Source organism: Leptosomus discolor, chromosome 8 (genome assembly GCF_034619465.1).
Source record: "Leptosomus discolor isolate bLepDis1 chromosome 8, bLepDis1.hap2, whole genome shotgun sequence".
Taxonomy (NCBI): domain Eukaryota; kingdom Metazoa; phylum Chordata; class Aves; order Leptosomiformes; family Leptosomidae; genus Leptosomus; species Leptosomus discolor.
The window spans coordinates 49,900,299-49,956,565 of NC_141398.1; the positions used below are offsets into that span (position 1 = coordinate 49,900,299).

General features: G+C 37.2%; 2 protein-coding genes across 2 annotated transcripts; one reads left to right on the forward strand and one right to left on the reverse strand.

Moving 5' to 3' along the window:
- The first annotated feature begins 5,915 nt into the window (after positions 1 to 5,915).
- On the forward strand, positions 5,916 to 40,810 carry TDRD12 (tudor domain containing 12). Its single transcript, XM_086469291.1, has 30 exons — positions 5,916 to 5,936; positions 7,149 to 7,310; positions 7,619 to 7,755; positions 9,213 to 9,332; positions 10,685 to 10,740; positions 12,211 to 12,296; positions 13,349 to 13,547; positions 14,160 to 14,236; positions 15,676 to 15,734; positions 16,509 to 16,569; positions 17,669 to 17,773; positions 18,159 to 18,344; positions 19,036 to 19,189; positions 21,084 to 21,211; positions 23,106 to 23,297; positions 24,387 to 24,515; positions 26,363 to 26,480; positions 27,314 to 27,438; positions 27,568 to 27,788; positions 28,554 to 28,653; positions 30,630 to 30,817; positions 31,123 to 31,333; positions 31,869 to 31,961; positions 33,326 to 33,495; positions 36,586 to 36,707; positions 38,264 to 38,318; positions 39,850 to 39,963; positions 40,046 to 40,199; positions 40,285 to 40,351; positions 40,725 to 40,810. The coding sequence occupies exons 1-30, from the start codon at positions 5,916 to 5,918 to the stop codon at positions 40,808 to 40,810; spliced, it is 3,696 nt and encodes a 1,231-aa protein (XP_086325417.1).
- A 3,377-nt stretch (positions 40,811 to 44,187) lies between these two features.
- Positions 44,188 to 55,741, reverse strand: SLC7A9 (solute carrier family 7 member 9). The gene is made up of 12 exons (XM_009951396.2): positions 55,637 to 55,741; positions 54,358 to 54,505; positions 53,198 to 53,440; positions 52,453 to 52,578; positions 52,026 to 52,125; positions 50,171 to 50,215; positions 49,705 to 49,828; positions 47,880 to 47,983; positions 46,913 to 47,009; positions 45,965 to 46,114; positions 45,197 to 45,371; positions 44,188 to 44,252 (listed from the first exon to the last, which is right to left on the reverse strand). Exons 1-12 carry the CDS (start codon positions 55,739 to 55,741, stop codon positions 44,188 to 44,190), a joined length of 1,482 nt encoding a protein of 493 aa, XP_009949698.1.
- Positions 55,742 to 56,267: the final 526 nt, after the last annotated feature.

Here is a 56,267-nt window from a genome sequence, read left to right on the forward strand (position 1 = left end):
GTAATGCAGCAAGTTAAGGTTATTCTGTCAGCCCAGGGAAGGAGGACACAGAAACCCTTGCAAAACTATTTCTATTTGATTGCTGTTGTATAGCAACAATGGTAACTACTCTATTCTGTTCCTGCAGACAGAGGCTTAAAAAAAACCCCAACCCTATCTGTGATAACTGGTAATAGAATCTTAGAACAGTCTGGGTTGGAAGGGACCATTTAAAGATCATCTAACCCAACACTCCTGCCACGGGCAGGGACACCTTCCACTAGATCAAAGGTTGCTCAAAGCCTCATCCAACCTGACCTTGAACACTGCTGATAGGACATCCACAACTTCTCTGGGCAACCTGCTCCAGTGTCCCACTACACTCACTGTAAAAAATTTCTTCCCTATATCCAATCTAAATCTACTCTTTTCCAGTTTAAAACTATTACCCCTTGTGCAGTGACTACAGGCCCTGATAAAAAGTCTCTCTTCATCTCTCTTATAAGCCCCCCTTTAAGTATTGAAAGGCAACAATCAGGTCTCCCCAGAGCCTTCTCTTCTTCAGGCCAAACATCCCCAATTCTCCTAGCTTTTCTTTACAGGAGAGGTGCTCCAGCCCTCTGACCATCTTCACAGCCCTCCTCTGGACCCACTCAAGTAGGTCCACGTCTTTCTTGTACTGGGTAGCCCAGAGCTCGATGCACTAGTCCAGGGAGGGTCTCACCAGAGAGGATTAGAAGGGCAGAATCAACTCCCTCAACCTGTTGGCTATGCTGCTTTTTCTGCAGCCCAGGACACAGTTGGCTTTCTGGGCTGCACGCGCACATTGACAGCTCATGTCTGATTTTTCATCCACCTGAACCCCCCAGTCCTCTGCAGGGCTGCTCCCAATCCCTTCATCACACAATCTGTACTGATACTGGTGATTATCCCAACCCTGGTACAGGAGCTTACACTTGGCCTCGTTTAACTTCATGTTTCACATGGGCCCACTTGTCACGTCTGTCAGCACCCCTCCAGGTGGCATCCTTTCCCTCCAGCACATCAGCTGCACCACTCAGCTTGGCGTCATATGCAAACTTGCTGAGGGTACATTCAATCGTACTGTCTATGTTATTAATGAAGATATTAAACAGTATTGGTCCCAGTATGGACCCTTGAGGGACACCACTTGTTCCTGGTTTCCATTTGGACATTGAGCCATTGACTGTAACTCTTTGGATGCAGCCATCCAGCCAATTCCTTACCCATCTAACAGCCTATCCGTTGCGGGAGCTGTGTGAGAACACTGGCACGATCAATGTGATCTAACAAGTGAACCTTTATTTGTGTTTTTCAGTGCAATATATAACCCTCGACCACACCCAATAAATACTGATTGGCTTCATCGCAAATAATCGGCCCATAGTCCAACCCGACTGGCCATATTCCAAGTCATGTTTAAGTCACGTTCACAGATGTTCACACCCTTCACACCCATCTTCTTCAGGAATTAAAACTGCGTCATTAATGGCGGCTGTCTCTTCTTCTGCACCTGCAAGATGTTGATGCCCTCTGCACCGGAAGTTGTTTATGCTTTCCGGAGTTCCGGTACGTCCCAGCCCAGGCTCTCTGAAAAGGCTGGATTGTTCACATGTCCCTTATTTTGTAAATATCCTTCCACAATCCGTCAAATCCATCTCTCTCCAATTTAGAAGAAAGAATGTTGTGTGGGACCATGTCAAAGACCTTTGAGAAGTTCAGGTTCTCTTCTCTTGTCCACTCATTCCACCACAGAAGGCCACTGGATTAGTCAGGAACTGTTTGCCCTCAGTGAAACCACATGGGCTGTCTCAAATCACCTCCCTGTCTTCCATATGCTTCAACGTAGCTTCCAGGAGGATCTGTTCCATGATCTTTCCAGACACAGAGATCAGGCTGACTGGTCTGTAGTTCCCAGGGTCCTCCTTCTAATCTTTTTTAAAAATGGGTGTGATACTCCCTTTTCTCCAGTCACTGGGGACTTTGCCTGACTGCCACAACTTTTCAAATATGATTGAGAGTGACTTAGCAACTGCACCTGCCAGCTCCCTCAGGACCCTGGGATGCATCACATCAGGTGCCATGGACTTGTCCATGTTCAGGTTCCTCAGATGGTCTTGAGCTCGGTCTTCTCCTACAACAGAGAACCTTTATTCCCCCAGTCCCTGCCTTGAGAGATGTGGGAAGCGTGATAGCCAGTGAAAACTGAGGCAAAAAAACCCCTGTTGAGTACCTCAGCCTTCTCCACATGGGTTGTCACTAGATTTCCTATCTTATTTATCAGGGGGGTGGGAGTATATACATTTTCTTAAGTCTTCCTTTTCTGACCAACATACCCATTGCCAAATTCAGCTCCAACTGTGCTTTAGCTCACCTGATCCCATTCCTATACACTCAGGCAGCACCCCTATGTTCTTCCCTATGGACATATATACCTGCTTCGTGTGCCTATGTGTTTTTCTTGCACTTCGGTTTGATCAGAATGTCCTTACTCAGCTCTGCTGGTCTCCTGCCTTCCTTGCCCGATTGCTTACACAGGGGAATTCAGACCTTTTGTACTTTACAAAAGACATTCTTAAAAGAGCTGCCAGCTCTGTTCTACTCCTTTATCACTAAGGGCAGTTTCCCAGGGGCTCCCCTCCGCTAGTTCCTTAAACAACTGAAAGTTCACACTCCTAAAATTCAGGGACTTTACTCTTCATTTGGCCCATATTCCTCAAGATCATGAATTCAAATATACAAAATAATATATATTAAAAAATACAAAAAAAATAAAGAAGACATGTAATCTGCAACTGCTTTGATTTTTGCAATATAGTCTTTCCTAGTTGCTGGAGGGCTTCCTTGATTATTTTTTATTGTTCTGTACCTTATAGTTGTTCTACCAGTTTACTTTTGTAGTAGAAAGTAGCAATTAGGAGAAAATATTTTTAGGAAATAAATTACTCTGCAACCTGGATACAGGTTAGAGTCTTACAGATGTTTTTGCACACCTGTGTGTTGCTGTACATTATCCCTTTAGTTCTAATGTAAGTTTTGCTGTGTGTCAAAACTGGTTACTTCAAGACTAAATCCGTATCATAAGTGAACAGTCTGCCCCTCCATCTTTGGCTGTCGTGTTCAACTTTTTTTTTCCAACAACACAAGCAAAATGGTCCAGTAGGGGGAGCTTGAAGGCCAAAGGACAAAAAAGTAACCAAAAAAACCCCAAAAGTAACAAAAAGATACTATTTTACATAAGAAGTTATGATAATCGTTAAATGCAAGCATAAATGGTTTAGAACACACATATATATACCTTTTAATATTAAGTTATAAACATGATTAAAGCTGTAATTTCAAAATATTGAGCCACTCTTAAGTATGAGCTTCTGCCCAATGAGGTGGGCTTTATTTCCCATCTGCGTGTTTCATCCCCTTCTCTTGGGCTGGCACCTTGTCTATAGTGTCTTGTGCAAAACTAAATCAGTCCTGAAACACTTTTTTTTTTAAAAAAAAAAAAAAGCCTGAAGGGAAAGGGTAGTATATAACAAAGTGAAAAGCTAATTTATCACAGAGCTTGAGATGCAAGACTCAACATTTTCTTTGAGGCCTAAATGCTATGGGACATTTAACAGCTGCTTTCTGTCATGGACATGTTTATATTTAAGAAGCATAGCTGGACTTCCACAGAGAAGTGCTAGGTGCCCTCGTTTCACACACCTTTCAAGAACACTCTCCACTTCAGTCATTGTGGCCCCTGGGAAACGCGCGTGCTGCAGAAGGCCCGGCTGCCACCGCCTCACGATGCGGGCTGCCTCGGGAAGCCACCGCCTCAAAACAGCCCCAGCCCGCTGCCTGCCAGCGCCTCCACCGCCGCCTCCTCCGGCCCTTCCCTCCTCAGCCCGAGGCTCCGCCAGCGCTGCGCGGTGAGCCTCGCTCCTCCGAGCCCAGGGCAGGGGCAGCGCAAAGAGAAGGCTCTCACTGAAGGCCCGTTCGCCACAACAATACCCTTAAAGAGCCGAGAACGCGCCGTTACGGGGCTCTAACCCCGCTCCGACGAGCGGCACCCGCACGCCGCCAGCCACCCAGCCCCGCCTCAGGGCGGCGCGGCACGGCGCGGCACGGCACGGCACATGCGCAGCAAGCATAAACAGGGAGCCCCGAGGGCACGCACGGCCCAATTGTAATCCGCGGCCTGCGTACGCATGCTCACTGAGCGGACCTGCGCTTGCGCACTGGGGGTGATGTTGGAGGCGGAAGGGGTGGGGGGTTCTGGAAGCTTCTGGGGACGGCAGTGGGAGTTTGTGTAAGGCTGTGTTTGGGCGCTTGTGGCGACGGTGGTGTTGGTGACTGCGGTTAGGGCCTTTAATTTTATGAGGAGGAGCGTGAAACTAAGGTGGAACGTGAAGGAAGCCGGGAGGGAGGGAGAGAGAGAATAAAGCAAAACCCGTAGTGGCTTCACAGCCTTTGAGCTGTGCTGGGCTTTTCTTCCCCGGTGCTGTGCCTGTTGGGGCTTTTTTAGATGGAGCAACACTGGCTAGAGGGAGAGAGAGGCTGGGATAGCGAGGTGGCTTTTTTTTCTGGGAGCACTTGTGTCAGGCTTGTGTTGCTGGAGAGGCATCCTTTTACCTTCTCCTGTCACTTCTTTTTTTTTTTTTAAGGTAGCTGTTTGGGTTGAGAGGTTTAGTGACCTGTTGCAAGGTCAATATCCTTAGGTATGGGATTTGAGCAAACTTTTGTGTTCTTATTTAATTCTTAATAAAGTAGATGCGTTGTTATTAGGAATGTGTTGGGAGAGCTAGCCTTTTAGGTGGGGTGCTTTGTCTGTAGTACTTTGATAGGTGATTCATTGGTTTTGCAGTTCTCAAACTGAGACGTTAGGAGAGGTTATTTATGCCTCTCCCATGTTATTCCTGAAATAAAAGTGTATAATTTTTAACTGTTTAAGGCAGCATTATGTATTTCATGTTACAGTATAGTACAGTGTTAGAAACTTAGTGTAACCTGGATGGTGTGCTTGTGTCATATGATACTAGGTAAAGATTCTAAAATAGTTTCAGCTGTTCCGTTGTAGTGTCAAACTGGGAATAGTACTATGTCTTAACAAAACATAGTTGGTAATTATGACTACCGTGTAGCTGTATGGCTTCTTATTTAACGCTGACGTGTTCCACAGTAGCTTTGGAAGTGGAAAGCCAATGTCTTGACTTGCCTCTCCAGAAAGATTTTATTGGGCATCTACTTGCAGTGTGAATTCTTTTAAGTGGCAAGCTAGACGCTGCAGTGATGATACCGTGATGTGCTGGTTTGTGTCAAAATGAAATGCAAATTGCTTCAATCTGTAGGGGAGTTATTCCACTGTAATTCCTAGGTATGATATGTACCGTTGCAGATGAATGTAGTGTGAAACGCAGGAAGAAGTCTCTGTTATGTTAAAATTGTTTGCTGTGGTTGGGACTGTTCTTTTGTGTTAACTTGGGGTTTTTTTTAATTCTGTTAAGCATTTCTCTCTGGTGCTCCTGTTCATTTGGTCATGAAGATAGTTTATAGCAGCCATTGTCTTCAATTGGCTTATTTCTGTTGGTCTTTGAATGTAAAATAAGTAGCTATGTACTGTAAGTAGTTTGAGGATGACAGTTATTCTGTGGTGTACTAAAAATTGATGTGGTTGTATTTAAATAAGTGTGGATGGTGACTCTTAATTAGGCTTTAACACAGTGTCTCATTAAGAATGCTGGTTTGAACCCTTTGATATGTGTAAAGTAGTCTAGTTGCCCAAGCTAATACTCCTGAGACAAGTAGTAAGAATCTATAGGCTTGCTTTAGGTGTATGTTCTTAAGATATCCTTCAAAACAAATGACAGCTTTAAAAATGGCTAATCAAACGTTTGCTGTTCTTTTATAGTCGTGCTGAGGAAGACTAGCTGAGAAACATGGAAGTCTCGGTATTACAGGTATGCTGGTGTCTTTTCAAGTCTGAAGGATTACTGTTTGCTTATTTCAACGCAAATCTCTGGAAGTCAAATTTACAAATAAGATGATGCCTCTGTATGTCTGTTCAGCAGCACTTTCTTACATGTGTGTGTCATATATGGATTATGCATGTTTTGCCATTTCTTTTATGTGTTTATATTTGTTTTATCTCAGAAGATGTCCATAGGGATGCAGCTAAAATCTAAAATGAAAGATGTGCAACGTGATCTTAACTAGAGTGTGGTATAGCACTAGATTCTACTGAATTCCACAAGAGATCATGGAAAAATCTTTTTCTGAGAATACAGCGAGGACAGCTGACCCAAGGAAAATTCCATATGATATGATGCCATGCTCAGCAATAAAAGCTGTGGGGAAGGAGGAGGAAAGGGGGACATCTGTGGTTATCAAATTTGTCTTCCTGAGTCAGCGTTACGTGTGATGAAGCCCTGTTCGCCTGCAAATGGCTAAACATCTACCTGCCAATGGGAAACAGTGAATGCATTCCTTATTTTGCTGTGCGTGCATGCATAGCTTTTGCTTTACCTATTCTGCTGGGTTTATGTCAACCTGTGAATTTTCTCACTTTCCCCTTCCAGTTATCTTAGTCATCCCACTTCAAGGGAGTAAGGGAGCAGCTATATGGTGGTTAGCCACCTACTGGGATTAACCCACAACTGGGGACCCAGAACAGCTGAAAGACTGGGATATAAAGGTTTACAAAGGCTGAGCAGAAAGCCATCACCACATCTTAAAGAAACTGATTGTTTTGTGGACTCTGAGTGTGAAGAAACGTTCATTGGAGGGGTTTGTTGTGCGTGTTGGCTTTTTTATACATGCTTCTTGAGGTCAATACGAAAGTAAAAAGCTTTATGTCTTTGCACTTCACCCATTGTTTGGTTTAACCAACTTTTGAGATAATGCTACTACCTTTTAGACAGCACATGCCCTTAATTGCAGTGCTAAAGAAACATGCAAGCTGAGAAGTCATTTAATGAACTAGTAGTCTGAAGTTAAAGATGTTTTGCTTGTTAACATTCTGTATGCTAAGTATCAGTCACCATCATTTTTAAGGTGCCTCACTAAAGATTTTAAGTTTTATTTTTACATTTGCTGCTCATGTTCTTGAAAACATTATATAATTTTAGCAGGAGCTAATAGTATTTGTTATTGTTATCTACCCTTTGCCCCAGATTGAAGATCCAGGTTGCTTTTGGGTTACTATGAAAGGATGTGGGCCTGACATAGTTGATGAAATAGAATATAAAAACCTGAATGCTGAAATGAATCAGTTCTATGACAAATCTTCTAACAATGTGGATGAAGGAAAACCATTAATGGTAGAAGAAGGCCAGGTAAAATGATTGCTATATCATGCAGGTAGAGAGAAATAATCTGTTATTTGCATTGGTTTGGGGGTGAAGTATCCAAGATATGCGTTAGTCTTTTTTTTTTTCCAAATGCTATGCGGAACAGTAGATAACGGCATCTGTGTGGGTTATATGTTCTTATCTGTAAACTTCATAACTATGTAAGTTGTGATGCTTGCATTTTTAAAAGAAAATTTAAGTCTGTATAATAATTACTAAATTCTTGCCTCTAAAAATGCTTAAGAGTGTCATTTGCTCTGTTTACAAGAACCTGCTGTCTCATTCTTTTTCAGGTTTGTGTGGTTTTCAGTGAGCAACTCAAATGCTGGTGTAGAGCAGTTATTAAGTCAATCATGTACTGTACAGATCATTATCAAGCACAATGTTTTCTTGTGGATTATGCCAAATACATTTTTGTTAAATCAAAGGAGTAAGTATTTGGTTTTTTGACGCTGTCACTGAAATGCAGTTGTTAGTTAATGCACACAGATACTATTAATATTAGATTCATAGTGAAAAGGCTTTGGTTTAATTGAGCTTTGGGTTGGGTCCACAGGAAACTGCTAGCTGTGTGATAGGCCCTTGCGAGTGTGCAATCCAGTCTTTGTTTTGTGAACTTTTAAAGATGCTTTCTGTTGTAGGTTTTGGGTTTTTAAATATTTGAAATTGAGATAGTGTCAGTTTGTTGTGACTAAAATGTATGATTGCCAGTTAACATTATTTATATATACTTTTCTCTCTTAAGTGATTATGTACTAAAAATTACAACCAGTGAAGATCATTCACAAAGTGTATATGGAAGCAGGATTTCACTTGCTGAACAAGCTTTTGATATCTAGACATCAAGTGTTTTTTCCCCACTGCATTTTAGTGGCTTGTTTACTAAGAGCCAGCAGTCTGTCTTGGCATGGTGCAAAAAAGATGAGTTTTCACAGGTTCCAAGTTTTTAATAAAATCACTATGAAACCTGCTGTTTCTAAAATGTTGAAAAGTGTTTTCTAAAAAACAACTTTTACAGCTCTTAAAGTTCATTTCTCTAATAAAATACACAGCTTTGAGTATGAGAAGTTTTACCAAATTTTTTTGGTGGTATTCTACAAAATTAAGAAATTGAATTTTAAAGATTTTAAAATAAATCATAAATTAAATAATATTTTTAATTGACTGTTGCTGTATTGGAAAACAATTTGATAATGCCCCCGAGTTTAAAATACGTTCAACTAGAAGTAAATGTGTAATTTACTGCCTTTTATTGTTAAAAAAAAAAACCCAAACAAAACACAACACACAAAAAAAACCCAAAACCACAGCAAACGAACAAAAGTGATAAATATATGGATCTTAAAAGCTTGCTATATGTGGAGGCATGCTGGTTATTAAAAGTCTCCAACCAAACCAAGTGTAAAGGCGGAGATTAACACTAGTGATTCCTTTATAAAGAATAAATTCTTTTATAAGAATGAGTACAAATGCAAATTAATGTATGCATTAGGTTTTTTTCTTGCTGGTGTTAATCATACCTGTTTTCCCACACAGAAGTAATAACTGCAAAACGGAATATGCAATGCCAGGTGGTATATGTGGTAGTATGAGGGCTATATATCATGAAAAGACTTCAAACTGTAGAGGCAAAGGATTAGAAAGATTTTGAGTAAATAGGAAGTGTATTCATATCTGGAGCAAGTCTGGTCGCTAGTTGCTGCTGTAGTGCCTCTCTTGGAGAGAAAAACAAAACAATGATTCCAGGGTGTTTCAGAGTGGGAGCCAAACTTCTGGAAGAACTGTGTTGTCAGATGCAGGGTAATGCAAGAATATGTATGAGAACAGTGACTTCTGGAGAATAAAAGCTGCTCTGTAAATTGAGATTATTTCTGCTTTGTTTTTAAGCATGCGAGTTGCACTGGAAGCATTTATGCAGATCCCATATAGAGCAAAAAAGTGTAGACTGTATCGCGCAAAGCCAGTGACATTGTGTATCAACTTTTGTGAAGATACTGCAAAAATAGTGTAAGTAGAGTTTAATACATTTGTTCTATTAATAAATTTCTAAAGTGTGAAGTTTTATTGCAGGTACTGTGTTTCAAGAAGAACATAGGGAATCAGATTTGGAAAACTCTTTCTGTTTCGGAGGATCAGTTCTTAAATGGAACTGCTTCCTTAATGGTTCTTAATGATTCAAGTTTTATTACTCCCCTGTTTGAATTTTTATATTTATTTGAAAATCTTCAGAAGTTTAGACAAGTTTCTGGCAGTTCTTGCCCCTTTGTCAGTCATACCAGGGCTGTGTTTCTTGATTCCTAGCACATGAACTGCTTTACTAATTTATCCTTATGTGCAGTTTCTTAACAGATGCTCATCTTAGTCCTGATAGTTTTTTTTTTTTGTGGTAGTTACATGCTTAACTGAACTGAAGTTCTCTAGGTGTTTATAGGTAGCTTTGGTTTTCCCCATTCTGTCTTTTTTTTTTCTTGACATATTTTGGATTCCTGTTGTGCTTTCCTTATATTCATGTTAGTTTTTTTTTCTCACCACAGTTTGAAGGGCTTGAATAAGGTTTTTGCTAAGGTCTGGTGGTAAAGAAAAATGCTTTTGCATCCTTAAGTTCCAGGATGCTATTGTCAAACTTGAGGAACATGGTTAGATCAGTGGGGAATGTGGCCCCACAGCAAGAAAGCTGCTTTGGTCTCTCTGTCACTAGAGAATATTCAAAACTACAAGTGGTCAAGCAGTTTATTTTTTTTATGCTCTTGTTGCAAGAAGAAATTAGTATTTGATTTCAAGTATTCTGAGAGAACAAGTATTAGCATAGTTTGGATAGGAATAGCGTACTTCTTGAGTGGTCCATTGTTATGAATTACTGAAAAAAGTAGTGGATTGTCCTGTTTCGTTTATGATGCTCTTCATCTGATTCTTTTTTTATTTTATACTTAAAGTTGCAGAAGGTGGTAAAGAGCAAACTTGATTTTCTGCTATAGACCTCAGTCTTTGGTGCTTCAATGTTTGTTAAGCACTTGTTCAAAATTGCTCAATACCTGTTTAATATGTGTCACAAGTGGATTCTTGCTTTATTTGTGGTTATTCTGTTCATTTCTAACCATCGCATTTCATGCTGGATGTAGGCCATCATACCTTGATAAAGTGATATCCAGTAATTTTTGATCAGTTCATTTTCTTGATGAGCTGAAGCAGTATTATCGAGATATTCTGTGTAGTAAGGTTCTGTTAATGTGTCTAGTTGGTGCACTACTTAAGATTTGGCATACTTGAAATAATTTCTTTACACACATTCAGAGCTTTTACCAAAATTAGCATTTTAGTTTTTGCTGCTGTGGGATAACTGGTTGTGTTTATTTTCCTAGACCAGCCAAAAGATGGGATAGTGCTGCCACTTGGTATTTTCAAAACCTTCTCAAAGGTAAATAAAATATCCTGCCAAAATCATGATTGGCACTTGTATTTGAGGAAAAATAAACTGCTAAAGAAATGTAGTACTTATGTTTGTATATGTAATTGTATTTAAGAACATTATATATTGAAAATAAAGAGAAAGGAGCTATGTAAGGGTTTTTTGTATGGACTGACTAAAGCAAAAATACTTGTGGAGCTGCATCTCGAGTACTGTGGGCTTCCATGCTGCATGAATTTTGGTAGTTGCCTAGATGGTATCTGGCTCTTGGACAGGCTAAATAAGGTACCACTCACGTAACATTTGTTTTGAACAGTGAAGCATTTCTGTGTATTTAGCTTAAATCTTTAAATCTGCATCACATCTGTATCTTTGTATGTTTTATACAGAGATGTCAAGATCTGGCTTATGAGTTTACCCTTTCAGTTGTTGTTTGACAAGGGTGTTTGACCAGCTCAGAAAAGGAGTATCTTTATTATAGTTGCGAACAAATAGATCGAGCTCCGGGTAGTTCTTCAGGAAGCTAGAACTGCTTTTTCTCCAGTCTGTTCTGGTCCTTTCCCATGTTTGGTGTTTCAGTAGGTCATGCAGTCTTTTTCATATCAATCCTTCTATTTTGGTATGAGACAGCTTTTGGTCTAGCAAAGCAGCCCTTTACTGAAATTTTCTAATATTCTTGCTTACACACTTCTACCTGAAAAACTACCCACCTGCTTTACTCACAAGTGTAACAAACTCCATGTAAAACGTATTTGCGGAGGAGGAGAAGGTAAGTTTATGAGAACAGTAAAGGGCCTTTAGGCTGATAACACACTAACTGGCACATAGCACTTCTCACTATTTACTTCCTTTCCCCACCCACACACACACATATGTGTCACTATGCAAAGTAAAGGTTAGTAGAGTGCAATAATAGCATTGAATTTAATTTCATAGATAGTCCCAGACTGTACAATAGGTAGTATTACATACTTTTGTTTTAATTGGTAGCACATCATTAGTGTATATAGAAGTGCTTCAGAATTTACTGACAGACTTTATCAGCTGTGTTTGCTTGGATGAAGAGCCGAACTGAGCTATACAAATGTGCAAATATAACTTCTTTCAAGAATACGAAGTGTCAAGTTTGGGAAGTATACATTTGTATTACAGATTGTCAGAGGCTAAAAGATAAACTAAGATTTTTACTGTAGAACTAAGACTAGTTTATGTGGAGAGGTCATTAATCTGTTTTGGCTCTTGATCTTCCTTCAGAGACTAAGGACAACTTCATTTTTGTAACTATAAGTTTTTATTGCCTTGTTATTTTCTTGTTTCATGGAAAAGTTACTGAATTTGTGCTAGCTTCTCTAAAGAAATAGGTTACACATGTAATTGTGATTTCTATTTTTGTCTATCTCAAAGTACAAGTGAAAAACACTGATAATTTGATAAGGGTTTAATATTTTTACTTGTTCTTGTGTTTATTACTACATGTAGCAACTACTGAAATAAAAGCCAAGTTATGTGCTGTAGAAGATAACACATTTGATATTTTTCTTTATGTGACAATAAAAGATGAAAAGGTAAGGTACTTTCACATTTATAAACCTGTTTGTGCACTTTGCTATGTAAGTTACAACTTTGCTATTAGTTTAAGACTGAAAAGCATTACTTGGAAGTGAGTTTCGTAATTCTTGTCGGATACAGTAGAGGCTAAATCATTAACTTATTGGAGGTTTTGTATGTTTCTGTTGCTTGTAAACAAGAATTCCAAGAGGCAGAAATGCCAGTTTCATTTGTGAACCTCTCTTTGTAAGGTATTGACAAGCAAGTGAAGTCCAGCAAGTACTTTAGATGGACAACTATGTGAATTATTTAGAGCACTTCTGTGCCTTTTTGTGGTATCATACTTAAAGACATTTCAATAAGGTAGTTGCATAATATTATAAAAATAGAAGTTTGCACTTGCTTTTACATTAAGACTGAGTCCTCAAACCTTTGCAAAAAAACCCAACAAAGCACAACTTAGTTCCACTTGCCAAAATGTGTAACTTGAGCTGAAACTCAGCTGTCGCTACTGTCAGACCTAAGCAGCTGTATGGTAAATACAAATTTAATTTTATTTGAATACTGCTTCTACTTGGAGTGTTTTACCAAGGCTTTTAACACTGGAGCTGTGGTCTTTGCCATAGACAATAACTTTGGAGGTTTGTATTAATTTGAGTATCTTCTCTCAGTTCCCAATTAGCAATAGTGTCACTGACCTCTGAGCCAATGGAGTTCAAGAAGTTTTAGGATTAGTATTATTTTTTTCTGCCAGATTTTGATGCATGTTGGATCAAAAAGAAATAAACCAGCTTGACTTAGGTTTTTTTTTTAAATCATTTTTAGAGCTCATAGAAAAAGTTAATTGAGTACAGAATTTTAGGCAGAAGCATGAAACTAACTACTAGTTAACACCTGTTTAGAGGAGGTATGACTGGCTTTCTATTCTGGAGTTGATATTCTTTAGAAAGCATTCACTGATACTGTGTGTGTTTATACTGCTGTTTTTTAAAGCTTCAAATAAATTCTGAACAAGTATGTGGTGGTGATTGCTTGTTGATACTGGTCAATAAAGATCTTGTGTTCTTAGGTATGCGTTAACGATGATCTTGTCCTGAAGAACTTTGCTCGTTTTGAGGAAGCTAAAGAGAATACAGAGAGTTCTGCAGATTATCAGGAGAACCAAACACCATTAAATGTTGAGTCTCTTCCAGTGAAAACTGTTAATCCATCACTTGCTTTCAGGCCAGGGCTGTTTCAGGAGAAGGTATCAGCGAATCTTGAAACAGGTGGGAACCACGTGTGTCAGAAACACGCATGCAATGCATCATGTGTCTTTAAGTGGATGTATTGAACATGAACCTGCTGTCTCAGTTTGAATCCAGCAATAGGATCAAATGGTATCTTTCTACCAAACAATGCTTATGTATCAGACTTTACAAAGACCAAATAAATCGTCAGATGCAGAATACTGTAAAGCTTTTTGTACTACATAAGCCAAAGAAAGGCTTGAGGGTGAGTTACACAGGCATTTCTTGATATGCTTAATATTATTGAAATTGCTTATGGCAGTGATCAATGATGCATTACTGGGTGGGGTTTTTTCAGTTTGGAGGGATTTATTTGAACAAGTTAATTTTAAAGCTAGTATTTACCATGAGGTGACTCATTTATAGTGATTCAAGTCTGTCTGTCTCTTAAAAAGTAAGGAATTTCCCATCCTTCATACCTGTTCATTCCGTTCACCTGCATGGTTATCTTTATGTAAAGATAACTGGTTTTTCAGTTGTTCATTTTGCTGTTAGGAACTGATACAAGCAAATAAGTAGATAAAAATACTGGCTTTCTATGTGTTCAGATAATCAGAAATATGCTTCTGTGTTTGTTACTTATCTTTCTAGGTCTTGCTGTTTCCAATTCCTTTCTTGAAGAGACATACCAAAGGTCAAGCACAGATGTAAATGAAAGTCCTGAATCTGTAAGCATTACATTTTGGATTCAGTTGTTAAAGATGAACTGAATTAAACATATGTAGGACAGATTAGGAATACTGTGGTCATCTAGCTTGTTCTTCTGTGTAGCATAGATCTGGGCAACTGCCCTAATTTTTGATATAGTTAAAAAAAGGAACATTCTACTTCAGTTTCTTTTTTTTAAATTGAAGAACATTTTTAGAAATGTCCTTTGCTATAGTTTTATGAAGGTAGTAGCTGTCTACTCTATATAATTTTCTGAATATATACAAATGTAAATTTTAATGTTTCCCTGAAAACAGCCCTCATGCTGTGCCGTGTTAAACGTTCATTGGAGTCTCTGCTTGTGTATTGTGTCATCTTAATACTTTAAATGTCCAGTCTGGTTTCTTGCTATTTTCTTTCTTTTTTTTGATTGCTGTTATTTTCTGAAGCATTTTTGAAAGGTCACTGCTCATTCTCGAGTGTTAAATTGTGTACTGAGTTGCACAAGTGGAGCTGTTACAGTGTCTGTGGGAGGAAAGGAAGATGAACTGATGCATTCTAGGAAAACAGTTGCCCTTGAGGGTATTCCATCTCTGCTCTTTCAAAGAGTCCTCTTCTGCTAGATGCTTCAAAGGAGAAATTTGCTTCTAGGATGGCAATGGAACTACTACTTCTGTCAGGTCAGGGGGCAAAAAGGACTTGTGTTGAAGGTTTGGGGTTTTTTTTAGCTCTGCTGAGACTTGAAGGACGACAACCGCTCCTGAACTTAAACTGTAATGCCTTATTAAAATATTTTTGAAAGAATGATGATGAAAGTACTAGTGTGGATTGTTACTGAAGCAGAGCAGGATTACCTTTATACCCTTCAGCAAGTCTGACCAAGTCATGCCTGTTGAGTGCTGGTGACTAATGATGAATGCTAGAAAATCCTGTGTTCAAACCCAGATATCTTTGGGGTAACTGTGGACCCAGGGTCTCCTGTTGGTTACTCCTTTGAGGATATGCAGTGTTGTTCAATTTAAGTTCATGTGCATTGTCTTTATTATTGTGCAGCTGGGTATCCTGTCTTTGTTTTTCCTCCTGTCTGTGGTCTGAAAATGTTTAAAAACTAGTCAGTATGTGTTCATACTAGCTCAGGTCCCCAGTTATGACTCTAGTGTAAGATGTGACCATGAACTAGTTTCTTTTGTGTGGGCGATGTTTTTGTTGCATACTTGATTCTTAGTAGAGAAAATACTGTTCTATAACAAGTTAGTTTTCTGAAGTTTGTTTCATCAAAATTGTTGCCTTATTCAGACAAACTTATAATTCGTATAAAAATTCTCCAAAATATTTGGAAAATTCTAGAGTTAACTAAGAAAACTGCTTTCAGCTCAATGAACTAAAGAAATAATTTTTCTAAAATGTTGCTCTTGAACAGTATTTTAGTGCTAAAAACGTGTTTGTCTTTTCTTGATAGGTTGCCAAAGCAGTTCCGGGTTTGCCTGTCAAGGAAGATACAGCAGTTCACACAGACAGGTATGGTGCAGTGTGTTAAATATTTTAAATTGTTATGTAAACAGATAATTAGGAGCTGTAGAATGTTTCCAGTTACTATTCTTAGGCAGCTAAAAGGGCGGAGGGTAAGAGAAGATGCATGCTTTTTGGAAGAAGGGAATTTGAAGGATGCTGATTCTTACCCAGACTACAATAAAACAGCAGTTTTTTCTAAACAATAGCTTGACAACAAGGATGTGATGGAGCAGTATTTTTCTGCACACTAAACATGTTAAGTTGCTTTATTTTATTCTTAGTGTGATTTGCAGTTTTCAGACTTAATGGAATGACTGAATTGATTTGTGCAAAGCTTTTACTATGCTGCATGTCAGTTGCTGCATGTGTAATAAACCCAAGGAGTGTTTTTTAATTTGGTTTCTAACTGGTGCAAAGATATATTGTTTGATTTTTTTTTTATTTTTTTTTTTAATTTTTTTTTTTTGAAACTTGAGGAACTTAAACTTTTTTTCCTACAGTCCGGTCTGGTTTTCTTAAGTTGAGGAACACACCAATTATCTTTGTTAAAAAAATTTACTTAGGATTATTTTCAGGTACTTAAAAGCTAGTACTAAATTTTATTTTCAAAATGGTACTTTCTGATTTCATCTTTCATGTTCGAGGGTCTTCCTCCTTGGCATAGGTAATAAGTCAGAAATATTTTGCGAGTGAATTGCTTCATGACATTTTAGAAATATTGGTGATATTTATAAATCATATTTTACTTTTGCATTTGTGTTGGATTTGTATGTTTCTCAGACTTCATCAGTTCTTAAATTCTGATCCTCTGAAGACACACGTAATTGAAGATGACCAACAGGTATTTCAAGCACTAACTTTCATTTGACTTCCGTTGTGCAAAAGTACTATTTGTATGTGGAAGGTTTTGGTAGTGTTGGGGCTGCAGGGGTGGCCTCTGTGGAAGGAGGTCAGGGGCTGATTCTAGCCAAAAGCTGAGCTGGTGATGCCTCTGTGAAAACATATTTAAGGAAGGGCAAAAAATGCAGGGGAAGGAACAAAAAAAAAAAAGTAAGAAACAGGCAATGCCAAGGTCAGAGGAGTAGGAGATGCTCCTTTTTGGAGCAGGTGTACCTGAAGGGACTGCAGTCTGTGGAGGACCCAGGCTGGAGCAGAAGGAAGGAGCAACAGAGAGAAACTGCTGTGTTCTGACTGCAGTCCCTGCCTTGTGCTGCTCATTGCCTTAATGGTGGGACTGGGCATAACCTGCGTTGATAAGAGGAGTTTGGAGCGAAGTTGAGGCTGGGAATGGGGGAGGAAGAGTGTTTTTCTGTAGTGTGTAAATGTTTGTTTCTTTTGTTTCTGTTTCCCAATAACCAAATCAGTATTTTATATATATTAGTATATACTAATTGACAACTTAAGTAATTGACAATTAACAAGTTAAGTAATTGACAAATTAAGTTAACCTGCCTGCATCAGTAATTGTTAAGTAAAAGCCCTGTCTCTGTTTTGACCCATGAATCTTCTTGCTTGCTCTCATTGTTTTTTTCCCCCATCCCTCTGGAGGGGGAGAGGGAGTGGGCTCTGAGCCAAGGCCAACCCACCACAGCAAACTTTAAAAGTCATCTTTTTTTAATTGTGTTTTGATTTTTGTTATAGCTGAGTGCTAGCTGTACACAGAACACATCTAGTGCATTCTCTTGAGTGGTTTAAGACAGCTGTGTTAAGACAGTCTTGACAGACCTTTCTTTAAGAATACTGGATATTTGTCTCACCACTGGTCTATGTAACTTACCAGTATGTATGAGCTGTATTTAAAATGTATATACAATTTCTTTGGCTGTTTTTCATGAAAATACCGTTCTTTAAATACAATTAGTGCTTTTTTGAGTTGTATGGAAGCTAAAACCCTTTCATTAAGTATTGCCTTTTTAATCTAGTTTGTCGTATGGTTTCAGAGTTTTCAAAATCTTAGTGAAGAAAGAAACTTTGTCTTTCTTAGCAACAAAATTGAGCCATCATCAGTTCTGGAAACAGCACCACTTTTCGATGATCTGAAAAAGGTAATGGCTAATGTAATATATTACGCTGAATATGTTTTTAAGGCTAGTCTCATACCACAACTTTAAATACTAAATATTTTAGTAATATCTAATTTTGACTGGGGAATATCTAGGAGGTTGTTCGCGTGGTTGAGTAAATGAAGCTTCAGAGAGATGCTGCAAGAATTGTACACATTTCTTCTGGTATATCAACCAGTGCCACGAGTTGTGGAATTTGAATTTTAATGTAATACTTTAACTCCTCAGCCCAGAACTTTTTTCAAGTTACATGTTAAGGATGTTTATTATGTAGTGGGTCAAAAATTTTTTATTCATTCACTGTTCTGATTTGTTAGTGTTTCAGAATAGAGTTTTCATTTGGAACTCTTAATTTCTCTTTCTGTAGGAACTTACTCGGAAAAAATTTTTAGGCCCTAACTTCACAGAATCTTACTGTTGGCCACCAGTAGCTCGAGGATGTGATGTCCTTGCCATCTCCTATCAGGGAAATGATCCTTTCTTATATATTCCACCAGTTCTTACCTTTTTGCAGTTGGGAAGTTGCTACAAAGCCTTGCCGAACAGGAATGGAGTATGTATATATTAGAGTAGTAACAGGTTGTATGTTCTGAAGTGCAAATGTACAATAATGATCCAAAAGATAGTGGATGTTTAGAATGTATACATTTAGTGCGATCTTAGTGTATCTTCATGATGCTTGCCAGTTTTATAAGCGCCCTCTGCTTAGAGGCTTACAGAGATGGACTGCATGAATGTAGGAGTCTAAAACTTATTTATCAAGTAATATCTAACAAGTGTTATTGTTATGTCACTTTGATACTTAGTGAAGCTTAGTTTTGAAGGGGATGGTATGTAGTCATGAATTTAAAATTTCTATTAGCTGTTTTAAATACTATAATTTATTCTCTAACTTGTATTGCATCACAAACATAGAATTATTGAGGTTGTAAGGGACCTCTGAAAATTGCCTAATGCAACCTCAAGTTAGACAAGGTGCTTATGCTTCTGTTAAATTTTTGGACCTTTTACTGTATGTTGCTGCATGCATCCTTTTTGTGTCCAGGTAACCTAGTGTATGGTTCCTTGAGTCTGTAACCTCCACATTTAGGAGGTGGTAGAGTAGTAAAAGCTTCAGTTTTGAAGAGTTTAAAGGCCTGTGTTGCAGACTTTGGTTTTGCCCTAAATGCTGAGTTAGTACAATTCTTAAAATTCTGAACTCTTGTCTAATACTGTGCTGTAAAATTTTGTGTATATGTGTATAGCCACTAGCACTTATTTTATGTCCTGGGTGGAAGAAGGCACAACTTGTTTTTGAGCTACTGAAAACCTACACGAGATGCTCCAGACAGCTTCAGCCAATGTTGATAATACTTGGGCAGAACAAAGAAGCAGCTAGAAGTGTGAAAATCCAAAGATGTAAGAATACTTTATATCTTCTTAATTATGCTTGAAATCAGTGGGGGCTGCCTTAATTGCAGGAAACTGTGAAAGAAGTAATTTATACTTCGTAAGTTTTGTATTCTATAAAGTGATAATTCTATTTCTTTAATGCTATAACTCTGTAGTGATACATGAAGCTTCAGCAGTGCTGTTTAACAGTAAATAATATTAAAGGTGTTCAAATATCTGCATGTTCAGCATCTTTTTTGCTAGTTCTATAACAATTAATTTTGAGTCCAATTAGTGGGATTTGATGAAGATCATGCTGAATTAGGATTAGTCATGGACTTCCTTGATTTAGAACCAGGTTTTATAATAGCTATTTATGTTATTCTTTTTTTCCCAGTATGCCACAGTGGGTAGGCCAGGGGTGGCAAGAAGCTGGGAGGGGACACAGCCTGGACAGCTCACCCAAACTGACCAAAGTGATATACAGTACTGTATAGTGTCATGCCCAGCAACAACAGCTTGAGGAGTGGGGATGAGCTGATGAGTGGCTGGGCATCTGTCTCCTTGTGTGATGCTGTCAGTCGTTGCCTTTGCGTCGCTTCTCCCCTCCCTCCTTCTCGTGTTACGCTGTCTTTTTTTGTCGACCCATGAGTTTCGTCACTTTGGCAGTTGCTATTCTCTGCCCTGTCCCACTGTGGGCAGGGGGAGTACGTGTATGTTCTTAAAATATTTTTTAACAAATATGTATTTCAAGTACATGGGTTTTATTTTTTAAAATTGACAGATATGAGGGACACGTTTGATGCTGCTTTACTGTTTATATGCACTTAACACAGTTCTTCTACTCTTAATTTTAAAAGAATATTGGAAAAGTGAAGGATTAAAAAGGAGGTAATAGTTCTCTGCAGACAAAGTTGCATAGATTTCCAACTTAAAATTTAGTTTTAAGTTGTATGTATTTTTAAATGGCTGTTTCCAACTTGCTTATTGCAGTAATTACTAAGTAATTTGTGCATGTAGCTTCAGTAGTATGCAGAGTATACTCCACAGAGAAGAGGAAACATCAAAGTTGTAAAAGCTGTTGGGAGACTTGCCCTACTTAAGTGCATTTACTTGGTCCTTTTGTTATATTTGGTCTTTGGTCATCGATAACTGCATTTTTTTTAAAGTGACTCTTTTTGCTAAAGAAAGAAGAAATATGGGTAGAACTATGAAGGAGTGTGTAGTTTGCATTTTTACATCCATCATTCAAGTTTAAGAGCCTGGTGGATGAATTCCTATCTTTTCTTAGTAGAGCTGTTGGTAGATTTGCACAGATAAAGATTGGTGTGGTTTTAATTTTATATAGATACATATGCATACACATTATATCTGTGTGTAGGTATGTAAGCTACAATGTGTGCTTTATTCCACTTTAAAAACTGTACATTTCTAAAGGCTGCTCTTGCATGTGTTTAAGTATTTATCTTCTGTGTAATGGTTCTGAAGTTCTTATATCTACTTCCATTACCTTATTGGAAAATGAAATGGCATCCTGTTTTGTAAACTTGTTAGTGTTTGGGCCTTTCATTCTTTCAGAAACTCAGAGTTTTACCCACTCGGGTCTTCAGGACATGCAGGGATAGAAAAATACAAGCAAACTAAAAACTGTTGACCAGAAGTCAGAAAATGGAGTTCAGTGTTCTCTTTAAATAAATAAATAAATAAACGAGGGGAAAAAAACCCCAACCAAACACAACACAAAAAAAACACCACAAAAACCACACCCAAAACCAGCCAACCCCCCTGCTCCCAACTTAAAGATCATGCATCTGAAATGCAGATGTGGCCTTTTTAATAAAACTACCACGTCCTATGGTGTCTTGTTAGTGTCCTTTCAAGTTGTAAGTTAATGCTAACAGTCTTTTCTTCTTGCTTGTAGGTGAAGTGATTGTGACTACACCTTACAGCCTCCTGAGACTGTTTGAACATCACAGTTTCTTTTTTTGTAGACTTTGCCACCTTATTCTTGATGAGGTTGATGTACTGTTCTCTGATGCTACTGAACAGGTAAATGGTTTATACATTCAGTTGGTAAAAAGCTGTTTGAGTTGTGCACAGGTCTTGAAAGTGGCACATACTGAAAAAATCAACTTTCCTGAACCCCTGTGGTAGAGCTGAGAAGAAAACAGAATTAAAAAAAAATCGCATTTATATAGTTCAGGCAGAATGAAACACTGGAAAAATGGAGCTGTAATCTATTAAAGTTGACTTTCCCTGTTTTTTTTTTTTAATTGGAGAGCTCTATCTTGTCCTGTTCTACACTGCTCCTCCGTTATGCTGTCTGTCTTTGCTTTGGATAGTTTCCAAAGGACTTGCATTTTTTTAAAGTTTGGTAGCAGTTGTTTGAGTGTACGGATCTTTAATTTACTTTGAAGACTTGCATCACCTGTCTGTAAGGAACTTCCTTTTCCCTCTTACAGTGCTGTTTGAACGGCTTCAGTTCGAGAGCAGCCTTTATTGGTAAGCTGCTCAGTGTCTGTAGAATGAAAGGCAGAAGTGAATGAGGAAATAGTCTTGGAAGCAATCATAAAAACTTTCATTGGCCTTTAATGTCAGTGTAGGCAAAAAGAGAAGCTGATTCCAACTCAAAATCTTGCAAGAAGAGCAACATGAAGTTTCATGTTGACAAGCGTGTATATATTCTATCAGTTTAAAAATGGAGACTTACAACTCAAATTTGAGAAAATGCCATGTTTTTTATTACTGCTTTGAGGCTTCGTAGGACAGATGCTTTCTGTTAGTATTACATCATCAGTATGCAAAAAATAGCTTGCACATCTATTTTCATGGTCACAGATTTTTTTTTTCTTATTAATCTTACCTGTTTAAAAGTTGATGATAGGAATGAAGGACCATGTTTCTAACTGTGAGAAGCTAGAGAAACATCTTAACCAAAATAGATTGCCCAGTTTGCTATATGTGTATCTATTAAATGTGCCTTTGTAGCAGCAAATCACAAGTCATAAATTACATTAAGTGTCATACTTATCCAGTGGGCCATTCCTTCTTTCTGTTTAGGCTATTCTATCTGTTGTGTTCCTGTATTTCTTGAGACAGAGTGCCGGTATACCACATGAAGATTGTGGGAAGGGTAGTTTGTAAAATACTGTGCATGTATCTGCCATTTTCATAGGATCTTCTCAGCTTCTCAAAAGTGTCAGTTTTGAATAGAAAAAAGAGGAGATGCTGCTTCAGATGGAAGAGATCGTTTGATGGTGTTTGGACTATTGCAGCTCTTCTAAAGCCTTTCAGAAATGTTACATTGTTAAAAACATTGCTGCTGTGGGCAAGTTTAGTGCCAGGTTGAGAGACATCTCAGGATTGTGCCAGAGTCCTAGAATACTCCTTGGTATGGTAGTGCTTTGCTAGAAATCCTGACGTCATTCCACAGCTCAACTGCTTGTCAGCTATGTAAGGCGATGTCAGCAGGAATGTATTTGTTCTGTCTTAATGATTTTTATTTTTTAATGAGTGATTTTATGGCACACTTTTTTTTTGCGAATTACTGCATTTTCTGCTTACCTCCTCGGTTTTGCTGACTGCCTTTGACTTCTTGGATCTACTTTTGCCTAGGCTTAGTATTCTTCAGAGTTGAACAAATCAGTTTCCTGAGACTTCCATCTTCTGTGGGCAGAATCCTGCGTTATGATCCTGTGTGTGTGCACATGCTGTTCCTTCATGCTGTCCTGTTGCTTTCTTCTTGCTTCAGATGTCGTTCAAATAACAGTATAAAAGTGCACAAACCAAGCAATTTGTTTTGGGATGTGAAATTGGTGTTTTGCTGTGGTGGTGTTTTTGTGATTGGAAAAAACAGTGCACTGAAACTGTACTCTTCACTGCTGTTAGGTACTTACTGCAATAAGGTAAGAGGATAGAAGAAAACTTTTTTTATTATTTATAGGTTTTTACTATATTAGATTGTTACAAGAAGGCTGTTGCTACTGAAGAGTGGAATTACTCACCACATCAGATCGTTGCTGTTGGAACCCATTGGAATAAACATATAGCACACTTGATAAAGGAGTTCATGGACGATCCTTACGTTGTGATAACAGCTATGGAAGAAGCTTCCATCTACGGAAACGTGCAACAGGTAAAAACTTGAGGATGGCGTCACTGTTTACGAAGATATTTTGCTGTTTGTGCTGGTCAAGGTCAGTATATGTGGCTGCTGATTGCTTATTTTAAGTGAGTAGTGCTACAGTCCTAACTCGGACTGTCCAAGGGTACCTCCCGTGTATGAATCGAAGTGACTCTTAGAAGACCTGTTTAAGTTAATCACTGAACAAGCTGAAGGTCTTTTACCTTGCTTTGTGGGACTGAGGTGAAGGTACTCCCTTGAGTATTTCATTTCTAGTGCAAATGAGTCTGAATTTCATGTGAAGTATTTGCAAATGGTATAGTTTGTGACTGGAGTTCTGTCAGAATGTTTTTGTGATTTGTTAATTGTAAGTGGCCGAACTACAAGGTAAGTTATCCCAAGATAGAGCTAATAAAATACTTGTTTTACTGCTATGTGGCACACAATACAGAACTTAATTTGACCTAAAATTTCCAGAAGGCTGTATTACATGTTCTTAAGTGTCTTCTCATTTAATTTCCACTCAGTGTGGTGTAGCCCTTAAGATTAATACAAAGTGTTGTTAAGTGTGATCGGAATCCTTCTGTTTCTCAATGATAATTTGGAGACTGGGAATGTTGGGAAATCGCTAAAACTGGACATTTTGAGCATGACATGAAACTGAAAAAAGGTCACTTTTTGTGAGGAGTTCAGTTAATGTTTTGGCAGGATTGAAAATGTCAGTGTTTTGATGCTTTAGTTAAGTGTATTTTAGGTGGTGCAATATGCTTTTGGAGTGTGAAGCTTTTTTAGTGGTACTTGAAAATGCCAAACTGAAAGATTGATAAATCATTAAATTAATCAAAATCCCACATTAAGATTTTCTATTATGTGAGGGATTTTAATTATGCTTCTGGAAGCTGTCCTAAATGCATACCTTTTGTGAGTTGTATTTTCTGTAAGTTTAACAGAAGACCCACCACTTGCTGGAGCTACCATTTACTGGATTCTTTTTGGTATTATATAACAATGCTTAGTGCTTATTAGAAGAAAGAATTATATAGTAAAATAATGTATATAGGTGCATGAATAATCAACCCTCTGTTTTGAATGTACTTCTAGGTTGTGCTACCTTGCATGAACAGTGAGAGAACTGCTGTGTTGCTCAAAATACTGGATTTTACCCACGATAATCTTCAGAAGGTGCTGGTATTCACTAACTCAGTAAATGAAGCAGAAATGGTTGATAAAGTAAGAAAGTGTTTGTATTTAAGTGCTTTTTTGTAATTGTGAAGTTATAACAAACTAAAATACCTTGGCTTCTGAGAATAAAGGAGGAGCTTGAATTTGGAAGTTTTATTATTTCTTCTAAAAATAGTGCCAACCCCACCCTTCTGCCAAGTAGAAGAAAGTCTAACTGACAGGAATGTCACAGAATGCCTTCCTTACTAAATTCTTAACTACGTTCTGTCTGTCAGGTTGGAACTTTGAGTTGAATCGAACTGGCTTTTTTGGGTTTTTGTTTGTGTTTTTTTTTTTTTTCCAGTAAAAGTTCTGTCAGGTTTTTTAATTTTATTTTTTACTGTTTCCAGGAGTGGTATGGGGGGAGGAAACTTAAAGCACCAGGTTAGAAAGTTCTATTTTGTTGCTTTCTGCTCTGGAGTAGTTGATATTGTAGAAGGCTGTTTCTCTGATTTGAAAGAAGCATTTTCTGTCATCCTGTGAAAGTCTACTAGAATTTAGTGAAGCTTTAAGTTGTAGGGCATGGGGGCAATATAGCATGCTCAATATGTATTTTCTTAAAAGCTGGCATAAAACCGCTACAGTCACCTGCAATAGAACATGATTCCGTTTCCCACCTTTTCTTTGGGATTGTATAGTCAACATTTACAAGGTGGAGACTAAGAAGGAGTTTTCCTACAATAGTTCTTCAGATATTATAGCAATGAATATATATAGCAACATAGCAATAGAAAAATCTCTTCTTTACTTTCTTTATCTCTTTGCTGGTCTTCCAGCAGTGCAAAGTAAGACTGCAGTCTGATTTGACTAGGAAGCAGTTCTGTTAAGCCTGGATAGGGGTATGTGGATGATGGGGATAGTATTGCTAAAGGAGGCAAGCTATGAGGATATTAGAATTAAAACCTTTCGTGATAGCTTCAAGGATGGGATAGCAAAAGTATATGTGGCTGGATCATTTGGTTGTCATAGGAAGAGATATGTCAGTCCTGAAACACAAGAATGGTATTCCCTTCCATAAGCTGGAATAGATGGTGTGATATTTAAAGGATTCCTTTTATGTAAACGTTAGTGTATCTGGAATGTTTAATCTTTGGCAGTTGTTAATGGAAGCAAATCCGGTTTTGTCTTCTGACTTTCCAACACATTTTCCTTGAATATTTGAGGGTTAATTTCTTCAAGCGTATGAAAACCAACCCCACTACCATGTAAAAGAAGAGTGTTTGTTGATGCTAAAGAAGTATTGAAGCTGTTTATAGTAATCCTTGTGTACACTAACTTCAAATATCTTACGTGGTCTACGAAAATATTTTAGGCGTTAAATTAGTTCATTAGACATGCCAGTTTACCAAATAACCAAGACTTCTGTAGTGATTAATTTTTGAACCTTGAACTTGACAAATACATAAAGTCTTTTGAGACTTGAGACATAAAGCCCTTGTGTTCAAGTTTAGTGTGGGTAGGTCAGTGAGGGGTTTTTAGTCTCTCAGAAAAAGCACTGAAATGTAAGCCTGCATGTCGTGTTAGAATACATTTAGGTTAGAGATGACACCTTAATAGTGGGAAAAGCTGCAAATGGAATTTGTGCTTTCTTAAACATCTCTTTAATGTATTAATCCATAGGAACCTGAATTTTATTATTTTTCTTTTTAAACAGGAAATTAATACGCTTAATCTGTGTAATTTCTTTTTTTTTTTCCCACATACAAGCAACCTAAATTTTATTAACCCTTTCCCTTGGCTCTCTTTCAGGAGCTAAGGTATGCTAAATACTAGTAAGATATACTGTTGATTAGAGTTTATTAGAGCAGTTGTTGCTGTATAGGAAGAACATAAAACTTTTCACCTTTGTCATCCAGGCACTGAAGAGCAACTCAATATTTTCCTTGAAAATACATAAAGAGAGCAAGTTTAATTTCAAGTATATCTTAGAGCAGTGGACAAAAAAGTATAGTTCTGGCAGTCATGTGGTGTTAGGTGAGTATTTTATTTTTGTTTAGTTGTGATTGCGTCTTCATGGTGACTTATGTTCTACTTAAATACTTAGACTAGGTTATCACTTCCACAGGGTGGGTTCCCTATGAGTTTTTTCTAGTTGTCCCTTTACTTACTAGCAGGTAGCCTTTTTTCTTTCTGTTGTTGTTCCTGGATCCCAGGGTTAACAGCTGTGAGGGGAAACCTCACTTACTAGAGGGAACATAAAGGAGGGGGTTTTTTTGATGCATTAGTTAAGAGCTACTGGTACTTTCAGAGAATTTCCATGATTTCACAATTGTCTCCTACTACAGAGAGTATATTCAGATTGAAATAATTTAGAAACTCTGAAGACTTACTGTAATCGCTTCCTGTATGTTGTGGTAGAATTTTATTTTTCAAGTTGTTTGCAGTTGCAAAGACTTTTACCCAGTTTCAAACTTAAGTTTTTCATTTTTTACATAAAATGCAAGAAGATTGACCTAATTACATCTACATTGTGGGTTCATACAAAGGTGTTAGCATTCCTGCATTACTTCAAGTGGTTTCTGTCTTACTCTTGTGAAGTACTTGGCTGTGGGCAATTCTATTTATTCTGTGGTACTGATATGAAATATAGAATTATGCTAAATTATTAGAGACTAACATGAAATGCTGTTTCTGCCATATGCTTATGAAGTGTATTGACTGAAGAAATACAATGCCTTATGTAAGTGTATTGGGAAAAGACCTTTTTCTTAATTCTTAAGTCAGTGGATGGCGAGAAGGAACAGTGATGCAATACTTCACATACTTGAAGTATTACAGTTAAATGTGTATATAAAACATGTGCTTAGTTTTAACAGATGACTGCATGCAGTCTTTGGGAATTACAGATGCAACATGCGTGATACATTTCAGTTTTCCTTCTCTGAGAATCTTTGGTCAGCGTCTACACAGCATGTCTGACAACTTCTGTGATGTGATACAGGTTTGAGTAAATCTTTAATGGATTAATATTACATTTGATTATTAAGTGGTGGATACATAAAATCTTTAAACATTTTTTTATATATAAAGCTTCTTAAAATATATTTGTATATATTTTTAGGATTATTCTGTACGTCAGAAATATCCAAAGGCAAGGTCAGTCATTCTGCTAACAGAAAACAGTACATGTCATGCACTTGGGATCTTGGACTATTTGCAGCATGCAAAAGCTGAAATTCCACCAGAACTGCATGATTTTGCTGCCAAGATGCTAGAAGCTGAAGAAGAAAAGAAATTTTCAAGGCCACTGTGTGCCTATCTTAAAACATTCGGGATTTGCAAGTAAGGACTTACCAGGTTTTCTTGACACCCGTACTGACACGGGAAGGTATTGTATGCCCTGAATGATGACTGATTCTACCTCCTTGAATTTTTGTGTTGAATACTCCTACTGAAAAAAGGGTTTGATCATGATTGATTTTTTTTTTTTTTTTTTCTGTTCACTGTTTTATCTGTTTCACTCTTCTTAGGTACTTTTGTGGAAACAGATATTAATGTTGTTACAGAGACTAATCGTATGTAGTGTGACATAGTAGCATAATTCATTATAACTCCTGCCTAGATGTGCTTGAGGGAGCTTTAAGCCATTGTTTTGATTAGTATTCTACCCATGATTGCACAGGGTTTATGCTTTACTTTCTCAAGACCCTGTCATCTACTGTCCCTCCAGAGTGGAGAAGTAGATGATAACTTCTCTGGGCTGTGTGTAACTGGATTGTAAGTAGTGCTTGAAGGAGGAAGCTAAAGTGTTCTCAGATGTGACTTGCAGTGTAGATAACTGTTGTTGCAAGCAACAAAAAATTCAATGTTAGTGTTTGGTTTACTCTGAAAGGAGTTTTCTGGTGTTTTTTGTTTTGTTGTACAAAGTCTTCCACCAAGGGCTTTTTTGGCTGTTTCTAACCCCCAGAGTCAGTGGTGCTATTGGAGACAGAAACTGAATATGAGAGCTGATGAAATGTTAGTGTTTAAATGTTGTAAGTCAAATCAAAATAGTTAACAACTGAGAACAAAGGGCTTTTTTTCTAAAATAATTTTCTTAATATATAGGAATAGAAGAGTCTGTCCAGATCGTCATCAAATTAACTTACAAATAGACGTGCCCCAGAATATACTTGATACAATTATTCAGACGCCTGGATGTGTGACAGTAAGTTGTTATTTACCTTAGTTTTGGGTACCAAGAAGACGGGTCTTAAGTAGCTGCGTAGTGTATTTTTTCGTATTACATTAATATTACCGTGGTATGTATACTGTATCTCTTGGATATTTGTTATTGTTTAGCTTTTTTCCTCTCTTTCTTGCATAAATAAAGTGTGCCAGATTTTTCCCTTAATCAGTAGCTGGAAATGAAATTGGCTTGCAGGTGTTTCTGAGTTTGCCTCTATTGTCTTCTGCGTTGAAGCTTCCCATTCTATGGAAAGAGGGCTTATGTTCTGTTTATTCCTTCCCTCTATAAATTGAGACAGTATACCAAAATCAACAAAAGTTAAAGTTCCTGTAAACTTCAATTATATTTATTGTAGAGGAAACACATATTAATCTTTTTGAGTGAAGAGAAGTTGAAGATGATGCATGTTTTATTGGAAGTGAGGATTTTTTTGTAGGTGGCATGTTCATGCAGACTTGCTGAAACATGAGCATATTCTGGCCTTGTAATTTGAAACTACTATTTTCATTTGCAATATCTAAAGAAAATGGAATACAGCTCCTCCCTTATCTTCTAGATGGAACAGTTATTTCCTACTAAGTTGGCAATGCTTTTTGAAAACCATTTAGACAGAATGCTGCTCTAATTGGACTTTTTCTTTTTTAGTAGTTTCACAGTCATGAAACCTTTGTGGTTATTGGGTTGACTTTGCTATGGTGGTTCTTCACATCCCAGTAACTATTTGTGTCCAGCTCCCTTCACTTGGCTTTTCAGTCCCTGCTATACTGGAGTGTCTTCCTGTACTACAGTATTGTATAGTCTTTCTCTCGTCCCCTTGTTGGATGACAATTGCTGAGGGCAAGTGTGTAGACATTGGTGCTTCTTTCCAATGTTACGACTTGAGTCTAAGAAGTGTTGGTTGCCTTCCCTTTGGATGAGCTGCTTCCGTGATGTTACCCATTCCCAACAGTCATACGCTGTGAGAACAGAAATTAAGGGAGAACTGGGTGGATTCTTTCACTCCATTTCTGCCTAATAAAAAGCTTTTGTTGGTAGGTATGAGTTGAAACCCTTTGGCAACCTACTTGTGTCTAGTTTTAGTGCCGGATGGACTTCCCAGGTTTACCGGACAGATTTCTTGACAATCCTGTTAGAAACTTCCACTTACCTGTGGTGCACTCAAGACAGCAGTTGTGGCCTCTTCCATTTCCTCATCTGCTTCTGCTGACTGCAGAGCCTTGGTGTCTGTCTTACAAATCAGTTATCGCTTTGATAAGTCTTCACTTTCTTTTTTGTTTGGAACCCAGTATAGTGTTTCCTCTGTTTAAGAACCTCAAGTTGCATTGTGCTTTTTTAAGCCTTTTTTTTAAGTGGAAATTACCTTTCTGGTCCTCTTTACTGTCCTCTCTGTCCTCATACACCCAGCTGTATCTCAGTACTTCTGCCCAACATGACCCTTTGGATGGAATGCACCCAGCATGTTATGCATTGGTGTTGATAGTAGTTTATTAATAGTTTTTCACTTAAGTAATTTTGGCGCAAAAAGAGTGAAGACCTCATGCTTCCCCAGTCAGTTCTTCTAAAACTCACTGTAAGGTTGAAGAACACTTAGAATTAAGTTTGAATGGTGTGGAATGCCGTAGTGGTTAGTAGCTTGGCAGGTAATAGTATAGTTCACTGGTGTTCACTTAAGTGGAATACCACCAACTTAGACCTAACAGTTCTTGCTCTATAAACTTCTGTTTGTTGTTGACTGGACTAGGGGTGGTTAGTATTATTTGTAAGACTATGAATAATACGATAATAACATATAACTTTCTGAAATGTGTCTATGTAGCAGCATCTCTGTCACCTCTTAGAGCTGGAAAGAGGCAGGTAATCTTGGATATGAAAACTTTTATTTCGTTAATGTAAGAAATCATCCAGTCCTGGTTGGTTGGTTGGTTGGTTGTTTTTAATGTATTCTGTGCTTTCAGATACTGCCTCTCCACATTGTAAATGCAACAAACTACTTTGGACGAATAGTAGATAAACTCAAGGACCAATATACAATTCTTGCTGAAGAAATTAATGAGTATTTTAAGAAACCTAGTAATAAAATTTCTGTTAAAAATGTGGAGAAACTAGCGTTTTATGGATTATGTGAGAAAACACTTTTTCACAGGTAAAAATGTTGGTTGTTTAATTATTCATGTGCACTTTTTTTGACAGTTATTTAAAATTTTCACTGTTCAGTCAACGCATCCCCAGAACCAGCAAAAAAATCACTCCTATTCACATCATTCTTTAAAAAGCTATCACGTATTCTTTTAAGTTACCGAATGGAAAGCAGAATGACTACCCCCACACATACAGAGTTAGATATTTTGCTATGAAAATACCATTTTTTTAAACAAGAGTAGATTAAAAAACTTTTTATAACTGATTATATGAATAGTAATTCTTTGTTTCCTCTCCTACTGTATGAAGGGTTCAGGTGATAGAGATTCCCCCAAAAGAGGAGGAAAATATGTTCTTTAACGTCAAAATTAAATATATAGATGAAGGCAGAACAAGTCAAGTTCAGAACTATCAGCTGCTTCACTTACCTGCAAAGTTTCAGTGTCTGCCACCACAGGCTGTGGAATTTGTAGTTTGTAGAGTGAAACCCATTGATAATGAAATTGAATGGAACCCAAAGGTAATATTTGTCAGATTTGCATGGTATTTGCTGTATGTTCTTTAATTTCTCTCTCTGTGTTATTTTCTACAAGAAAACAGTTACGAACTGCAAACTTAAGGTTATCGAATTTTGTTGCTTATTAATACCAATGAGTATCTGCTATTGGGCCAGATTCCAAGAAGTCAGTTTTCTTGTTAGTTTTCCTACAGAATAATGAAGTGAAATTTGGGGGGTTTCTTCTATATGATTTAAATGGCTTCTTCCAGAACAGGTTATTGCTGCTTTTGAGTCTGTGGGGAATAACAGGGAAAAGGTAGCCTCTGTAAATTGATGTGTTTGAATATTCTTCCATTAAGGAAGCTCCTTCCTTAAAGGCCTAATACTACTTGAACCTACAGTAAAGTTGGAGTATTTTATCAGTTTACTCAAAACTGGTTTTATTTATTGAGTACCCTTTTCACTGTTAAGCTTAGAAGATTGTTTCATTAAAATAACTGTAAAGTTATCTTGGTATACATCTCAAGTGCAGTGAAAATTTGGCTTTTTTTTTTAGGTAACTCATTATATTGAGCACAAAATTAAAGGAAACCTACATGAAGCAAAAATAGTACATACCTTGGGAAGTACAGCTTGGGTTGACCCAATGGTAGGTATAGAATTGTAGCATTATAGAATATTTGTATCTAAACTCTTTCATAACAAGAGTACTCATTCTTCTTTCCTTCTGTCCATTCCTATTTTAATTTTATTCTACATGGTATTCACGTCATGCTGGTGGTTGATTTACTGTGATGGTGTCTGAGCAGCGAAACAGGTTGCTCAGAGGTTGTAGAGTTTCCATGATAAATATGTATGCTTGTATATAGATGGAATACATGACTGAGTAAAACTTGAATATTAAGTCTGGAGAGCTGAGTATGCACTAGTAACAGAGTACCAAATTAATTATAAATGTCATCCAGACTATTCCAGAAAGTTAGTAACAGAAGTGTATCTGGGAAGTACTAGTCTTAAGTGTCTTGTCTTGTAAAATCAATTCTGTAGTTTGTCACATCTTCCTCTGGAAGAATGAAACTTTGATCCTCCAAGATTGTTTCCTGATACCTAAGACGTCTTATACTGCACTTCATTTATTCTGTTTATGCTCCTAAGTCTTTGCTGGTTTTATGGTTCTTGCACTAGTTTAGAGTTAGCTTTAGTCAAAACTTTTCTGCAAATTAAGAAAAAAAAAAAGGACAAAAAAGTGGATCATAAGGTTTTACTAATGGCATGAACAAGCTAGTTACTTTGTAAGAGACATCATAAAAATGCAAGTTCATTTTATGAGCAAGGAGTTCTGTGAAGAATTATTATCGAGGGTATCTTGACAGTTGAGGGACTTTTTTTTTTTTATGGTCTGGACAAATTAATCAGAAGGGCCTCCTTATATTTCAGGATTGTAATGTCTCTCTTGTGGCTGTTTCATCCTGACAGAGAGTACAGAAAGTTATTCCTGTGCTTTGGAATGTGTCACTCCATGTTTTGCATATGACCATTCAGTCAGCTGAAAAATAAAGTGGAAAGATAAAATGATCTGGAAGTAATTCTCTTCAGTTAGCTTCCTTTCACATATGGTGTATCTCAACGTTTCTCTGATTTTTATGCTTCTGGTTTTGTCGGGCTTTTCTTACCATGCCCCCTCAGCAGTTTTATTGTTACTTGGGTCTAGAAGTTATTCTAACTGTGGTATGTATTTTGGCTGTGACTTGTGTAATCAGGGCTAGGATTGTTTACTTCATTTCTGTTAGATGGGACTAGGTGCTAGTTACTTGAGCCATTATCACAATGAACAAGATGGTGATACTTTGAAAGCAGTTAAACACGGGTAAGTTCCTGTTTGAAAGAAAAATAATTGCTTACGGGCATAAATAAATAGGGGTACGTCTAAAGTTTTACTTAAAGAACAGGTTAAAGTTGGAGAGAGACCATTTATGAACTATGGTTTCCATTTAGTATGTTTTGTCATTCAAGGTCCGGGTTACCAGGCTTTCAGATTTGAAGGTGTCAGTCAATGAATACAACGTTCGATCTGCAATTTTGTCTACGGGTCTAGGAACTGACAATCCAGACCATGTAACACAACTTCAGAAGTTATGTGGACACGTGAAAGTGTTAGAACATGCAAAGAACTTGGAGCCTTTGTAAGTCTTTACAAAATTTTTTCAACATATACTTCACTAAGAAAAAAAATTATATTGTTTAACTTTAACTGGATGTTTTCATGATTAATATTACTGAATGTGATTGTCATTTAAGCACAGAGACAATAGTGTTTGTGAGAGGTCTGATTTCCTTGAACTGTTCTTTAGCCACATAACTGTAATGGAAAGAAAAATACCCTTTCTAGTATTTGATACAGGTAGTCAAGTCTATCATAAAAATATAGAGTCTGGGTTCAAATTCCATTATCTTTCTTTATGATCAGTGGCTTTTTTGAATGCTTACCACTCAGGACGTAGTACCAGTCAGTACAGTAGAGCACATTGTTGGTGTTTGTACAACTGCAGAGTTCAAGCTGGAAGATGTAAACAGCTTACTTTAAAAGGATTAGGGCCAGATTTAATGAGTATGGCTAAGTGATGGTTTTTGCAGTACCAGCACTGTACTCTTTTCCTTGCCTTGTAAACTTTTAGAACGGAGTAAATACTGTATGCAGTGGAGGGGCACATCTTACTGTGGACTGTTCTAGATCCTAGGACCCTTGATTTAACATGCTTATGAGCAAGATACTTGTAGTTTTTTTTGTTCTGGCCTCTGTGTGGCACCTTGTGGAGGAGTTTCTTTAGCCACTTACTTTTCAGTTTGGAGAGCCATCGTTGAAAATACAATTTAAATGCTTTTGTCTGACCAACCAAGTTTTTTTAATATTTACAAGGAAGAGTGAAATCTAAAATGTTCCATTTCAGAGAGTGAATACTGCTTCATAAATTAAAAGAAGCTTGGGGGAGGACCAGCATAGGTACTGTGTGTGTTGTCTCAGGGTTTGGCAAGTTAATTAAGGCTGTGACTTAGTCAGTAAGATGAGGAAGCCTAGCCCCCTCCATAGTCCATTTCTATTTCAGAATGAGGTTCCTGCATTTCTATCTAGAACTGTACTTGAGTTTAATCTTAACCAAAGGATTTGTTTTTTCTGATATTTTATTCAACCTTAAAGTCAGTATTTGAGAATACTGTTTGCCCTGTTGGAGCTTGGAAGGCTTTTTTTTAGGTTTTAGTCTTCACAGAGGACTCTCAGGCTCTGAGGTTTCTGCTACCTCAAGCACAACCTTTTCGAATTTATTTCTTCTTTGATGCTGTTACTGAAGAGAAAGGTTGGTAACCTGCTAATGTCATCAGAGCATGCAATGCCAGAGACCAGACAACTTTATCGTGGTGCTGTGTGCAACAGTTACATCTCAAATATCTGTAATGCAACTTCTTGGATTACTTTTTGCAGATTCACTAAGCCTGATACTACTGTTGAAACATTCATAACTGACTGCAGCTTTTTTTAGTAAGGTACTAGTTAAATAAAGGGGGCTTGGAGCTCCTGTAAGATGAAGTTGACCAAGTAACTTTGTGGGTTTTTTGCAGGAGTATCTTCTCCCTGTTGCAGAATGTGCATAGTTATGTGTTGATTATGTGGATTTCAGGTGCTTCATTGCAGATTTAAATTTTATAAAAGAGATTGGTACTCCTCAGTGTGTGGCAGATTGCTTTGCCTCCCCTTAATCTGTGCCAGTTCGACAAGTATTCTGTATTACTCTGGGGTTTTTTTGTCTAGGACTTGTCTGTGTGATGTGGTATTTTCTTACCTATTGTCCTTCATGGCTGTGAGTATGGCTTTGATAATTGCATCAAAGAATGCTTCTGCCCAGTAAAAGATGTTAAAATAAAAACAAAGATAAAGGATACTTTCCATGATATTCTGAAAACAGTCACTTTTCTCTGAACTGCTTCGCAAATCGCCTACATTGTAGAATTCCTGCATGACACGAGCAGCCCAAACCACCTCCCATTAGTGCATCAAGCAGCACTCAGTATAGCAGGTAATTTTTCTGTTCTTTTGCCTCAGCCATTCATTTCAATTATATGTCCTTGCTACAGAGTGCTGGTGGTCTTGTGACTGTTCATCAGTCTCCCTCTCTAGTTCAGAAGCCAACGATATTCTTCAGTTAACTAAATGTTTGTGGTTTCTCACATGCAGTGCGGGGATCTTATCTCTGTGACCAGAATAGAAGTGTTGTTCTCCTCCCACAGATATTAACAGTTGTCTGAAACAGTGGACCTTAGAGTATATAAGCTGGATAGCCTTTCAGGCAACCTTGGCGTAGCCAGAATTTTGTATGTTGTAAACAGTGCTTGTCAGCAAGATCAAGTTCAGTCTTAATTTCCTTAACAAACATTTTTGTCCTGGAAAGAAAATGGCTCACAAGTTCATCTCCAACATGACATGTCTATGGATCTAAGTGGTGTCCTTGCTTTGGGATAATCTGTCAGTTATGAATAAAGCCACTCTCTCTGTGCCTTCTCTCCAAACCTTTTTGATGATCACGAAGAAGATCAAGACCCATCTCTAGTGGATAGGCAGCTGTCTAATTTACTACCTTGTTGGCCATCCAATAGATGCACCATCAAAGCTTCAGTCTCTTTACATGATCTTTGGGTATTGTCCCATGAAGACTTGGCAAATACTCCAGTCACTCCTGATCAATGGTGTTCAAGAAACACAGGCTGTCCTTCATTGCAGGTGTTTCCACAGTTGGAGAAGTACTAGGCCTAGGATTTTGCAGGAACATCTTCTCCTTGTTGCAGAATATGCAGTTACATGGTGGTGGTGTCTATTTCAGGAGTTTCATTGCAGACTTTGTGTACAAAGCTTTTGTCTAACTGCATACGGTATTTGCCCAGTTTTCAGCCCCCTACTTTCAAGTACTACCTCAGCTTGTGAGGCTGTCACACACAGTAAGGCAAATAGATTTTTATGATTCAAAGGAAATGCTGGTACCATCAGAATTTTAAGTGTTCTCTGAGCTTGAATTTCTGTATAAATGCTTTTTACTGAGTTACTGAAGTTCAGCAACCCTGTGGTGAGATTTATGGTTTGCTAAAAGTACATTTTATTAGGGGTTTTTTTTGTATTAGAACGAAAAACTTAACTTCAAAAGAATTTCCAACTACAATTAGGAATCCTTTAAATAGTAAACATATTTAAAGCCTTTCTTTTTAAAATGTCTTTTTTCTGTGTTCAGAAGTATAAAGGAGGATACAGCTGGTCCAGAGAATGTGTCCAATCCATATGATATGTCAATACAAGAAAATACTACTGAAAACTGTAATTCTTCTAAAATTACTTCTGGGAATCATCCATCTGGTAAACCTTTTCATAATTTTCAACAATTTTAAAACTTTAATGAAAGTCAGGTGCTTAAATGTCAACCTAAAAATCAGTTTACCAAATGCGAACTTCTCTGTACAGAGAACATATAGCTAATGTTTACAGTAAGGCACAAGTGCCTTAGAGTTTGCAGCCTGGAGATGCTGTGAGAGTATGCCATCTTAATATAGCTGCATTACTATTTGGGAAATATGCTGTCCTTGAGAGACTCGGAATGGTTAGGCTCTGAATGGAATGTGTGAGCAGGAAATACCTCCTATAGAGAGCATGAGCATTTTGCTGTCAAAGCCCATAAGTTTTAAGGAAGTTGAAATCTGTTGAAATATGAGGTGAATAACAGCATTGTTCTCTGGGAGGTTTTTTTTTTGGTGGGTTTTTTGTGGTTTTTTGTGGGTTTTTTTTTTTTTTTCCTGAGATTCAGGGTGGTAGAAAATGGTTGCGCTTTTTTTCCCCAATCTAATGCTCAGGTATGTGGTATTCAGTCAGTAGAGGCTTAAAACCACATGGCTTTGTCAGTCATAGAAGGGGGACAGAAGATGGTCTGGCAGCAGTTGACATGTAAGCTTGGAGCAATGAAAGCTGAGTGATTAAAAAGTTACAGCAGACAAAAGTCACGTAAGATCCTGGAGGGCTTATCATAGAAGGCTTTTATTCCTGGTGTAATAGAGTGACTGTAATGCCACATCAAGCTATGATGGTAACATCAATATTAATTGTTTCATCCCTGAAACTTGTAGTCAGTTCCAAAAATGGCATGTTTCAGGTTTCAAATAAGTAATGTCTTGAAACTGGAAAAAACTATGCCAGACCTGGAAAACTGCATTTTTTGTGGGTTTTTTAATTTTCTTATACTAACTATAATACTCCTTTTAGTTAAGATTTTCAGTTGAATTATTAACTTCATAGAATCATAGAATTGTTTAGGTCAGAAAAGACCTTTAAGATCACAGAGTCCAACTGTTAACCTAGCGCTGCCGAGTCCACCACTAAACCATGTCACTAGGCACCTCATCTACATGCCTTCTAAACACCTCCAGGGATGGTGACTCCACCACTTCCCAGGCAGCCTGTTCCAATGCTTGACAGCCCGTTCAGTGAAGAAATTCTTCCTAATGCCCAATCTAAACCTCCCCTGGCACAACTTGAGGCCATTTTCCTCTTGTCCTATCGCTTGTTACTTGGAAGAAGAGACCAACCCCCACCTCGCTACAACCTCCTCTCAGGTAGTTGTAGAGAGCGATAAGGTCTCCCCTCAGCTTCCTCTTCTCCAGGCTAAACCGCCCCAGTTCCCTCAGCTGCTTCTCATAAGACTTGTTCTCTGCACCCTTCACCAGCTTTGTTGCCTTTCTTTGGATGCACTATGAAATCTTCCCAGATAGGAAGTACCCCACATAAATGCCAAATGCAGCCTTGCAGTAGTAAGTTGATTGCTAGCGAATTGCTCTTATGATAGGACTGGGGTACTCTGGAAGTATCTGGTTTGTATGGTATAGATAAGTATAAAATATCTTTCTGGATTTTTTTCTTTTTAGATGGTGTAGCTCAAACTAAGGAAGCAGAAGACTCTACCCTGCATCAGTGTAAATGGTACAAAAAATTCAGAGTTATTTGTTCCCATGCGTGTGTTTTAATGTGAACTGCCAAACAGGACAGTCATCCTTACTGAGATTACCTGTTTTGTGCATAAATAGGTATAATACAGTGGAAGTATTCTTTTACATCAGTGTTGAGCTTGCAAGATTACTGTTGCTGTTAGATACTTGGTGTGTGTATGCGTGTGTGCGCGTCATCTTGTGAATCCCTTGAGTAATTTAAATTGCTCTTTTGCTTACTCCTGGAAGTTAACTTTATCTGTTGAAATTACGTAATCTTTCATTAGACAGCGTAGTACTAAGTAGTAAATGAAAACAAACACTTTTTCAGCTCAGTCCATGGGTATAAGCTCTGACTTGCACTTGTCTGGATTATGTTTTAACCAAAGGCTGTCCTGTTTCAGGTCTAAATGTGTCTGCATATTGGTATTTAATGAGATTAATCAGTTTTGTCTATCCTCTTAATGTGCTTCTGTTCTTAAAAAAAAAAAAAATAAATCTAGTTTTACTTTGAGAATATGGTCGCAACATAAAACTGGCCCATTTCCTTTTCTCTTTTTTTTGTTGTTTGAAAGTGGATCCATTATCCTTACTTCTTTGTGGATAGGACAATTTCTGTTGATAATAATTTGAGCAGCATGAAGTAGGAAAAAATGCTAGGTTGGTTTGTGATTATGAGTATGCTGAGGGACATCTCAGATGTGGTTTGTGGGCAAAGTCAACAGACAGTGGATCTTGAGAAGTTTTAAAATTTCTTACTTTCAGACTAGGCGGTGCTTCCTTTTGGTGGCTTACTCTTTTTTTTCTTCTACCTATTAATGCTGTTTATGGGTGGCTGACATTTTCTTGTGGAAGTACCAGAAGTATTTTGTATTTTAGCCTGTTGAAAAAGTTGTTGGTAAGGTGATTGAATCTACATATATCTCCTTCTGCAGCTTGGCTAGCACATTTTAAGTTCTCCATTATGTAATACACCTTGAGGTAGTGTTTGGGTATGGTAAGGGAAGTAACCTGAGTGAACAGTTATTGCAGTCTGCTAATAGGATTTATCTTTCACTGGTTAAAACCTTTCAGCATTTGGGGGAAGTTTGAGGCATAACAGCTGTAGAATAAGTGGTTGAAAAACTTGAGAAATGTGTCTATGGTCAGTTGAAAAGTTTACTTTGTCTTTCAGAAGTTGGTCTTGCTACTGTTACTTTTTCCTTTGTCATTTCAAGACTAGACTGTGATAGTGTCCTTAAATGAGGCAGGAAGTTTGATTCCTTTGGATATCAAAGTTAACAGAGTGTGTCTTCCCAATTGAACTAGGGGGTGCGCTCCTCCACAGACTGAGATTGCAGTGCTTTTGTAGCCAGCTTGGCTGACACTGCTGTTCAGTGTCTAATTATTATGGTTGAGTACACCCTCAGATGCTGAAACTCAGCTGGTTGGTTGTAATGGAAAAATTCTGGCTGTGAGACAGCTTGTCTAAAACATGGTTGTTTTCTGTTTTGGAAGAAAATGCAATTAAACTTTCTTTATTGTAGCTTTTATCCAGAAATAAAGTGGTTTCAAAATGAAGAGACTGTTACAGTGAAGGTAAAAGTAGCAAATGCGGCTGACTGTAAATGTGAGTTCTCTAAAGAGAAGGTGGTTTTCAGGTAGGTTTAAGAAATTTAAGTATAATAAAACATTTGGCTGTCAGCTTGCATTTAATTTTTTAAAACTTTTTTTATAATGCAGTGCTTGTTCAGGAGACAAACTTTATTTGGCTGACATGGAGCTGCAGCAGTATATACTTGCAGAAAAGTCCACATGTGTGATTAAGGATAAAGAGGTGGTTATTGTTCTCGCAAAAGAGAAAAGAGGAGTATGGTGCAAATTACTGAAGAACAAGGTGAAGTGGAAATTAATTTGAGAATTATTGAATGTTCTGAACATAGTGTGCATCAGCGCAGGTATTTCATTGTTTTTGTCAACAGAATCTTCATGTGTCTTTTGATTTTGAACGCTGGGAAGATTTTGAAGATGAAAGCCCTTTTCCAGTTGGTAAGGAATGAAAGAGTCATTGTTTATAATGCATAAAATGATTAGCATCCTCACTTTTGCATAGGCTTTATCTGAAATACTCATTTATTTAGGGTATGTGACACTTAGCTGGCTTGCTCAAATCCTCTGAAAACATATGAGAGGACCTCTAATAGCAAGCTATAGACAGCAGAGTCAGGGTATTTTTCTATCAGAATAGCACAGATAAAAAGCAGTTTGAAGTAGTTAAGTGTTTTGGTCTAGTTTGTAGTCTAAAGTGTGGAGGTTTCTGTTGTTTTGGTTTTGTGGTTTGGGTTTTTTAACTGCTAGGTATTTTTTCTGAAGCTCTTGGGTTTTCTTGCTTTATAAATGTTACACTGTTAATTACTTCTAGGTACTAAAAAACTGTGTTGGTCTGACGCAGTAACTGAAGAATTGGTTGTCTCCTCAGAAGACAGCGGAACGGAAAGTGAGGAGTAATTTGGAGACAGATCTTTTTGCTCTGTTAAGAATTGTGCTTCAAAATTGATTAAATGTACAGATTGCAGAACTGTTGTTAATTTTAGGAGTAAAATAGTGAACAAACTTCTTACTTTTGGGCTCTGAGATTCAGAAGAAATACTCCATAGAGGAATGTTATATATGTTTTCCAGTGCCTTCACTTTAAAATTGTTGGCTTTAATGGTGATTTGTGCATATACACGTGTGCCTTCCAAACAGTAAAAACTAAAGATTAAACTTCGGTTGTGAAGCAGTTGAATTTATTAGTAATGGCAGAGCTTCCAGTTTACTTTATCTGAGTGAATTTGCTGTGTTAGCAGTAGTTAGTAATTTTTGAAGTTTCACAAATGATGATCTGTCTATTGTTTCTATTCTATCCCTCATTCATACAGCATTGGTTTGTTGACAATTGTGCATTTGTCAGTTCTGCATCAAGAAATGGGGCCTCAACTCCAATGGCAATTTCTGTTTCTTGATTAGAAATACGTTGACTTGGTATGAAATATTGCACAGTGCAGCTCACTATAGTAACTTAACTGCTGTACAGCTTTTGTGGAAGAAGCACTGTGATAGTACTTTCAGTATTTGTTTTGTTTGACGTTTTCACTTTTCATGAATGCTCTTATTTCCTTCCCTCTCATTTATCTGAAACTCCTTTCTCCTTTGCAAATGAACAATAAAATCTTGTCTGTTTAGCTCTAAGGCTTTGCCTTTTAATATACCGTCTTTTAGTAAATGGTTTTTCACTGTTAGATTTGTGCACATCCAGAATATCTTGCAGTGAGGTAGTAATGTAAAAGATATTTATAATAAATTAATCTGATACTGGCCTCTTTGCATCTCTAGATTTTAAAGCATGTTAGTTTCCGCAACATAACTATATGGTGATACAGAATAGAGACTTAACTTTACAGATTTATTTTAAGAATCCTAAAAGTTTGTTGTATTCTTGACTATGAAGAGTATACTTATTTGTCAGGGATTATTCTTTCAAGAAACATTGGAATGTCTTCAAGAATGGGAGGAGGACTGTATTAATATGTTTACACTGACAGTTACAGTTTATCTAGTATTAGCATGTAATAAAGCCGCTTCTTTCTGAATATATAAGAATATTGCTGATGCCATGGAAAACCCCTGTATGACAGGAACAGTGGCAATTTTTAGTGTATGATTTAAAAAAAATAGTGCTGTTGGGAACCTGACTACAACTGAGCTTAATTACCACCTTCACCCGAGTACAGGTACTTGCAAAGCTATAATTATTGTAAAAGTACTTAAGGAAATAGCTAATGTCACTATATTTTAGTCTTGCTCTGTATTGTGATGCAAACAGAAGACTGTCAGATCACCTAACTGGGGGGTGAAGTGTTGAGAGAGGATGTTTTCCTTTGCTTGTTTTGTTCTTCTTTGACTTGTCTGATACCTAAATATAATGTAAGGTGATTTTTCTGTTGGTAGATAAATCTAGTGTGTTAGTTAATAGTCATAAATTATCTGTAATTTTTGTTTGAAAAATAAGACACCTTATATGAGGCAGAAGCAAAAGCTGGTTTTAGCCGTACATTCTTAGCACATTCCAAGAGCCAGTCTGTAAAGAAGAGTGTAAAAAAAGTAGCAATATACAGTAGCAGGAATATTCATTTGGCCTCAAGCAATTCTTGGACAGGGTCTTCATAAGAAAGAGCTTTTCTGTGGACTTCTTACTTGAATTAGTTCCGTTTTATTTTGGAACCTATGTCAACTTCTAACACTTCCTCTGCACTAGGGAATTCCAGAGTCAAACAGTGTATTTTGTGAAGAAATATTTTTTTTCTGTGTTTTGAAGCCATCCCTGAACAGATAGTTTGCTTTTCCCATTTTCTTGTCACTTAAGACTCTGCTTATGAACCTCTATCATCATTTTTCCCCTCAGCCCTCAATCAAGTATCTCTGTTTCAGCCTTCCAAATTGTAGTAGATAGTCATTCCTTATACAAAAGTACTCTATTCCTTTGGTCTTTCCCTGAACCTTGTATAGTTCTTCCGTGTGAAGTGGTTTTAGCAACTGGGGTAGGGAGCAGCAGTTGCAATAGTGTGATAGGGACAAAACACTGGGGCAAGTAGCCACTTTATATGTAATGACCTAATTACAATTTTGTTCTGTTCTCCATTACCTTCCTTAGCCATTCTTAACTTTCATTTTGCTTTTGTTTTACCCTGGTTGCATGTGGAACTGGTATTTTGTGGATCTGACTATAATCACAAAATCTCCTTCAAATGCATTAGAACTCATCATTTTTATAGGTACCTTTGGGATTGCTTTTTCATGTCAGTAGATACAAAATGAAATATATAGGACCTTAAGTTTCATTTATTTATTTGTAGCTTCAGGATGATAGAAGTAGCTTCTTTTGGTTGAATTTGGTAGGCTACAGTTAGTATGGACTTACCATCTTAAGCCAGTTGCTTAACATTCTGGTGTTATATATTTAGGATGAATGTGCTTAGAAGCTGTTGAGAGGACTTGTGCTTTCAGTATAAAGTCTTTCTCAAATTAATCACTTTAAAATATTGACAAATGACTTGGTAAAATTCCCTGCCTTATCCATTTGCACAAAGGGAATATGGGAGTAAAGAATGTTACCTAGAATCCATGTTTCTTGGGCAGAGATGGTAAAAGCTGCTTTCCTCTATATGTTAATGTAGTATCTATTTTCCTTATTTTATTTTCATCAGCTACTAAATGGAGTGTTTCTAGGATGATGAACATTTACTCACTGTTCTGTAACTTGGATGGTGTCAGAAAATGGATACCTGAGAAATTAATTTATTATCTTGATTTGATTAAAAAAAAAATCATCAGCCTCTTCTCTTTGTGGCAACTGTGCTTTCCATTTTTACTTAATTCCCACTTCCTCAGTCTTTAATTTTTTGATAGCTGGTGTTTAGTCTGAGGAACTGAGAATGGGTTAGTCTGGTTTTGCATTATTTCTGTCCTTTCTGTGTGGCCTGTTGAATGTGCTGTAAATTATAGCTGCTGTGTTCTTTCAGCAGTGTGATCAAAAGCGTCTTGACAGTGTTCCTGTTAAGTTTTGCTGTCTTCGTAATTGAAAAGTTCCTGTTGTTTATTTTAATTGTAATGCAGAAAACAAGGTAACATAACATGTTAGCAAACAATGAAAACAGCTCTGCTGGACACTGTAATCTGGCTCAGAAACCTTTTATTATATAATGTTTTTCAAGTACTAAAGTGTTGCAAAAATAATACACCAGTACAAACATAACAATTTTGAAAGTATGAATGTGTGCCAAACTAAATTGAATCTCCTTCAACCAGTATAGCACTTAAAACCAACCCGATACATATAAAATGTTTTATTCAGTAACTTCCTCTGCTGGAACAACTTCCAAAAGCATCTGAAGGTGCATAGTGATGGGCTCTGAGGAAAAAAGTTACTGTTAGAGGTTTTATGAGAAGAGTATTTCTGTTGAGACTTACACTATTTTTCTAAGTGAGAAAATCATCCTTGTGAGTAGTTGTCTGTCTTCTATATTCATATCTCAAAAAATAAGGAGTAGGGAATAAAAGCAACCTTAAGATCCAAGCTACAGCATTCCAGGGCTTCTAAACTTGCTCTTGTTAGAGTACAATGCTTCTAGTTGCTTAATTACATAATATTTAAGAATCCCGGGGACAGGAGAGACAGATGATGGATTTTTTTTTTTAATGTCTGTAGAACTACTAATTCTGTCCTCTTCAGCTGGTTCCACTGTCCCTTTTAGAAATATCTGTGTATCCTGTTTTCCCTGAGGTAATTGCAAAGAGTTTCTCTTGAAACTATGCAAAATCATTTCATAAATGGGCACACTGGGTTCATGCAGCTTTCGCTTTACCCTGCAGTACTGGGATTATTTTTGGTCTTAATGCTGCTAATGTTTCCTTTAGTAAATATAGTAAAATGATAACCTGAGCTAAAAGCACAGCATTTTGTGGCATAAGAATGCATGGCTGCTAATCTTTACTGGCTAAAATAATGTTTCAAAATACAGACAATTGAAAAACTAACTTTACAGATAAAATAGTTCTGTGCATTTTAAAAGTCAGTGTCTTTGTGCTACTACAGTGATGGTTTGCTTTTTTGTGAATTAAGTTTTGTTTTTCCTGAAGTCAGACATGACTTTTTTTTCACAGGAAGGAGTAAAATACAACCTTTAGTAAAGCTGACTATATGCCCCTCACTATGTCTGCTAAATTGCCTCCCTCCACACCCCGCACATGTGATTTAGATGGGACGGACTATATCATGAGCTTCATTATGGTAATTAATCTAAAGCTTAGCAATATTCTGTTGGATTTGGAGCTGGCTATCTGAAGTATACTTACTTGATATTTTTTGGGGCCAGTTGAATTTAAAATGAACAAAAAGTACATAAATTATAAGTCCGCTAAGTATAAATAAAAGACAGTACAAATAGGCCAGTTCAGGTGCACTGATGATTGGGGCCAGTACCAGTAAAACGGAGACTAATGTCACTATGACTGGAATGATGATGGGTATCTGCAAGATACAAAGCACAAAATTACTTGTTTATTCTTTTGCTCGTCTTACAGAAGTTGCATATGTGAAAGAAGAATATTTTCATTGCCTTATGCATTTTTTTCCTTTTAAAATTTCTGGAATTAGATGGGGCAATTGAAAGAGTATCAAGACTATGGATAGGGAAAACTCTTCTGCTAAATCATTGACCCAGATCTCTTTGTCTATAATGCAAATTGCAGGGTAAAAATTTTGCATTTTAATAAATCTGGGACCTGACTCCAGTGCAATGACATGGGGTCTTATTTCAGATAGTGGTAGTCTGCTGACTGCAGTTTTCCATCCCTGAAAATCTGGCTTGTGCCCCTGGTCTTACTCAAGTAAAAATAAACATGTAATCTTTTCCCAGTGTTTGTGAGCTTTGTCCTAATGTGAAACTAGAACCAAGAGAAGAACTACAAATAAATGGCTAGGTTTCAGTTAAGGGAAAAAAACCCCAAACAAACAAGGAGGATTCTGTGTGAGGATGTCATTTAAATATCCCAATGTTTAGGATGAGTGTGTTTCAGTATTTATGGGAACGGAGGAAAAGCCATATGGAATGCGGAACTTACCCTGATTGGTCTCCTGAGTTCCTTTCTTGTAAACCTCATAACAATGAGTGCAAGTATGGTTAAACCATAAAATATCCAGACTGCAAAACTAAAATAATTTATGAGTGTGTCAATGTCACCAGGGATAATATAAATAATGGCAATGGCCCCCTAAAATGAATACAAAAATTAGTATAGTCTGTTATAAAAGAAAGCTGAATTTTACTTACGTGCCAGTATGGGTGTTCGTTTAAGGTGTTCCAGAGTGTGAACTGTGAATGCTTTTGCTTAAACATTTGGGTGTTAAGTGTATTGGAGCACCTTTAAGGATAGTGTCCACATCCTGCCAACATGTGTTTATTTTTGTGTGCAATCTTAATTCCATTTTAAGTCAAAAGACTCAAAATTTGTATGCGTTGATCTATTTTGTTACTGGCTGCCTATCGTAAGTGAAGAGACTAAACACATTTTTAGTTTATTAAAGTTACTGGGAGTCGATAGAGCAATTGAATTTTGAATTTTATCTTTGTTTTACCTTGAAGATAAGGTAAATGGGTAAAATAAAAATGACAAGATCGGATTTGTGTTTAAATGTGTTTACTGGATAGACTTTTAGTGAGGTGTAAATGCGTCCTTACAGAGCAGAAATAGGGTAGTGATAGCTTGCTTTCAGGCATCCTGTGAAATAAAGGATTTGCCTAATACTAACCATTCATTGAATTTTTAATTTGTTTTCATGCTTGTGGATTCTTAAACATTTTGATTTTTAGAATCCAGTTCTGGAATGAAACTGTTCAAATTGAGAAGTTGAGGGATTTCATACAGCCTTTTTTCCTAACATGCATTTAGCAATTTCCTTGTCTCGATAGTCAAAGATAGATGTCAAGGCTTCTGGCAAGAAATTGTGAAAACATGTATTACTGGACAATTTTTGTTCATAATTTTTCTGTACTTAGAATATATACTTACGTAAAATATGATAGCAGGTGCTGGTGTTAAACGCTTAACACTAATGTAAGAGAGCACTTTTAGCGTGTGCCCTTCGCGCCCTGCAACATAAACCAGTCTGACAAAACAAAAGCAAGGCAATCTAGTTAGTGTGGCACCCAGACTTCAAGTGGCATTAGTGGAAAAGAAAAAAAAAAAAAAGAGTACCATTCATTTTCAGGTTTGTTTTATTGTGTAGCTACAGCTGACTGTGATGTCATCGATATTTCCTTTGTTGGGCAATGGGTTTTAAGGAGTATTGTAGTAGAGTGAAATAAGGGAAATAAACAGTGGTAAAGCAGTGAACTTGAAGCTATTTCTTAACCAGTATTTAAGTGGTGAAGTTGAAACTAATTTCAGAATCATTAGTTTGCACGTTTAATTTAAAATTTTGGAAAAAAAGTTAGCTACTGTGTCTCTTAATTAAATATTCCCTTTTTAATTTGCTTCATATCAAAAGGCTATGTTGATGATCTTCTGTCAAAAAAATCAGTCTTTATAGGCCTATTGTATTCACATGGATTTGAAATTTAAAATATTTTTAAATAGTAAATGGAAGTGTTGAATAACTGATAGAAAGGTATGGCTTCTCTTTCCAGTTCTAAATGTTTATTGTTACAGGTGTAGTCATGTTCTTACTCATAGTGTATTAACTGTTTAATTCTTAGCTTTAAATTTGATGAGAGGTGAAAAATAAAACAACCCTTTTGTGCTATTCCTGCTTTGGATTAAGAGACTTTAGTTTCTAATTTTTCAAACCTGCATAGCCACTCTTTCTTTTTGAAAATTAACCAATAGATCTAGATTTGCAGGTACTTGTAAATTGCACTTTGTACATTTGGATCAGAAGAATATCTGTATCTTCATGTGTGTAGATACATCAATGTATATATAAATTTTTCCATCCTTTAAAAATTTTCATTTTAAAATACTTGGAATGGGAGCTTACCTGCCTGCAGTAAAACAGGTCCCATTGGCAGATCCAATTGTAGAAAAGGCCACAAAGAGAGGAACTATCCAAGAGGCTGGATAAAGGACTCTATCTCCGAATGTCTGGGATATGGGATTAAAATTAATCATTTTTGTCATTTTAACTACCATTTGGTATATTCAGTAATGTTGGAGCCTCTTTAAAATTACTGTAAATGGGTATCCAAGGTATGTTACCAATAAAAACATATGTTGTATATTTTGTGTAGTTATTAAAGAATGCTTTGCCAAATGAAGGCCTGGATTAATTAGTGAATGACTCTCTAAAGAGTGGAATATTGTCATATTTGAGATGCAACATCTGTAGGAAATGTTGGGAGGCAGACATAAAAAATACACAGAAATTGAATTTTGTTAAAGACACCTGGTTTGGTGATGTCTGCAAAGCAAAAAGAAAGGTAGCATTGCAGCAGAGCGCCACGCGTACGCAAGCTGGTCTCAACCCATGTAGGAGTAACACTAGTAGTGACAGCAGGATAACCTAGTCCTGACGGGTAAAGGGCAACCTTGCTGAGGTCTGTCAGTCACTACGCTTTAGTTTCTACCTGTGCCATGGTGTGTTAGTTGTTACTGCAGGGGGGATTAGATCTAAGGTAGGTACACTGATCTACTGTAAACGAATTAAAACTTTTTTGAGAGGTAGGCTTTGGGTTTTTAGATGGCATTGATTAACTTTTTTTAGTAAGTCAGTGATAACAGGTGTAACATCGGTGTTGGTTTTTGTCCAGCAGTAGGACACTCGTCAGTGCTAGGCAGGGAGTCTGCTTGAGATGTGTAGACCTCTTCATACAGCGTATGCCCCTTTTGCTGTTTGCTTTGCTGCCTTTGTACTGCTCAGTTCTGAGATTTTGGTGTTAATTTAGTCTGACGAGTTCAGGGCTGGCTGATGTGTGTTGCTCAGACGGTACATTTAGTGGTATATTGAAAAGGACTAGTTCTTAAACAAGATATAACTTGATCTATGCATTGCTGTATCTCTTGGTGTAAACAAGATGCTGAAATGTCCTGAAGTTCTATATTTTAAAGGATTTTAATTTTTAGTGTTTTTAACTATTTCTACACTAGTGTACTTCTTTGCTGTGCTACACTCTAGTTTGCATGTGTGTCACATACTGTTTGTTTTCCCCAAAACCTTAACACTTCGAAAAATTGCTGCATAACCTCTCAACAGTTGTTTCAAAGACAGATATCCCACAAAGTTTACCAAGTGGAACTGAAAGGACAGATGTGTGTGTTAAGATTTTAGAAATTAATATACTCTTTAATTTTATCTGTAATAGGATGTCTTGCAGTAATATAAAAAGGATATTTCTTAGCTTTAAGAAAAAAAGCAAGAATAAGGAGGAAGTGAATTACAGACTACTTGCTGTTATCTCTAGACCAGCAAACTTTGATCTACTGTCATTTTGCATGTGCTTTTTTCTCAGAAACGCTGGGAACACTGAAAAGGGCAAAGCAGCAGTCAGATGTTATTTTTCCTTCCATCTTTTTGGTGCTTACAGAAAACAGCCTCTGAGCTGCAGCATTTACAAGATGTTAGCTGAAGACTACATTACTTTTGCTGCTTTTTTTTCCTTGGGATATGACAGAACTACTGTTTAAATCAAGCTTTACTGAAATAAATTTTAGATTAAGAAATGACAGTAGATAATTGGGGGAGAAAAGGTGACACAGCTAGACAGAAATTAATTGTCTCTTAAGAAAAATTGCAGGTTCCTTTTTGCTCATGGCTTTAATGCACACAGCCTTCTTCAGATGCTCTGTTACAAAATAAAGTGGCTTACCACAGCAACTGCCTGGGACTGCAGGAGTTCTGTTGAAGTCATTACGGTGAAATAGGAAATGTTTATCAGAACGTAACAAACTGTAACCAAGGGGATTCCAATAATTATAGATAGCGGTAGATTTCTGAAGAATGCAAAAGCAAGATTCCATCAGCAATACTATATCACTGGTAGAGTTGTCACAGTAAACTGTGGACTCTTACTTTTCCCGGTATGCTCTTTAGGTGTATTCACATTTCTTTACTGTAGAGCCATGGAAATCAGAATTTTAAAAAAGGAAAAATAAAAATTAAAAAATATGCAAATTTATGAAGTCTGTAATAGATGCTGATTAGCTTTGTCTGTTAATGCTGAAACCTTAAATAGCTATTGCTTTTAAAAACAAACCAAAATATATGCCTGCTTATACAAAAATATTGTTTGATTTTTGTCGTTTGAAACGCTGCTTTCCTACATAGTTTTTTACCTGTAAGGATTTTTAAGTTCTTCTGTGATGTAATTTAGTTGATTCCTGGAAGGAAGAACATTCATACAATGGTTTTAGCAGTCAGGTGCTGAAATACTAATACATAATGATGTCAGGTGTTACTTCCTGTGTTACTGTATTTTACCTTTTCAGTTAAAACAACAAAAAAACCCCAACAAAACGGTACAACCAATCTTTATGTGGTAAAAGTGCAGGACAAAAATCTGTGAGATGTTCATGCAAATGTCACTCTCTTGATTCACCATCTTTTCCCCCATTGTCTTTTCCTCCTCACAGTCTTAGAAGTATCTCTGAGATTTCAAAATAAGATTGTCTTAGTTCTTGGATAAAATCTCAGAATAACAAAAAATATTTGGCAGATTTACAAGATTGCCTTTGAAGTTCAAGTTTTGGAATATCTCAGTCTTTTCAAATGAAAGCACAAGTGGCCATTCCAAGGACTGAAGCAAACCCGCTAAGATTTCACAGTTGTTCTGAGTCACATTGTCTAGAAAACTGGCGTGAAATCCTTTTTAAGGATTGCACCCATCAGAACTACCATTTCCAAATACTAATTTTTGCTAGAGCATGTAGACAAGCTTGAAACAAGAATTTTACTTATCAACCTCTGAAAATGTGAGGAGCAGCTGATAGTTACAGTTCAATAGGCTAATTTTCAGATGTTGGTGCCTGGTGTATACATATTTAAATAACTATTTAGGCACCAACTTCCCTGCCCCCTTAAAAATCCAGGTGAATGTCTGAATTAGCAGACTTACATGCCTGACTTGAGACATTCAAGCTTGGAAATAGAATCAGAAAGGGTAATCCATTTAAAAATAAATTCAGTTGTAAGCATCTAAATGGGACTTGCTTTGTTTTAAATTAAGATTTACATCCTTAATTCCTTCCAGAATAAGGATCTATATGCCAACTTTTACAGTTTGAACATCGAAGAGTAGCATTAACAGATCAGACCTTGATATTAGATTCGTGCCACCAAAGCCCTAGACCAACTGACATTCCCTTTAGTTTCAGGAAATTAAATGTGTAAACTATTTTCTGGAATGTGGCAGAGATTAAGTTAAATATGCCTGCAGTAAGTTTATTCTTACGAAAATAATTCTGGGAAGCACTCTTCTCGGTATTAAATATAAATGCTGTATGTAGAACATAAATGGAAACATAAATCCATCCATATCTGTGATTATTTTCAAATCTAAGTATTTTCTTAAATCTAACATGGCAGATAATAATGGATAAACAGATGCAGAGGTATAAAATTGAAAGCTTCTCATGGAAGAAGACGTCAATGTTTTTACATTAATTCAAAATGAAACTGAATAAGAAAAAATTTGGAAGTTGAACCTTATGAGTTCTGACACTTTGTTTTTTTTTTTCTGTCCTCCTGTCCAAATCAAACATCACTGCATATTTCACAATAACTGGAATTTGATGGGGTAATGTGTAGGAGCCCTGGGAAGGCGATTTTGCCTAACATCATAGAATTAAACTGTGTTACATTCTCCTCGTTACCACAGTATCTAAGCACCTTCAGCAGCAGCAAAGTGGTGGCCCTTTCAGGATCTAGTATAGTTTCCTTCCCTGATAAACAGCAATTTGAGGATTGGAGGCCTTTGGGGTTTGGTGGTTTTGGTTGGGGTTTTTTGGGGGTGGTTTGTTTTGTGGGGTTTTTTGAGCAAACTGGTATTCTTTTTCCAGAATTCATTAAGACATTTGTAATAACAAGTCAGGTGTTAACTTCTTCAAATCACATCTTTGAGTTCTACAGAGAGAGTAAACCCGTTAAAAGGCTGTTAAACTGTAACCGTTAACGCTAGTAAAGATACCTTACCATCCATCGTATGCCCAGAGGCCATTATAAAATGCCAGGCTGATAGAGCTAACAGAAATTTTACTGTCCTTGAAAGAATCTTTAAAGTTTTCCGTTTTTCCTGCAAATAAGACATAGATTACTATATCAGTATTGAAATTAATTCCTTTAATCCCCACCAGATGAAGAAACATTCCAACATCCATTTCATGTTTTGAAACATCTCACTGTTAAAATCAATTAATACCAGTTTTTATTAATTGATCTGTAGTGTTGCATTTCCCACCCACCTCCCTTTCTCTAAAAGGAAATCCCGTAGTTCCAAAGAGATCTGGAAGAAAAACACTGAATAGAGCCATGTTGGTGTGCCACTTCTGTCAGGGGAAAATGTTTTAATGGTCATAAAAGAAGCTAAAATAATTTTTGCAAGTAAAGTATATTTAATTACCTTGTGCAAGGAGAACAATTCCACTTACAATAATGATTGTGACAATGATCATTTTAGCAGCTGTGAGAAGATTCTGGAGATAGCTTCCCAGCTTTACACTCAGTGAATTCACTATTGTAATTATCACTAAAAGAAATAAATGTATTAATTTCTGCGTTAAATTTGTAAGAATTGTAACGAAAAGTTATCTCTTAAGGCCTTCTTTCCCCCCCCCCATGTACTGTACCACTTTTTCTTCCCACAGTTTGTCTATATGATTGATACAGATTTTTATGTATTACTGATACAGTTTTTTAACATGCTATGTTTGGATAACTTTTAAAATAGTGAGGAAAAAGTTTTCTGAATTAGATTTTGATAGCATCATTAACAAAAAAATATATCAAGGGTGCACAGTGTTCTGATAAATACAGAAATAATATCTCCACACTTAATTTTTCTTCCTTTTCTGCTAGAGATAAGCATTCATTATGCAGCTGCATCCATCAATAAAACTTGGACAAGGAACAAACAATTTTTAAGCCTTTCCTATTTATATGTTGTTGAATTAGTTACTGTGGGAAGGACTCACTGGACTGTGTTCCAGTGTTCTGTGGCTTTCAGCATAGCGTCGCTTCCTGGTGTCTTCAATGAAGACTGACCTACTGAAGTCGCACTGTGCTGAAATGCATTCGTGGGTGGGGCCAAACGGAAATCGCTATACAGTTACCGACCTTGTCTCTGTCTTAAAACGTATGAATCTTACCAATGGCAGCTGCTGCAAGACACTTGGTGACAACTTGGGGTGGATCGCAACCTGGATAAAAAGGAGCTGATGCGTATTCCGCAAAGCTGAGACAAATGATGGCAAATGAACTGGGTTTTGTGACGAGTAAGCTTGTCCAAGAAAACAGAAATGCTGGAATTGGGCCAAATGCCTCCATAAGGTAAGGATATTCTCCCCCGGATTTTGTGATCATTGTACCAAGCTCAGCAAAACAAAGCGCACCTAAATACCAAGAAAAGCATTTATTACTGGTTTAGCTCGTACACTTCTTAAGCTATGACTGGGTAGAACAGATTATCACTTTAATAGGCAGAAAAGTTAAGGAAATGGATATATACAATGCGTCAATACTCCTTTCATGTTTCTGTACATTTTAGTGTCTATGCAAAATAAAATTTTATTTACTTGTGAGCAATTGGCAAAATATACTGAAACTATTAAGTTATAGTCCAGAATTTACTACTATTGGTGTTTAACAGCAAAGAAAGTGCAAAGATTCTGATTTCATATTAGATTTCTGTTTAAGAAACCAAACACTCTTAAGAAGCATCTAAGTGACAGCTGCACTGGCTGGCCTACCTTCTGGAAACTTGAAAAAAATAGACACTGCACAATTTTAAAGTAAAATGTCTGCTAAGCTCAGCTTCAAAGCACAATGATCTAGATGTATTGCTGTAGCTGGCATCTTGCATAAAGGTTTTTTGCGTATGCTGTGTACCTGATACAATGCCCAAATAATTCCTTTTTGGTTTACTTCCTGAAATATTTTGAGGTGCTTAGTGCTAAATTTTCAGATAATAGATTTACACAATTATGCAAGTAGAAAAATAGAAGTACCTAGCTCACTACCAGTAAATTTAACATTTTGCCTGCAATTTAAGTAGAAAAATGTTCTCTTTATTACAGTAAGTGGGTGAAGTAAGCAAACCTAAAACTTGCTTTCAAAATGAAGTGAAAATGTGCTTTACAAGTTTAAAAATTTATAAACAGTTCATATTTGAAGTTTTTGCCTGAGTGCTGCTACACTCACCAGGATATGATTGATTTTGGTCTAGGTGCTGTTAGCTGATTTGTGGAATGACAGTAGCATGCGGGGAACAATGGATGCAAAGATTCAAATTCCTTGTTGACTCATTTACCTAATGTTGCAAGAATTCCACAGGCTGCCCAGATGGTTAAACAAGGACCCACAGCTCCAACATTGGCAAGTACCGATTTTGGAGAAACAAAGATGCCTGAACCAATAATTGTACCAACAATCATACAGATTCCACTGATGAGGCCCACCTTGAAATAAAATGAGACATTTTGGTAAAGTAATTTCTAATAATTCAATAATTACTTTCTGGTATAATACAATTATAGCAGTTCTCTTTACTGACATCTCTTTTCAGCTTTCAACATGTAGCTTCTACAAAGTAATACGTTAAATGAAGTTTCTCTTTTCTTTCCAAGATGCGTACACACCCTGTGGTGTACTCCTGCTGTTTCCAAAAGTACAGTTAGTTGGACTTTGCCTGCCTGTGTATTTGCTTTATTAAACCATCCTTTGGATTATATGGGTCTTAAATCTAACCTTGTAACCTTCCCTTTCTGCTCTTTGGTAAAATACTGACATTTTTGTGAGCACTCGAGGAATTCTGAATTTTCTAAGTTTCAAAAATCCGCTTTCTTGGATGGAGTCTTTTTTTGTCTTTCAGCAGTTGTTTTCTTCTCCTTGATTCAGGTATTTGTGCACAGGAATTGTCTTGATACTGCTCGGTGGTGCAAAGTTCTCCTGACTTCGTAGTGCCCTACATGTTACATGAAACTACTAAAACATGGGGCACCTCCTGCTACAAAGAACAGTGGTGTGGGCTACTTTTCCTGTTAGTTATGACTAGTGTAACAACACCAATATTCTTCCAGTCTTGGTACCAAACTAAAACCACATAGAGAATCTTTTTCCTGGTTGCTTAAATTTAAGAGGAATTCCACTCCCTCCTGAGAGCAAGTGTCACATCTGTTTTCTAAAGCATCTGTAATTTCCTGGAGGAGACAAATTTTCACTTGTTTTTCTGTACCAGTAGCTAGCTTACAGCTACAAACACAACAAACTTGCAGAAGCAATGAGCTAAACAACCCACTTTGGCCTCTCAGAAGTACACATGGAAAGATACAGTAAAGTTTATGAAGCGTCTCACTTGATCAACTTTGAAGTTAGCAGATAGAAAAATGTGTTTGTCAGAGCAATTTAACTAGTAATTAGCAATTTCCTAAAATGTAAACAAACCACACCACCAAGATGTTAGTACATCACTGATAAATCGGACACAATTGCAGTTTTCTTATGATGATGCATGTGCACAGATAACCCCCTGCTGCCACCTCTGCCAGCCCCTCACACACAGACTGAAGGGGGAAAAGAAGAAGCTTTGCCTGCTTTTGTAGGTTCGTTGTTTGGGCTTCATGACTCCTAGTGGATTGTCCATCCTCTTTTCTGTTGTCCTCTCCTTTTCTTTTTCTCAAGCTTTCTTCACCCATTTGGTTTACTTGTTGAACTCTAAGGAAATAAAAACAAAATATCAGTCTGGCATAGTAAGGTTTGCTTGAGTTTTGCTGATACATGAGAGTCCAAAATAGCACAGGTAAATATTGCCAGAAAACATAAACACACATACACAGTCGCTCACAGGTAAAGGACTTCCACCCGGCTGCGGCTCAGAGGTTAAATTGAAGAGGCGTTATATCGACTGCCTCCTCTGTCTGACTTGCTGTGGATTTTCCTCATACCCACCTGGCAGTGAATGCCTTTTGTATCTTCTGTCTCAGGTTACATTGAGTTGAGAGGATGTCCTTACTGGAACAATCTAGGTTTATAGCTACTCCCTCCTTTGAATTCCTCCAGGGGTCCAGTCAGATTTAATCTTTCTCTCAAAAAGCTAGTCTGTTTTCTTATCTAGGAGACCTTCTTTCTGATCTTCGTTAAATTAGGCCTTGTCTCAGTTCCTTGGAGATGCAAGCATCTGCTAAACCAAGTGGTGTCTGCTGCAATTGTCTAATTAGCAGC

Coding starts and splice junctions, on each gene's coding strand:
- SLC7A9 (XM_009951396.2), bottom strand. CDS start 55,741: ATGGGTGAAGAAAGCTTGAGAAAAAGAAAAGGAGAGGACAACAGAAAA. Junction 54,506..55,636: donor CAACGAACCTACAAAAGCAG/GCAAAGCTTCTT, acceptor TTTTATTTCAAG/GTGGGCCTCATCAGTGGAAT. Junction 49,829..50,170: donor GAACTTAAAAATCCTTACAG/GTAAAAAACTAT, acceptor TGCATTCTTCAG/AAATCTACCGCTATCTATAA.
- TDRD12 (XM_086469291.1), top strand. CDS start 5,916: ATGGAAGTCTCGGTATTACAG. Junction 16,570..17,668: donor TAATTGAAGATGACCAACAG/GTATTTCAAGCA, acceptor GTATGGTTTCAG/AGTTTTCAAAATCTTAGTGA. Junction 28,654..30,629: donor AGACGCCTGGATGTGTGACA/GTAAGTTGTTAT, acceptor CTGTGCTTTCAG/ATACTGCCTCTCCACATTGT.